This window comes from Hypanus sabinus, unplaced genomic scaffold (genome assembly GCF_030144855.1).
Source record: "Hypanus sabinus isolate sHypSab1 unplaced genomic scaffold, sHypSab1.hap1 scaffold_387, whole genome shotgun sequence".
Classification (NCBI taxonomy): Eukaryota; Metazoa; Chordata; class Chondrichthyes; order Myliobatiformes; family Dasyatidae; genus Hypanus; species Hypanus sabinus.
The window spans coordinates 173362-245450 of record NW_026781277.1 but is presented as its reverse complement, the minus strand read 5'-3'; the positions used below and the strand labels follow the sequence as shown (position 1 = coordinate 245450).

General features: G+C 46.0%; 1 protein-coding gene across 3 annotated transcripts; it reads right to left on the bottom strand.

Annotated features, from left to right (window-relative positions):
• Positions 1–45504: 45504 nt before the first annotated feature.
• On the bottom strand, positions 45505–69665 carry LOC132388721 (NACHT, LRR and PYD domains-containing protein 3-like). Of its 3 annotated transcripts, XM_059961107.1 has the most exons (10): positions 69368–69665; positions 62199–62492; positions 58986–59082; positions 56740–56900; positions 53788–53959; positions 53624–53689; positions 48448–50185; positions 47376–47462; positions 47055–47222; positions 45505–46234 (listed from the first exon to the last, which is right to left on the bottom strand). In XM_059961107.1, exons 3-10 carry the CDS (start codon positions 58993–58995, stop codon positions 46147–46149), a joined length of 2490 nt encoding a protein of 829 aa, XP_059817090.1. In that variant the 5' UTR covers positions 58996–59082; positions 62199–62492; positions 69368–69665; the 3' UTR covers positions 45505–46146. The 3 variants fall into 3 exon arrangements, with proteins under 3 accessions (XP_059817090.1, XP_059817091.1, XP_059817092.1); XM_059961108.1 differs by lacking the exon at positions 62199–62492; XM_059961109.1 differs by lacking the exons at positions 53788–53959; positions 58986–59082; positions 62199–62492; positions 69368–69665 and having other exon boundaries at positions 56740–56878.
• Positions 69666–72089: the final 2424 nt, after the last annotated feature.

The following is a 72089-nucleotide window of genomic DNA, read 5'->3' as shown; positions in this document are numbered from 1 at the left end:
TGTCCTGGGACAGGCAGCCACTGACTGTTCTGTCTGGTTCACCGTCACTTTTACATTTGATCGATTTGTCGCCATCTGTTTCTACAAGCAGAAATCGAAGTATTGTAACGGGAGAACTGCCGTTGTAGTTCTGACAACAACCGGCGGTTTGTTGTGCTTTAAAAATGTACCCTACTTCTTTGTATACCAACCTGTGAAAGTGATTGACAATATACCCTGGGACTGTATTCGAAAGCCGGGCTGCTATACGGATCCCGGGTGGGTGGGATATGACTGGTTTTCTACCGTTCTAACGCCGTTACTCCCGTTCGTGTTAATACTGCTGTTCAACGCTCTGACAGTCAGACACATTTTAGTGACTAGTCGCGTCCGTAAGGGGCTCAGAGGTCAAGGGATAGCGGATAACCGCAGTGACCCGGAGATGGAGAGCAGGAGGAGGTCTGTGATCTTACTTCTCTCCATCTCCGGAAGCTTCATCATCCTGTGGTCGGTGTATGTTGCCGAATTCCTTTATTACACCATCGCCGGACTGGATCAGAATGATTACAACGATTCGGAATACGTATTTCGACACTCTGGAGATATGTTGTTGGTGCTAAGTTGCTGCACAAACACGTTTATTTACGGGGTAACTCAGTCCAAGTTCAGAGAGCAGTTGATCAGCGCAGCGAAATATTCGCTCGCGTCAATTATTCAACTGATCAATAAATAACATATCCGAGGTGCTTTTGCAGGCGCTCGCAGTGTTTCCCATCTTGACGCTGCAGAACTGGCGGGCACCGGACAACGTGTCAGCGGGGAAATAAAATTGGTTCAGAACCTGAGAGACTCACAGCTCCGGTACAGACCCGTCGTCACGCGCAGCTCACGGCCTCCAGCTCCTACCAATTATTAAACTCGTTCTTCCGTTTGTTTTTATTTTTTTAACCAAATCCCTGCTTGCGTCACCGTCATACCGCTTTCGATATTAAATCCCGCACTCGAACGTAAATGTCCATCGGTTAACAGGCCAACAAAGCCGTTACTTCCCGGTGAAAACGCCGGAGAGAACAGTTCATCAGATTCGATCCGGAGGGAACCGTGATTCCATGGAGCCAATGTGGGGGAACCTGCTGGGGATCGATGAATGCAGGTTTCAGAAGTTTTATGCTCCAACCTGTGCACATTAAGTAAAGTTTCTGCTCTAAATATATTTCTTTTATTTGCATACCGTGTGCAATCCTTTATCTCCTGTGACGATCTGTAACAAGGCAGCAAAACACACAGCATTCAGACCAATGCTGAGCCGTGGGGGGGGGGGGGGGGCTGACATTCCGATCTCACGGACTGGCGGGAGTGAGTGTGTATGCACCAGACGTACTTGGCTGGATAATGAGTTGGAGACTGCTAGCGAGGGCGAAGGAGCCGTTTCCTGAGACGTCCGGGAAGAAAGGGGGTTTCCAAATCAATCCTGAGATTCGCCACAACCTCAACTCCAACGACACTCCCAAGCACTGTGAAACCCCAGATCAGTGACAGTACCAGTATTTGACGACACACCCTAAATGCATTCATTAGCAAATCGTTATCCGAGTGAAACATAATAATAATAATCTCAAATAGTTCACAAAATAGTTGTCTCCTCGTTAAAGGAACAGTTTAAAATTCAGTTTAAAGTGTATTTATACATTTATCATTAAAGTATCTATAAATGAAACATTCCTGAGATTCGTCACCCCTCCAAATACACCAAGACGCTGCAAATTCGTGCGCAGCCACATATTCGTCGACACGCACCTAAATCTGCGCCCATCCCTAAGTGCTTGTGCATCCTAAATCCGCGTACACCCGCAAACCCGCTCAAACTCCCACTGAATAATTAATTATCTCATCAAATGTGTCATTTCAAACATTTCACGGAATTTCTGCCTCCATATAAGAGAAGTATACAAAACAAGTATAAGCCCATCAGTTTAAGCCCATCTATTATGAAAATACATGTAAATGAAGTAAGTTCGAGACCCAGGTCCACTGGCAACCCCAAATCCGTGTGCATCCATATGCGCCAATGAATCCCGAAATCTGCTCACACACTCCCAGATCCGAGTGCACCCTAAATTTCACTGCGTCAATGTTCCCCAACACACTCCATGACCTGCGCACATCCCTAAATCCATATGAACTCCAAATCCGTCACATCGGCAAACCTGTTGACACCCCCTCATGCACATTGGTTATTCGCAGAACAAGAAACCTTTCAAAAAGTACAGAAAATAACGATATACACAGTAATAATATAGCAAGAACAAAATTCAACTTTGAAAGTGCATTTATTGTTTTGGTGTCTCTAAATGAAACATCCTTGTGATTGTCCTATCTCCAAATCCACCGACATACATCCTTTTGCAACCGCTCTTCACCAACACACTCCTAAATTTACGCACAGCCCCAAATCCACACGCAACACCAAATCAGTATGCTGGCCCAAATTCATGTGCATCACCAAATTCGACTGAACCCCACAAATCAGTGTGCAACCCCACACACGCCGACTTTCGCAAATCTCCACACATCCCCGAAACTCGTTTGAAACTCCAGAGAGGCCGACACGCCGTTAAAACAATGCACATCCCCAAATTAGTGTGCACCTCCATATTGAAGAATAAGTCAATAAATCTCAGAGCAGAAATCATTTAAAACAGTTGAGAAAACTGACTGCATCAACATTAAAATTCCGTACATACCATAAGATTGTTCATCAACTCCAGATCTGCCTACATCCCCACATTTGGGTTGCCTCCAAATCGCGTGAATGCCTATTTTCCATATCACATCCCTAAATCTACGAGCATACACAAATCCTCGTGCACCCACCGAATACATCCGCGCCCCCATATTTGACGCATATGCTTAAATCTGTGTAATCCAAAATTCAGGATGCAGTCGCATGTTAGAGAAAAACACCCTAAATCCGTGTATATCCAGAAATTCAAGTGAACCCCTAAAACCGATATTGGCCGACACGGCCATAAATCCACACAATCTCCAGATCAGTGCGCTCCCCAGACCAGCTTACTCCCCCACTTGCACATTCGAGTATCCCAGAGCAGGAATGTCTTCAACAATGCTAAAAATGTCTGCCTCCACTACCCCCAGGTGCAGGTTCAAATTGCATTGAAATTGTGGGTACGCACTTATTTGGGCTATGCGCAGATCTGAGTGAACGCTCTGATTTAGGGTTGGACACGGGTTTGGGGAGTCGGTAGATTTAGTGGTACGACAGATTTGGTCGTGCATTTAATGTGCGGATGTGCACGGATTTAGATGTGCGTTTGGGAACAATCGGGTGCGCACACATTTGGAATTAGTTCCAGACATAGGTGTGTCAGATCCGGTGTTGCAAAAAAAAAATGGGGTGCCTGTCGATTTCGTAATGCTGAGGCTGCGAGTTTCTGAACAGATTGAACTGGTTCCTGCTCTGAGATAATTTGTTATGACAAATGGATCAACTTTGAGATACGTCACAAAATGAAATCTGCAGACTCCACAACTCAGTGTTATCCCGAAACAGGGAAATACTGGGAAACACAAACCTAAATCAAGGAGCATTCCCAAATCAGTGTGAGCCTCTATATTGGCAGACGCATCACTAAACCATTTCGTATCCCCGAGTCGGTGACATCGCCTTAAAAGGACGCAATCCCCACAGCAGTGCGCAACCCAACACGCTCACACACCCACATACATAACAGATTCCCCACCGTGTACTGACATTTTGCTAGCGCCACGGGGCTCTGCAGAGTCAGCACGCCGCTTTGAATATCGGAAATGTCGGATAAGAATAAAGCCTTTTCTGAAGAATGATTGCCTCCTCTTTCAGAGAGACAAACACTCAATCTGGAAGCTGGTTGGGAAGGACAATTGAATAACTGACTCGAAGAATGACTAAGCATCTACGTGAAAGAAATGTGAAAGTTTCTTCAGAAACCACCATGACGGAATCCACAGTTGAATAAATCACAATTTGACCGCCCGCTGCATCGGAGATTTTATTTGTTGACCTTCCCTTCTCTCAAAACGAACAGAAGCGGCCCCAAAGCCGACGACTGCCGAAAACCACTAATCAGCTCCGTTTCGTCCCACTTCTTGCATTCTGCCATTCAGCCAGTCTTCCATCCATGACAGTATAATTTAATATTAAGGGCGTTTTATTCTGTTCAGAAGCCTCAAGCGCGGCACATTGTCAAAGGCCTTCTGAAATTCCAAATAAACAGCATCCACTGCCTCTCCTGTATGGAATCTGCCTTTTGATTTCCTCAGATAATTCCAACAGATTTATAAAGCTTTACATCTCCTTTAGGAAACCACAGTAAAATCCGCCCAATGTTATCATTAATCTCCATAGACGAGAAATCTCATAATTAATAATGGAGTCCTACATCTTTCCAACAACTGATGACAGGCTAATCAGCCTATAGTTTCTTGTCGTTTGTCCACCTTAGAGTGGAGTGGATTGACATTTGTTACTTCTTACTCTTCCGGCCTCTTCCAAATCACAATGATTATTCAAAGTTCACCGCAAATGCCGTCCTCAGCGACGTCTTTCAGATAGCGCAGGCTGTTGTCAGATCCACAGCCCCAGTTTCCCCGGTGCAAATACTTTGTATCTGGCAACAGATGGCGACAAACTGATCAGATCTCAATGTGGCAGTGAACCAGACAGAGCAATCCGGTCTCCTCCAGCTGGTCCAGCTGATTAGTGCTTCTAACTTCGCGTATTTCAGCCTCTCAAGCATCTTCTCCTTAGCAATAGCAAATACGCTCACTTCCATCAATACCAGTCGCAACCTTCTTTCATACTGCTGGTGTCATTCACGGTGCAGAATGATGTGAAATATTACGCTAATCATTACCACAAAGGAAAGAGGGATTGTATTAATTATTGTGTTAATGGGCGTGTGGATGAATTCCAGAGCTTGATGAGACGGTGGAATATTAGCGGGTGGGTTGAGAGAGAGGCGAAAAGGATTACATTGGGTATAGCATTAAGGGGTGTATGGGAATGATATTATGGAATTACACTAGGTGAAGTATACAAAGGTAAGTGCATAAAGCGGAATTTGGAATTCTGTCTGTTCGGGTATTAATTCAGGTCTGGTGTGAGGATATGCAGGGTGAGATATTAATGGGTGTACGGGTGGGAATAGACGGCGAAATTATTTTTTTTCGAATGGAGGGCTAGGTGTAACGATACTCATTGGTGGGTTAATGGGTGTATAGAGGTAAGGGATGTCAGGGGATGGGAGATATTACTCGGAGTGTGGAGCTAGGTTAGAGTGGGTTTGAAATAATGGTATGGGAATCTCTGTGCAGAGGGAGAGGATATTGGTATTTGAGTGGGGATATCAATGGTTGGATGGATGATGATAATACGCCGAGTGAACTGGTGTGTGATGGAATGGCAGACTCAATAATGATCCTCTGTAGGTCAACCTCTAAGGCAACGAATAAACAGTCTACGTTTTCGACCATGGCCTTTCATCAGAGCTTGAAAAGAAAGTAGAAGTTACCAGAATATGAAGGCTTGCAGGAGAGGAGATGAGAGAAGAGGCCAAATGGGCGAAATGGTGAAGAAGGAAGGAAGTAGAGAAACATTTCGGAAGTTAGATGAATCGATGTTGATGCCATTCGATTAGAGGATAACTAGACGGAATATGAGGTGTTACTTATTCATACTAAAAGTGGCCTCATAATGGCACAAGATGAGGCCATGGACAAACATGACGGAAACGCAGTGGGTAAATGTATTGAGAATGTCTGGCACTGTGCAGTCCCGCATTTTTGTGGATAGAGCTGAGGTGCTCGAGAAAGTGTTAATCAATATGATCAACAGTTTCCTTGCGTTCAGTACAAGTTTACAATTTAGATTTGTACCTTGAGGTTTTACAGTTTAGTGCCATACGTCATCATAATTGGGAATTGACTTAAATGACATCATGTTTATTTTTACCGTATTTTTACCGTTTACCGTTTATTTTAACGTGTTGGAAGACAAGTTAGCCTTGTGTAGTATTGAATATTCAGTGTACTGGAGCGAGTATAAATGAATGACCGTGGAGATTCATCAGCTCAGAGTTTCTTCAGCGAGATCGCGGCAGCTGGAAGACAGGCTGAATCTCACACAATACGTTTGAAAAGTTTTACTGTGTGAGAAAGATATGGTACATGATCATTGCCGTTATCTGTGTTCCCGGTAAGAACATGGGTAAAGTAACATTTGCGGCTGTGACTGCGCGTTCTTTAAACTCGTTCGGTTGTTATGCGGTTACGAGTGCGGTGCAGACATTGTGGCAAGGCTCCGTGTTCGTTGTGAAGTACCTTTGCAGGTTGATCCGTGGACTCGGCGGAAAATAGATCGGCAGCTGAAGTAGATGTAGAGTGGAAGATCGCAGAGACGAATTTATTTTGTGGATTTATGGCGAGCAGTTTTGATTTATCAATGCAAAGACTCTGCTAAAGTAAGTTCCGATAACCCGGAATGCTGTGCACCTTTACGGTCTATGCACTTCCGCATCAATACTGTAACATACTTTAAATTAAAATTAAATCGTACTGCGCTGCGCTTTTAGAAATTGATGCAAGTTTGAAGGGAATCCGAGAAAAGAATCGGCGGTGAGAATTAAGGAAGAAATATAGACATCACTTGAAATTTAGTCTCAAACTTCCGAAGTTCCGAAAGTTAAATAAAAGTTCTGTGCGCGTTTAGTGTAGCAGGATTGGTTTTCATGCCCTGTTATCCATGAAGTGAAGAGGGAGTGAAGGGACACCATAGAGATGTCCAATGGAGCTCAGCCGGGGTACGGTCCCTGCGATTCTCCACTCTAGAACAATGAGCATTGAAACATTTGGAACAACGCTGCAGTAGTCTGGAGCAGGTCATGACACGACTTGCGAGCGGTGTTTTGTGCGTGGTAGATCATGTTTAACCAATCTATTAGAGTTTTACGAGGATGTTACCGGGAAAGTGGATGAAGGGAAGGCAGTTGGATGTTGTATACATGGACGTTAGTAAGGCCTTTCACAAGGTCTCGCAGGGGACGTTAGTTAGGTAGATTCAGTCGCTAGGTATACATGGAGAGGTGGTAAATTGGATTATACATTGGCTCAGTAGAAGAAACCAGAAAGTAGTATTGGAGGATTGCTACTCTGAGTGGACAACTGTGACTAGTGGTGTGTCACAGGGATCAGTGCTGGGTTCATTGTTATTTGTCATCTATATCAATGATCTGGATGATAATGTGGCAAATTGGATCAGCAGATTTGCTAATGATACAAAGATTGGAGGTGTAGTGGACAGCGAGGAAGGTTTTCAAAGCTTGCAGAGGGATTTGGACCAATAGACAATAGACAATAGGTACGGAAGTAGACCATTTGGCCTCTCGAGTCTGCACCGCCATTCTGAGATCATGGCTGATCATTCACTATCAATACCCAGTCCCTGCCTTGTCCCCATATCCCTTGATTCCCATATCCATCAGATATCTATCTAGCTCCTTCTTGAAAGCATCCAGAGAATTGGCCTCCTCCGTCTTCCGAGGTAGTGCATTCCACACCTGCACAACTCTCTGGGAGAAGAAGCTCTTCCTCAACTCTGTTTTAAATAACTGACCTCTTATTCTCAATCCATGCCCTCTGGTACTGGACTCTCCCAACATCTGGAACATGTTTCCTGCCTCAATCCTATCAAATCCTTTAATTATCTTAAACGTTTCAATCAGATCCCCTCTCAATCTCCTCAATTCCAGTGTGTACAAGCCCAATCTCTCCAATCTCTCTGCGTAAGACAGCCCTGCCATCCCAGGAATCAACCTAGTGAATCTACGCTGCACTTCCACAACTGCCAGAATGTCCTTCCTTAAACCTGGAGACCAAAACTGTACACAATATTCCAGGTGTGGTCTCACCAGGGCCCTGTACAAAAAGACATCCTTGCTCTTGTATTCAATTCCCCTTGTAACAAAGGCCAACATTCCATTTGCCCTCTTCACTGCCTGTTGCACTTGCTCATTCACCTTCATTGACTGGTGAACTAGGACTCCTAGGTCTCTTTGCATTTCTCCCTTACCTAACTCTACACCGTTCAAACAATACTCTGCCCTCTTGTTCCTGCTTCCAAAGTGGATAACTTCACATTTATTCACATTGAATGACATCTGCCAAATATCTGCCCACTCACCCAGCCTATCCAAGTCTCCCTATATTCTCCTAATGTCCTCTTCGCATGTCACACTGCCACCCAGTTTAGTATCGTCAGCAAACTTCCTGATATAGTTTTCAATGCCCTCATCTAAATCATTGACCAGTTGGAGAAAAGGGCTGAAAAATGTCAGCTGGAGTTTAATGCGGACAAGTGTGAGGTATTGCACTTTGGAAGGTCAAACAAAGGTAGAACATACAAGCTAAACGGTAGGACGCTGAGGAGTGCAGTAGAACAGAGGGATATGGGAATACAGTTATAGAATTCTCTAAAATTGGTGTCACAAGTGGATAGGGTCGTAAAGAGAGCGTGTGGTACATTGGCCTTTATAAATCAAAGTACTGAGTATAAGTGTTGGAATGTAATGGTGAGGTTGTGTAAGACATTGGTGAAACCGAATTTGGCGTATTATGTGCAGTTTTGGTCACCTAATTACCGGAAGGATATTAAGAAGTTTGAAAGAGTGCAGAAAAGGTTTACAAGGATGTTACCTGGACATGAGAAACTGAGTTACAGAGAAAGGTTGAAAAGGTTAGCACTTTATTCACTGGAGCGTAGAAGAATGAGGGGTGATTTGATAGAGGTGCATAAAATTATAATGGGTATAGATAGAGTGAATGCAAGCAGGCTTTTTCCACTGAGACTAGGGGAGAAAAAAAAGAGGTCATGGGTTAAGGTTGAAGGGGGCAAAGTTAAAAGGGAACATTGGGGGGTTGCTTCTTCCCGCAGAAAGTGGTGGGAGTGAGGAATGTGCTGCCAGATGAAGTGGTAAATGCCGGTTTACTTTTGACATTTAAGAAAAACTTGGACAGGGATATGGATGAGAGGGGTTTGGAGGGATATGGCCCGGGTGCAGGTCAGTGGGACTAGGAAGAAAATAGTTCGGCACAGCCAAGAAGGTCCAAAAGGCTTGTTTCTGTGCTATAATGTTCTATGGTTCTGTGGTCCTACGGGGGAAATAAATCTGCATTTCTAATGGGCAGAGGCGGATGAGCGGTGCTTCGCTGTATGAGGAGAGTGTCAGTACATCGGTGACGGGATCGCGGCAGTGAGAAATTTACAAGATTATCCAGGGTTTACAGATCAGCCTAGAGGACAATGTTTCTGAAGTGTCTATGTTGTTCCATTTTTTTCTTTTTGTATTGGATTTTCAAAGCATTACCGTGCAAGATACGTCAAACATTCAGTGTCTTACGGAAAATTATTAAAAGGGAGTATAGGAACATTCTGATCGGACACTTTGACATTGTGTGAAGAACCCCGGGAAGAAGTAGCTGCAAATTTTAAAAGAAGCGAGGCAAGCGGGTCCCCTGCGGGCGGGTGACGAACGGAAATCTAAGAAGGGACGAGGAAATGCGAAGTATGGCTGTAAACTTGCGTTGGACTGTGTAAGTGGACAGAGGCGGAGGGAGCGGGACCGCTGTATCGCGAGAGTGACAGACCATAGGTGTCAGTGACGCGACAGCTACCACCGCTGAGTAATTTGTCCTGGTAGCTAGGATCCACATATCAGTCTAAAACCTGATTGCTGGAGATTTAGATTAATTTCTCCAAAGCCCTCTCGGCGATCAATTGACAATGCCTTCTTTCCAAACACTGCTCCTCTTCCAGTACCGAGCAGCGCGCCGTTTTACATTTGTAAACTTCCAGAAATGAGTTGTCTGCAAAGTTGGAATGTTTGTAATTTCTCGCTTATCTCTGGCTTGAGACCAAGGGAGAGACAGCAATTCACTCATTTTGTTTGCTGTTCCCTCAGTGAACTTAGTGGCGATTGCGATCCTGTCCCGGGGAAAGTGCGGCCTCTCCACCTGCACCACTCGCTACCTGGTGGCCATGGCAACGGCGGATCTACTAACCATCATATCTCAGGTTATACTGTGGCGGATCAGTTATTATTACCTCCAGGAATTTTCCCTTTATCGCCGAAGCCCCGTTGAGCCAAAGCCTTCCTACTCTGTCTCCCGCTCCTCTGACGCTCGCTCTGTAAATCTGTCTTCCGTTTAAACTCTTCTCGCTGTTCTCACTGGCAGACTTGCGCAGTCGTGCTGAAGAAAAAACAATCAGTAATTGTGTCACTGATAAACACTGGGGATTTGTACCGTCTCCTGTCTCTCTGTGTCCTTCACCCTCACTCTCTCTCATCTCCAGGCTGGACAATGTCGGTCTCACAGATTCTGGTGCCAACGATCTCGCCTCCGCTCTCAGTCCAAACCCATCACTGACGGAGCTGGACCTGGGTGCTAATAAACTGGGAGATTCAGGAGTGAAGCTGTTGTTTTCGGCTCTGAGTAACCCGGAGTGTAAAATACAGAGACTGGAGTAAGTACCAGACTGTGGGAGATTGTGTTTATAGTCACTGGGTGTCTGACACGAAACATTAATGTGATCAGTAGAAACAAAGAAACATAGAAAACATACAGCACAATACAGGCCCCTTGGCCTACAAAGCTGTCCCTGCCTGAGAACTACGTAGGATTTACCCATAGCCCTCTATTTTTCTGAGTTCAATGTAGCCATCTAGGAATCTCTTAAAGACCCCATGCCTTCCGCCTCCACCGCATTTGCAGAAAGCCCACACCACGCAATTTCCACTGTCTGTGTAAAAAAAAACTTACCACTGACAACTCCTCTGTTCCTACTGCCATGCACCATAACACTAGGTCCTCTAGTGCTATCTATTTCAGCCCTGGGGGAAAGCCTCTGACTAGCCACATGATCAATGCCTCTCATGGACACACGTCGGATGATTGCATTTCTGACATTAATGGCTAAAAGATCTATTTTTCTGAATTGGGAAGAGCTTAATCCTCCCACCACATTTCATTGGTCCTCTCAAACTATGCTATGCTTAAACTTATGTAACACTCACGCTGTCGGCTAATGTATGTCTAGGCGAAAACCCGTCCACCCGCCAAACCGTGACTCTTCTTTGTGTGGATGCTGTGAAATGCACCCTGGTACAAACTCGCACACATAATATCAGACCAATATGGTTACAGATTACACTTTACAAATCTTACTAGAACTAAGTCATTAATCGCGAAACAATATTTAAGAACAAGGAAAGAAAAGGCGCAAAAATTTATCAGAGTTCAGTCAATTCGTGCACAACCGTTTGAGCTCAATTATTGAAGTCTTCGGCACGTCCTCCTTCTTCGGTTCTCCTCCCCGAAAAACCCGCGCACTCACTCCAGGTACCCACACACACAGATAAAACAACATTGCTACCATTGGTTAGTTTTCTCCGTTATCAATAATTATAACCCAAACACTCCAACTAAACAGAGCGTTACAATCAGTTACCCACAAAGAAACCATTTCATTATCGCCCTGCAGAGCAGACATTTTATATATGCAGTTAATTATCCGAGAGCCCTACACTTAGTAGAAATCAGAAGTGTTATATGTGATCCATCTATTAAATTCGAAAAGGCTTGGAAGCCTTTTGTTCAACACTTTCATGTGATGTGATGTGACCTCTTTCCAAACCTGTTCTTGTGTTAATATACCCAGGGAGGTTCAGAGTTGATGACAATAATGTCCCTTTTTTCTTGATGTTGTGAACAGCCCATGTTCATTTCAATTCTTAGTTTTTTTCTTTTGGTTAGTTTTGTTTAGATTATTTTTTTTGAGGGGTAATTTTTTTATATTTTTTCTCTTATAGAATATGTTAATTTATATATATTAACATCCTCGTTAATCTTTCCGACAATTTTTCTACTTTAACCACATAACTCTCTCTTTGACACACACACACACAAATATATTCATTCTACATTTGTACTCGAACATTTTTGACAAGTGCATTACCCTTGTATTATCTGAATATCTAATTATACATGTTATCCATTAACAATGTAATTCCAACAATTTTGTAGTAATATTATTATGTTCTATTCATTATCTTGATATTAATAAAAAAGATTGAAAAAGGAAAGAGAAAGTGGGGGCAGTGTGATTAGTCTAAGGACCGATACATCGCTGTTGAGAGCTCAGATACACAAGTACACTTTCATATTGGCCCCTCCAGCTCTCCGTCGTGGTCTTTGACACACAGTCATTCCCTGAGACTGCTGAGTTTGCAGACTATGCATTAGGTTCATGGGTGGGTTCTGAAGGAGTCCCCAAATATTCTGACTGTGAGGGAGTCACTGAAGACACTTGACAGGTTGGTGGATATGAAAGTGTTTATTCTTCACCACAAATAGATATTTTCTTGGACACAGTCTTGGCGGAGACTCTCAGACTCAAATTACGTCAAGACGGTTTCGTCCTGCTGACAATGTTAACAGTAGGTGTTTCAATACAGTAACTCAAGCTACAATGTTACAATTCAAGATGTTGTGTCTGACAAACGGTTCCTTTGAAGTACAGATTTACAGTGGAAGCTCTATGCAATTGATGAGACAGCTTAGAAAGTTCAGTCACGTTTGTCATCCACACAATTGGACAAAAAGCTTCTGAGAACTGAGATCCCAGAAGCCCAAGATTACTGTTGTGAGTGTTGACACGTGGACAATCAGGGAGAGTACGGGGACTGATCAAGTGTTGGTGGGTGAGTTCCGTTTCATACGACGTCATGGATGGCACAATCACTGTGGGCCGAAAGGTCTGTTCCAGATATTTGCCTTTCTTTGGTCTATGTAGGACAATCAGAAGGCAGAAGTTTCTTTTCTCAGAGCAAACATGTCTCTTAGTGCTGATGAATGTTGAGATGTCCACGACCCAGGACAGAGTTTGGTTCACTTTAACAAATCTGAGGATGGTTTCTTGTATCGGGATGGGAGATATGTTTACAGTGAGATGAGCTATGATTGCATTCGGTGGAGAATTAGAGTGGAGAGGCCGCTTTACTCTCAGTCAATCTGCTCAGCTGATGGACAAGAGTCCCACTGGTGAAAGATGAGGTGGAAAGTTGGGTCTGATGGTGTTTGAAAAAATATCCCCTTTGCTGCGGAACGTCACTCGGAGTTTACAACCCTTAGTCACATCACATTCTCCATTGTTTCAGTTTCACAATTAATTCACTGTGGTAATCATAGTGTTGCAACCAGGGACTGAACTTGGCTGACGTAATCATATTAGAAATAAATTTTTAAAATGTTTATTTTTAAATCTGTTGAAACCTGTCCCCGTGGAGTCGCGAAATATCATTAAAACCCCAGGTCTGTGCAGCCTCGACATTTCGTTCCGAGAGATCTTCTGTAGCTCACGGGGCCAGATCACTCGCCTGAGGAAATGCCTGCATTATTGGATAGGTTCCGGCCTGTGTATAGAATACTGAACGTGTTCATTGTCGCTATTGGATTTCCTGGTGAGTGAGCAGAGCTATTCGTGTCTGGCACTTCTGTCTGGAAACCGGTGTGAACTGTTTGGGGTCATTTTACAAGCTTCCCTCTTGATGCTCGTGGCAGGAATATCCGTCAGTGATATCGATCCTGACTCTTCAATATTCTGATTTATCAGATTTAATGACAAACAGAACTAAACCCCTGTCTCTCCTCTAACTCACGGGATCTACCCGAACGTTGTTCTTGCATTTGATGGAATTTTTTTCAGAGTTGTACCAGTGTTGTGAACAGGCAGCTCTCCGGGAATGTGAGACTAGGAATGTTATATATTGTGGTGTTGACTGTTTATGAATTATTGACTGCAGTGAATACTTGGTCCTTTAATGATCCCCTGCCCATGTTGTCCCAGTGTTGGTAGCCGAAGAATTGCAGGAAGGTGTGACCGGGAAGTTTTAAATGCACCTTCTCCCTGTTGTCCCAGCGCTGGAGACAGACTGCTCCCCAGGACGGAGAGACTGGGAGACTTCCAGTGACACCGCCTCCAGATTTGTCCTAGTCCTGGGGACGGGCAGCACTCCGGGGCAGTGTGACTGGGAGCGATTTTCCGAGACTGAATTTCAGTCATTGTGTTTCTGATCAGATTGAATCCTTGAACCTGTGTTTCACGTCTCCTTGAAGAACCTGTCACTGATGGATTCTATTGCCTGTTTGTCAATAATTGGGTCTGATCTCCTGAACCTGAGATCACGGATGTACTGACGTGGGTTGTCGAAATGAGCTGCTCTGTAGAAGTAAACCATTAACGGAGCCACCCGGCATCTGGTTACTATGTTGTCGCGGCTTTCCCTCAGAGAGCCGACCTCGCTCGGTGCACCCTTCGGCCCTGAAGTAAGGACTCGGACGGATGTCTCGGTGTCTGTTCAATATCGAGAAAACTGCTGAGTTCCAGCAGCAATTATTGTGTGTTTTCGCCCTGTGGATGCTGTTTCGGCCCCGTCAGGTGCTGCGTTTCCAGAGGCAGGGACAATCCTTGGAAATCAGCGAAACAGGCCCCACCAGGGACTAGAATCGCGTTAAGTCCCGATCGTTGTTGTTCGTGCAGCTTGTGTTTAACCCCGATAATTACCGACACATCGCTTTATCTGTACATTGAAGAGGGCAGGTCGGAGACAGTTTGACCCATGTTTGGTAATGGATGAGCGGCCGTTCACCGCAACTTGTCACCAGACCTCTGGCTGAATCCAGATCCTGCGTCCATTCTCGGAGAATGAGTTTAATAATGTCCAGTGTCTGTTCTCTTCTCTCTCCCTGCAGTGAATTTAGCGGCGATTCTGATCCTGTCCCGGGGAAAGTGCGGCCTCTCTCCCTGCACCACTCGCTACCTGGTGGCCATGGCAGCGGGGGATCTGCTGACCGTTGTCATAGAGGTCCTTGGACGTCAAGTCTTCAATTCTTATTTTCGGTGCAATTTTCTGAGGATTTACCCTGTGTGCAAGGTTACGGAGGTACTGAGAATCGCAGCCGCAGACTGCTTTGGCTGGTTCACCGACACCTTCACTTTTGATCGGTTTGTTGCCATCTGTTGTCAGCAGCTGAAAACAAAATATTGCACCGGGAAAACTGCGGCTGTGGTTCTCACAACAACCGGCGTGCTGTCCTTTCTGAAAAACGTTCCCCGCTATTTTCTCTGGGAACCCAGTCAGATAGTCAACAATGTACCGTGGCGCTGTAAACCTACGGCCAATTCCTTCATTGACCTCGGGTGGATAGTGTACAATTGGCTCGGCACCGTTTTAAATCCGTTCATCCCTTTCGTTGTGATTCTGCTGCTCAACGCTCTGACGGTCAGGCACATTGTTGTGGCCAGTCGTGTCCGTAAGGGGCTGAGGGGTCAGAGCAAGGGGGAGAACAGCAGGGACCCGGAGATGGAGAGCCGGAGGAGGTCTGTGGTTTTACTCTTCACCGTCTCCGGCAGCTTCATCCTGCTGTGGATGACGAACGTTATAAATTTCATTTATTATGAGATCAAAAAATTACGATACAATTTCAATGATTCTGAATGGATCTTTCACTTCGTCGGAGCCTTGCTGAAGAATTTCAGTTGCTGCACGAACACATTTATTTACATGGTCACTCAGTCGAAATTCAGGGAGCAGATGATCAGCGCGGTGAAATATCCGTTCACCTCGGTGCTTCAGTTCATTACTCAGGCCGCGCACTGAGAGGAGTCTGGAGTCTTCAGTCCTGGCCCTTGGTCCTCACATTCACAGCCTGATTTCTCGTGTGTTATTTCCGGGAGGAGTATCCCATGGACCAGCAGTTCCTGCACATTATGTGCAGCAGGGGTGTGGACCAGAAGAGGATGGAGGAGCGTGCATCGTGATCGAGGGAGAGAGTGATGTGGTTGTGAGGGGGAGCCGTGAGACAGTTTCTGAGCGAGGTGGGGAAGCGAATGCGGTGCACGTGTGGGAAGCTGTGTTATAGAGTTTGGCCAGCCCGTGTCCATATTTTCCTTCAGGAGTGACCTGCCTTGATTGTAAGTTCTACCCACCGCCAATGCGGGGCTGGAGATGGGGAAGGCGGACAATTCACATACATTTTCGTAGTTTTGCAGTCGGGACACAGTGCTCTGTGTGGTTGTAATGGTGGGTCTGAATTCGCAGATGAGTTCGCAGTCAACGCACGCTCGTAAGATTTTGCGAGTAAAACATGCCCGTGACTGTTCAGTTCATAACAAAACTCGGAGACCTTTACTTTGATTTAAATAAAACAAAACCAATCGTTCTGAACTTTCGTTATTAGGTCAGGCACCGCCTCGTAAAGTGAACACAGCAATTCTATGATGGAGTTTGTGAATGATGTCCAGCATTTCCTTTTACGAACAGCTTGTGTCATTTGCATCAGTTTACATTGCCCCACAAATGTTTCGTTACAGTGGGACTTGTTGCGTCGGAGGGGACAATCATTGTTACACAACGTTCATATTAGTGATCAGAGCACAGTCACTATCCAGTCTCCTCCTGACTCGAGTCCTCCCCTCCCGGAAACAAAAGACCTGAATCCTTAACGCGCCTGTCTAGGTTAATTACGTCCTTTCTGAGGCGGGAGACACGGTACTCCAGCTGTGGTCTCACCAAACCAGAAAGGGACAGAACGGGAACAGGCATTTCCGATCACTGCGAGTTCTGAACCAGTTGAACTGGTAATTTAATGCCGAGCTGAAAAAATCCCGACTGCCCACACAAGGTCTACATCCCTGCATTTTCCTTATATTCCCGTGGATTCTAATATCCTCCATCGGCTCGGCCTCGACCATCGCCCCTGAAACACATTGCAGACACTCACCAGTATGAGAATGAATAAAAGACTTGCATCACACATCTCCTGAAAACATTATGGGTCAGGTTTAACATTACTGCGTTTTACAGGTTGTTTTTTTTTTCTCTCTCTCTCTCGGAACAGTCTCGGGAAAAGATACAAAATGACACTAAATTAAAAATAAATAAACAAGTATGCGAATAAAAGTACCTGCGTTTGACCCATCTCTCTTGGGACAGGAATTGGCTCAAATATACCCCCGTCGCTTTGCACATGCGCTGAAACGTATTTTTCCCAGCCGTCGGTGTGTATAACCAAACCTTCACTGTCCTGCAAGCATACAAAACCATGAAGAGATAAAAAAAAAACGTCTTTTAAGATAGTATAAGCATGTGGCTGTTAAGGAGGTCGTTTTGGGTCTCTTAAGGAGCATTAAGCGAGATATGATTCCAGCGCCTGAAGGGATTTACTGCACATTATTGAGACGGAGGAGATGGGTATACTGCGGATTTGACCAATGCATTTGGGTTCTGCCTACACACAAGCAAGATTCCAGAAAGCCAATAATAAATGTTATTGTTAATTTAGAAGCGCGATGGGTACTCTTGAAAAACATAGACCAGCCCCACGTCAGGAGTAGGTGAGTTACTCGGCAGGATTCTTAAGGAGAGATTATAGAGTTATCGAACAACATGCACACAAACTGACCCTGGGAAATTATAGGCCGGTGAGTTTGACGTCAGTAGTAGGTAAATTATTGGGAGGAGTACCAAGAGATAGGATCTACAAGTATTCAGATAGACAGGGACTTATTAGGTAGTGTCAAAATGGTAGGTCATGTTTGACAAATCTATTAGAACTTTTCCGGGAGGTTACAAGGAAAGTGGATGAAGGCAAGGCAGTGGATGTTGTCTACATGGACCTTTGACAAGGTCCCGCATGGGAGGTTAGTTAGGAAGATTCAGTCACTAGATATCCATGGTGACATAATAAATTGGATTCGACATTGGCTCAACGGGAGATGTCAGAGAGCGGTAGTGGAGGATCGCTTCTCTGAGTGGAGGCCTGTGACTAGTGATGTGCCACAGGGATCAGTGCTGGATCCATTGTTATTTGTCACCTATATCAATGATCTGGATGAAAATCTGGTAAATTGGATCAGGAAATTTGCTGATGATACAAAGCCTGGAGGCGTAGCGGACATTGATGAAAAAAAGCTTGCAGCCGGATCTGGATCAGCTGGAGAAACAGATGGAGTTTAATGCAGGCAAGTGTGAGGTATTGCACTTTGGAAGGAAAAAACAAGGTAGAAGATACAAGGTAAATGGTAGGACACTGAGGAGTGCACTAGAACAGAGGGATCTATGAATAGAGATACAAAATTCACTAAAAGTGGCGTCACGGGTAGATAGGGTAGTAAAGACAGCTTTTGGTACTGTTACGTACCCCGTAACTGGGATAACAGACCAGCAGAGATGGAATGATACGTTGGAGTCTGGACGTACTGTAACTAAAGGTGTTTATTAGTAAACTAAGCAATACAGTATCAAAAATGCAAATATACATATAAAACAGGTTAGCAATGATAAATACAGTGTAGGAATAAGTATCAAAACCAAGCTCTATCAAAGTCTAGGGGTAAATGAATAGTCATAAGGGAATATAGAGTTCAGTTCAGTTCAGTTGTTGTTGTGTTGCAAGGTTGGAGAGAGAAAGAAAGAGAGAGAGAGAGAGAGAGAGAGAGAGAGAGAGAGAGAGAGAGAGAGAGAGAGAGAGAGAGAGAGAGAGAGAGAGAGAGATGAGCAGCTGCAGCAGACAAACCTTCCGTCGTCTTCTTGTTCCGTTGTGCCGTTGGGGTCACCGATTATGACCCTTCCGTTCCAGGCTAGATTGTTGTTCAGTGATGGACTCGTCACCCAGGCAAGGGCGGACACACACATAAGTCCCCACCGGTCTGCCTTCATCCACCGTGCTCCGGACCGATTCTCCTGAACCGATCCTCCAGGCCCCGACCTTCCTGTGGGTACCCAACACTCTTTCAGTGTCCACTGGTGTGTCTGAGGGTGTCTCCCCAGTCCCGTCTTTTATCCCCCCCTTGATGGGGTATCAGCTATCCATCAACTCAATATGTCCATGTCCATCAAACTAGTCCACTAACTGCTGTCTCCTCAGGAATGTTAACAAACAAAGAAGTGTCCTTTTAGCAAAAGATTGTTTACCTTTTCATCAGTGAAGAAGCGATAATACTAAATCATCCGACTCTTTCTCTCTCTTATCTGTGAGATGCTCCCACCTCTGTTCTTCGTCTCTCTCTCTCTCTCTCTCTCTCTCTCTCTCTCTCTCTCTCTCTCTCTCTCTCTCTCTCTCTCTCTCTCTCTCTCTCTCTCTCTCTCTCTCTCTCTCTCTCTCTCTCTCTCTCATTAGCAGCAAAGTTCCCAAGGGGGGGTGTGGGTTCAGCTCTTGACCCCATTTCCATCTGGTTTGTTCAGCAGACATAGCACCCCCACGCTTCAAAGATTTTTTACCGGGGAAAATTCACTAGTAAGGCACATTACAGAGTCTAATATAATACAGTAGTGGTCATTAACTACCAAAATAACACAGATATACTTTCGAATTAACACTTGGATAAACAATCAGCAATTACATTGTCAGTCCCCTTTACATGTTGTATTTTAATATAGAATTCTTGTAACAACAGACTCCAATTTAATAACCGCCTATTTTTATTATTCATGTTAGTCAAAAATACCAATCGGTTGTGATCAGTATAAACGATCACTGGTTTCTGTGCCGGACAAATGTAGACCTCAAAATGCCGTAACGCCAGAATATGTGACAGTAATTCTTTTTCTACTGTGGAATTAATTCTTATCTTAGGTGGATATTACAAAATTGGAACGATACATGTGCTGTTATAATGTAGTACATTACAGAAGTTCGTGCAAATACTAATCTCTATTTTACTTTTAAACTTAACATTCAATCTACTATGACACTGTCTTTCTCTTTCACAAGCCTCGTCTAAAAATAAGTCAAATCCCGCAAAACCAGATCCTGTTATTCAATGTGGCATTTGGTAAACTCTTGCCTCTTTTCCACTTAACTCTCACGTGGTCAGCTGGCTCACCAGCCCAGATGAGGCTTTCACAGACCCCCTTCACAAGTGCCAGCGTATCACCAATGTTTGCCCAACTAGGCACCTTTGTTGTACTTTCACACCACTCGTTAATTTTAAGCAGGTCATTCATTTTATCTTCTGGATCTTTAATTATATTAGTTTCTAGTTTAACACCTGCAGGTGATCCCTTGTGTTCAAAACAACACTTCAAGTTCTGCCCCTCCAAATCACATACTTTAACAACATCAAATTGTTTAGACTTCAATTTCAAAACAAACTGTAATTGATTCGCAGGCACATTGTTAACAAACCATTGTTTAGTTAAAGATCCGTTCACTTTGATCAACAGTCCTGGAATCAAACCCGACTTTAAATTTACTTTATTCAAAAGTCCAGTTACACTTTTTCCCTCAATATCTTCAATAACATCCATCTCACCAGCTTTCATCTCATCACTAACTTCTAGCACAAGTGACTGAGAATTCTCACTTTCCACTGGTGCCAGGTTTAACCCCTTATTCATTGAACCAAGTCCATTTGACCCAAAAGGATAGCATTCCTTTTTAACCAAATCAGACACCTCAGACCTTTCCTGAGTTTCAACACAAGGTTCAGTACCTGAATCCACAGGTACCTCCACAACCTGAACACAGGCAAACTGGACATCTGCCTCTTCTATGCTTCGAATACCAGTCCCCATTTCAAATTCCAAGTTCCCCTGATCCTCCCAGGTACTCTCTGGGCAACTCCGCTCTGGAGTAAACTCCACCTTGCAGGTTAAAACAACCTCGTCTGCTAACCCAGCAGACTCCCTCAAGGTAGCGGCATGCTTTTCATCTCGGACTGCCCTCGCATCATTGGGAACACACTTAAATTCTTCAACTACAACCAGCTCTTTCAAGCTGTATAAATCATCAGTGTTCAATCCTGGACCTTCTCGCCGACACATATTTTCTCATCTTGGCTCTGTGCCTCCATAAATTCCTTCCTCGCTTCAAAATGTTCACCTAGGGGTCTCTTATGGGCAAGATTCAAAATTTCGTTCCTTGACAACACTAAATCTGCTTCGTCTCCCATAGTTTCCTTAACCGCACTATTCCCCGCTTGACCATCCTCTAACCTCTCCTGGTACAGGGCTGGTAAAAACGTCTCAGCTAAATCAAGGTTGGACTCAGCTAAATCAGCGGTTGTTTTAGCAGCTTACCTCGACATCCGTCTGGTGACTGCGCCTCCGGGATTAACTTCAGAAACTATGGGTGGGTGCTCAGTCCTGGCAGGCTTACTCGTGAGCTGAACTGCAGAGAACACCCCCCCCACGGCCAGGTCATTCCCGAGTAAGACATCTACATGGGGTATCGGGAGTGCAGACCGTACCCCGATCGTGACTGGTCCGGATACCAAATCACACTTCAAAACTACTTTACGCAACAGTACGACCGCAGTCCCTTTTCCAACCCCTTGTATCACATTTACCTCCCCAGTCTCGGTCTCAGCACCGAATTCTAACACCTTCCTTAGGATCAATGACTGACCAGCCCCAGTATCTCTCCAGATTCCCACAGGAACTGGGGTTTCTCCCTCCTTCACGGAGACCATTCCTTCCGGAATAAACCTCGCATCCCAATTGGGCTCTATCTAACCTCGCCTACCTCATCGGTCTGTTGACAGGCTCACTGCAACCAGTCGGGGTTGTCGTCTTTCCTTTCCCTGTCTCCTTCTTCGGAGCAAAGCTTTCCCCCACGTAAAGCTGGGAGACTTATTGCCAGCCTGCTTTCCCTCCACCCTGCCTTTTCCGGTAGTCCCCGGCTTATTCTCTGACTTAGTCGGTGGGCTTTCCCCCCATCATAACACGTAAAGCTGGGAAACCTATTGCCTGCCTGCTTTCCCTCCTCCCTGCCTTTTCCGGTAGTCCCCGGCTTATTCTCTGACTTAGTCGCTGGGCTTTCCCACAATCATAACTCGTAAAGCTGGGAGACTCATTGCCAGCCTGCTTTCCCTCCTCCCTGCCTTTTCCGCTGGTCCCCGGCTTATTCTCTGACTTAGTCGGTGGGCTTTCTCTACCGTCCCTACTGCCTCTCTGGTAGCGCTTATTTGAGGAAAACATTGTCTTGTGGGTTAAGGCATACTCGGCTGCTAACTTGGTAGTCGCGCACAGAGTCTCCGCCTCCTTCTCATCTAGATAGGTCCGCATTCCTTCAGGGACACAACCTTTGAACTGCTCAAACAGCATTAGCTATAACAGTTTGTTATCATCCCCAGAGACCCCTTTCGAGGCGCACCAACGCTCACAATGCATGTGCATCGCATGGGCAAACTCTAAATACGTGCGGTCCCACGGCCTTCTCAAATTCCGGAACTTCTGCTAGTATGCCTCTGGAACCACCTCATAACTCCTCAGTTTATCCCTTTTTACTTCGTCATAATCTTTAGCCTCCTCCATAGACATTGCCGAATAGGCTTGCTGAGCCTTCCCCTTAAGTACACTCTGTAACAGAACAGCCCACTTCCCCTTAGGTCAGTCCTGATTCATACCAACTTTCACAAAATGGAGGAAATACCTATCGACATTCATCTCCTCGAACGGGGGTACCAACTTAACCTCCTGACCAATCTTTGGCACCTTGTTTGGGTCCGCTGCCTGGCCCCCTCCATTCGATGCCTTTAACCTTTCTTTTTCCAGCTCAAACTGCCTCTCTTTCTCCCTGTCTTCCCTCTGCCTTTCAGCATCTTCCTTCTGCCTTTCAGCCGCCTCTTTTCCCCCCTCTGTCTCCAGCTTCCTTATCTGGAACTGATGCTCACTTTTCCTTTCCTCCTCATCCAACCTTATTTTCTCCAGGTGAAGCTGAAGCTCACCCCCGTCTGGTTTACTCTCAGGGAACAGCTCCAACACCTCTACCGGGAACACCTTCCTGGATACATAATACGCGGCTATTGCTCTCCGTATCTCCGACTTCCGCGTCGCCGGTTTCACCACCGAGAGTTTCAAGCGTCGCGCAATATTCAACAATACCAACTTTCTGGCATCCTATAATGCCCCCGAAGTTGTTCCGTTAAAAATTGGATCATGTGCCTCTGTACCACCATTTGCAACTGGATACTCGACTGAGTAACGGGAAGACCACCATCTGTGCAGATTGGAAATAACATCTCCACCTGGCTGATAATCTGCACTGCGCACCACAAGAATGAGACCACTGCTCTGCCCTCTGTACACCCGTCACTGTGTCACTCAGCACAGCTCAAATGCAATTTGTAAACCTGCTGATGATACAACTACTGTTGCCAGAACCACAGACGGTGACGAGAGGGCGTACAGGAACGAGATGTACCAGCTGGTGGAGTGGTGTCGTAGCAACAACCTTGTACGTAATGTTAGTTAGACCAAAGAACTCATTGAGGTTTTCAGGAAGGTTAGAACAAGGAAACGCAAACCAATCCACATAGAGTGATCAGAAGGGAGAGAGTGAACAATTTCCATTTCCTCGCTGCCAATAGCTCTGAGGAGAATGCCTGGTCTCCATGTAGCCATGAGGATGGCAAAAGAGCGGATATATCTCTTTCGGAAGTTGAATATATTTGGTTTAGCCACCTACAACACAAAAACCTCTAGAGTTGCACCGTAGAGAGCATCACGGTGTTGTATGGTGGGGAGGGGGGGAGGAACGGCCAATGCACAGGATCGATATACGTTGCATGAACTTGCAAAATAAGTCAGCTCACTCACTGTCACAAGCCTCCGTAGTGTCCAAAACATCTTCAAGAAGTGGTGCTTCAGAAAAACAGCGTTCATCCTTAAGGACACCCTCCCCCACCTAACATGCCCTTTTCTCAATGTTACCATCAGAAAGGAGGTGCAGAATCCTGCAGGTGCATACCCGGCGATTCAGGAACAGCCTCGTCCTCTCTGACAGTGGATTTCTGATTGGACTCTGAAGCCATGAACACTAAACTACTAGTTTTAAAAAATATTTCAATTGTTGTAACATGTGTTTTAACTTAGCAGTTTAATGTACATACAGGGTATTATTATTACAATATGGTTTAACGACATATGTCGATGATATCCTGGTTCTTATTCTGAGAAACTACTGTGGCTACTGCTTCCCCTGACCCCTCATGGATTCAACAAGTCGAAACTAATCGCAGAGCCGCCTGTGATGCAACGCAGGGTCAAGCTGTTGTGATGAGTCCAGCTGCAGTTCATATACAGAAATACAACAGCGCAGAAATAGACTATTCTGCCCGAGCATCGAGCATTGCCCACTAAGGGGCTTGAGCACATTTCATCGTATTCATGAAAGTTGACCCGGTATTTACGGCATCATATTAATCTTCAATTACTTCCCCGCCTTTATCAATATCACAGAGATTTGGATTCTAGTATAAATTCCGCGATGTTATTTCCTGTCCACTAACTCCGTTACTTCTCTAATATTACCCCACATTCTTTTGCCGATGACATCATTCATGGAGAAGCAACAATGTAGAAACAAGGCCGTGCCGAAAGTATTCAGACGGCCTACTCTGATTAACATGCACCGGGAACATCTCTACTATCCATGTACCTATCCGAAATTTTCAAACGTTGAGATCGAGCATGTATACACCACTTGTGCCGGCAGCTCATTCCACACCCTCGCGATCCTCTGAGTGAAGAACATCCCCCACTTCTTCCCCCTTGAACTTCTTATCTTTCAAATTTACCCCATCACATCTGTTTGTAGTTCCCACGAACCACAGTGGAGAAAACTTTTTTTTTGTATTTGCCGCATCTGTGCCCTCATGATTTTCAATACCTCTGCCAAATCTCCTCTCCAACTTCTACTTTGCAAAGAATGCAGTCCTAACCGATTGAAACTTGCCCTATAATCAATAATTCCATACGAGTCAATATCTTTGTGAAATGTTGTTGTACTCATTGAACCCCGTGTATACCTTTCCTGTAGAGAAATAACTAAATCTGCACACGATACTCAAATTAGGCCTCACCAAATCTTATATAACGTCACCCATGAGACCGTTTTGTCCAGCAACCAACCTATTAACCCTGGCCAACCTATTAACCCTGGCCTAACCACTGGGACATTTAGAATTATCAATGAAACTAATAAGAGGTAAATCTTTTTATTGTGAGAGGAAATCGGAGACTCCCGAGGATCCCGTGCCGAATAGGAAGGAACATATAATCCTTCTCACAGAGGACGCCGGAATTAAACTCCGACGTCCCGAATTTTACTATCGTTATGCGAACTGCTACTGTACCTTTGCCTCTATATATCTTGAGTCCACGTCGCCTATCTCTAATCACTAGTCATAAGTTTGTATCGCATTGGCCGGTTTGGTCTCTTTTTTCCTATCAGTACTGTACCAGCCCTGATGAATCACACTGTTTTCCAGCCCTGTTTTGCATTTGCTTCCTTTTTCCATTCCCTTCAGCATGTCTGGTGCGGTGTTTTGTATCAATAGTTTCATGCGCGCCGATCTCGGAACTGATCAAGGGAAATGAGAATCCCAAACGCGGAAGGATAAATAAGTAAATGCAGAACACAATCCAGAATATTTTTTCAAGTGGTTCCGGTTAAATATCAGAGAATGCCTACAGTATGCAATCGGAAAATCTTACTGTCCGTTGACATCCATGAAAAACAGACGAGGGCACCGAGGAATGAGAGACATAAATTATCTGTGAAATTTCCTCTTACAAACCTCAATGCATGCACACTGGTGATGGCCATTTCAACCCTGGCGGACTGATACTGACTCTCTCGTCTAACCATGACTCTGAATCTCATAAATCTATAAATCCACTCGGTTATACAAATAAACGAAACCTACTTTTGTCGGAAATCGCCGAAAGCGCATGTTTTGTAATGCAGGCATCATCTGAAAAACATCACTTGCACCGTTATCAGACTCCCCATATCCTGACTGAAATACAGACCTCAATGCAATATTTCACATGCAGCCTAATTATAATTTTATAAAGAATCGTCAGAAATTTGTCGATTCCCTAAAAGTCAATTCATCGACTGATAAATGCAATCATCCCACAGCGCCTTCTCTACCAGCCTACCAACATGTGTAGCCGTTTTCAATACGGTGTGAACTTGGATCCCGAGAACCGTCTCCTCATGAATATTGTTGTGAATCTCAACCTTACGAGCCTAAGGTACAAAAAGAAAGCAACAGGACGCCCAATCATTAGCAGGACGTAGAGATAGATGTATATAGGGAGGTAAGGGGAGGATACATTAAAAATAATAGGGTGTAATACTTGATGAATTTAATCTCCGAAATACTGCGCGGGACCGCCCAAGCGTCAACAACTTCGATTGGCTGAAGTGCGTTCATTGCTCCCAGGAATGCTTTGTGAGGTTAAATAAAAATGATACTAAAAGTCAAATGGTTGAATTCGATCACCGTTGAAGGAATTAGTTTGTTCGATTGGCTGATGTGTTAGCGTGGAAGTTGTTTGGGACCAAAGGCCATCACTCTGCTGGTTTACAGGTGTTTAGACAGAAAAGATAGAACTGATTGCAGACATTGAAGTCCGAGACCTTAAACGCGCGGACCGTAATTGAGGTGACATGGGGAAGGAAATCGGAAATGACGCCGGGAAAGTGTGCAACCTTTAGGAGAACAGTGGAAGAATGTTCGTGTTCGAATCAAGGGCAGTGATGACAAAATTAAGGCAGTTCTTTTGGCAATGGTCATGGACGGTGTGGCCAGGAAGAAATAAACAGATATGTCCAGATACAGGCAGCTTGGATCAAAACAGGTCCTTGTGACGTCAAAGGGTCATGGCAGCACTTCAGTAGATCCATGAATATTCCTTTTTTTTAAAATATAGACGAGAAACGTGAAATCCTGTCTTTAAAATACTGTACGAAATTCTTGAGCATATGTACGTAGTAGGTATGTAGGGTGCCACCGACTTTTGCACCGTACTGTAATAATTTTATGCATTGAACTGTACTGCTGCCGAAAATAAATCATGACATATGTGTGTGATGATAAACCTGTTTCATACATTGACTTCTATCGTAGACTGAGAGTGGGGAGGGTGCAGGGTGAGAGGAGATTCATAATTGGGAAAAGGGGTTGGGTGAGGGGAAGGAGCGGGAAGCACCAGACAGATATTCTGTAATAAACAATAAAGATTTTTTTTTAATCAATTCTCATTGCCGGGTATCTTAGGGATCGGTGTGACCAGGAATTACATTCCTGCCACTTATCCCACAATCCTCCCGTGGCGATCCATCCTCCCCATTCCCAACATCTCTGATCCCGAGAGATTTACAAAGACATAAGAGACACTGCAGACGGTGAAAATCTAAAAAGATACGCACAATGAGCTGGAGGAGCCGAGCAGGACAGGCAGCATCTTTGGATGGGAGTAAACAGTGGATGCTTCAGCCAGAAAGCCTTCGTCTGGACTGGAAAGGCACAGGGAACGGCTAGATGTGAAGATTTCCAAACTCGTTCTCCTCTTCACATTGACAAATACAGTATTGTGCAGCGCTCTCAGGCACCCTAGGTACATATATTTACTTATGACGTTTGCACAGGACTGACTGTCTGTAGTTGGGGTAAATAGGTATCTTCAGGCTTGGTATGGAACAGACACCGTCAGCGCCATGGGTCCTCTATGTGCAGAAGCACAGAAAATGATGGAGTATTAAATGAATACATCACATCTCCATTTACTCGTGAGACGGACGTAGTTTGTGAGTTCGGTGGAGGGGACTGAGTTGCCTGAGGCAGAATGGATGAATTGTTGGAGTACTTCATGACTGTACTCAAATCCTGGACACGTTTATCCCAGGATATAATGAGATACCGGAACAGTACAGTGTGTTTTTGACAGAGATCCTTCTGTGTCCTTATAAAAAACAAATGGGTTGAAAGTGCAGGAGATAGCTAATGGTGTGTCCTAATATAAGATACGTGCCGGGGACTATTAGTTGAAAAGCTTTTCAAAGGTCGGGAGTCGGCTAATGGATGGGATTCTGGTGGGCAGGATTTACCTGCAGACACGGGTAGATTCGCCAACATGGAGTAAGTTTGAGAGAGTGGATGAAGAAGTGACAGGTAGAATACAACTTATGGAGGTGTCAGACATGCACTTTGGAGCGAAAGATTAGTAGGTCGAATAGTTTCCAACGGGAAACGATAAATACATAGGGACTAAGGAGTATTTGTTCCAGATTCCCCGAAGGCGAGCTTACAGGCTAATTCGGTGTTATGAAGGCAGGTGCAACGCAGGAACTCATTTCCAGAGGACTCGAATTCGCTGCTTCAGAAAGTGTGGAGGTCAAGTCACTGGGTCGAACCAGGATAAGGGTTTAAGGATTTTTGATTGGAGAAGGTGCTAACGGTTTCTAGCAGGAAGGAGATTGTGGCTGAGGAACAGACCACCCAAAAAGGATAGGAGGAAGAATTAGATGGAACTCCCGTGGATTAATAGTTTAATTCCATGTCAGTTGATTGTCTCAATCAGTCATCTGGCCTTCGCCGAAAGCCTTACTAAAGTGCTTATCGCCCGGCGCCTTCTTTTGCATTGCGTTTATTAAACCTATTTGTTACTGACAAGTGAATTCCCCCTTCTCCGGATGACGGCAGTATTTCCGCTCGGAGACTCGTTTCCTTTCCGTCGCCGAGATGCAACGGCTTTGAAGGTCACCTGAGCCTACTTGAGCCACTTGAGTTGAGTATTTACGTTGTGATGAAGGATGTATGATCAAAAGGAGGGTGGCGGTAAGGAGAGCGGGAACATGGGGGAATAAATATAAGAAGTTGGATGTGTTTAATAACTGGTAGGAGGTCGGCGTCGCGAGTTGCGAGGCTTTCCCGTGCTGTCTCTCGGACACGAAAACCAGTTCTATTTTCCCCGCAACCCCACTCACAATGACAGCCCGTTCTGTAGTGTCGAGATGGAAAACACTACCATTCCCTCTGAGAAGAACTTAAATAGTTTCTTTATTAATTAGTTGAATAATTGGCGTGAGCGGATACTTCGTTGCGCTGATAAACTGCTCTCTAAACTTGCTCTGAGTTATTCCATAAATAAAAGTGTTTGTGCAGCAACTGAATACCAGTAGTATGTCTCCAGTATGTTCAAATATGTATTCCGAATCATTGTAATTATTCTGATCCAATCCGGCGATGGTGTAATAAAGGAATTCACCAACACGCACCGACCACAGGATGATGAAGCTCCCGGAGATGGTGAGAAGTAAGATCACAGACCTCCTCCTGCTCTCCATCTCCGGGTCACTGCAGTTATCCGCTATCCCTTGACCCCTCAGCCCCTTACGGACGCGACTCGTCACTAAAATGTGTCTGACTGTCAGAGCGTTGAACAGGAGTATTAACACGAACGGGAGTAACGGCGTTAGAACTGTAGAAAGCCAGTTATATCCCACCCACCCGGGATCCGTATAGTAGCCCGGCTTTGTAATACAGTCCCAGGGTATATTGCCGATCACTTTCACAGGACGATATCGAAAGAAGTAGGGCACATCCTTTAAACAGAGCAGAACGCCGGTTGTTGTCAGAACCACAGCCGCAGTTTTCCCGGTGCAATACTTTACTTTCTGCTTCTGCCAACAGATGGCGACAAACCGATCAAAGGTAAAGCTAACGGTGAACCAGACAGAACAGTCCGTGGCTGCCACTCTCACTATAGAGATCACACTGCACACGGGGGTGATGTCCAGGAATGTCCCGGGGAAGTAATAATAACTGACCCGCCACAATATGACCTGAAAGATGATGGTTAGTAGATCCGCCGCTGCCATGGCCACCAGGTGGCGAGTGGTGCAGGTGGAGAGGCCGCACTTTCCCCGGGACAGGATCACAATCGCCACTAAATTCACTGGGGGAACAGCGAAAAGAAAGAGTGAATTACTCTCTCGCCTCTCCGTGAGTCTCAGGGCAGAGTTATGCAGGAACTTTCAGGAGGTTTAACATTTTCAAAGTGGGAGACGCAGAAGCCTCAGACGTGTGCATGCTGGGTGCAAGGTGACAGTTTTCTGTACTGATAAAATGATACGTTTGGGAAGGATGCAAAGTCAACTGATCACTGAGAGCGCTTTGGACAAATCAACGTAAACCTCCTGCCATCAGCTTTTCGACTGATGTGTAAAGGCTGGATACCTCGGCAACTTTCTCAGGGGTTGTGTTCACGTCCTCATGTCCTGACACATTCTTCATAGCCTCTCCCTCCGCCTCGGTCGATTTACAAAATTGAAAGCGTTGATTTCACCTGTTCGCATGTCTTCGTCTCCGCCTCGACTCTCCTTTGTCACCCACCCACAGGCTCCTCCTCCACTCTCCTTTGTCACCCACCCACAGGCTCCTCCTCGACTCTCCTTTGTCACCCACCCACAGACTCCTCCTCGACTCTCCTTTGTCACCCACAAACAGGCTCCTCCTCGACTCTCCTTTGTCACCCACAAACAGGCTCCTTGTTTTAAATTCTGCAACTGCTCTTACCCGCGATTCCTTCTCATTGTATCAGGGTATTGGATCGGAAAATACCCAGTTTCGTTTTTTAAATATTCTGGACTTTTTAGATATCTTTCATTTAGTGCTTAAAGCATCTAATTTCTGAAGCAACGCCAATGTAGATGCTTCGCAACAGCTTCTCCTTTGGAATTTGCCTCAAAACACTGCAGCAATATTCTGAATTATTTTCGTTTCTGAGCCGAGTATCACATAAACCACAGACCCTCTGACCCTTAACAAACACCGCTGGTTTGGCTCTTAACTCCCACCCCACTTCACGAAATATCGAATATGCAAACTAACCCTAGTACAGTAAAACACCCACGGCCACTGATTTGAATTTTCTATGCTCCCGATGGTTCAGAGTTTGAATCACCAACGATGTTTATCCGTTTGCCCTGAATCTCGCCGGGGATTTGCTCTACCCGTTCCATTCAAACTTGCAGCAATTCCTTAAAACACAGTGCAATGCACTTAGATTTGAATTTGAAGCATATTGCAAGATCAATACGAAATAACACCAAGAAGGCCGTAAAGGTTCCGGTAACGATGGATTATCAGAGTTTACTTTACCAGCGAATTTGCATTGATAAATCGTAACTGTCTTCTATGAATCCAATTCCCAGATCTTACACTCTACATCTGTTTATGCTGCCGGTTTGTTTTCAGCGAGACCACCGATTAAACTGCAAGGGAATTTCTGAATGAACTCAGAGTTTTGTCACAATGTCTGCACCGCACTCACTGATACACCGGCATCACAACGCTGTCGGTAATTGACCGAGTCCAAGTACTGTGCACACAAATCTGCAAATGTTAGTTCGCCTCTGTTCTTACCAGGAACACCGATAACGGAAACGATCAAGTAATATATCTTTCTCACACGGTAGAATGTTTCAAGCATGCTGTGTGCGATTCAGCCTTTCTTCCAGCTGCCCGCGATTTCGCTGAAGAAACTCTAAGCTGATGAATCTCCACGGTCATTCATTTATACTCGAACCAGCACACTGATTATTCAATGCTGCACAAGGCTGACGTTTTATTTCCCAACAGATAGGGTAAAAATAAACATGATTTCATTCAAGTGAAATCCCAATTGCGATGAGTTTTGGATAGCTTGACACAAAATTGCAAAACCTCAAAGACTATTCGAGAAGTCAGTGAACGTTGTTGGGAAACGCTCTCCGGCTCATCCCTCGGTTTCATGATTGTTGCTCATCTGGTCTATTCCAAGACTTTGCCGTCCATCGATTTCGTCATCAAAGGTGCAACGTCATGGTCTGCTCTGTTTCACTCCAGAAATTGCCTCGGTTACAGGTCACAACAATAGAAATATGGCGTTTGTTTGTTGCTGTTAATGTAATAACCAACATAATCTATCTTTCCTCTGAATAAGGAAACAAAGAAAGAGCGGACGAATTCAATAATTCCTGTCATTTCCCAACGTGAGAGACGCCAGCAGTATGCCAGTCGAACGAGACTATCAAGCCATAGACGTTGCTATTGCTGAAGAGAAGGTGCCTGGGAGGCTGACAGATGTGGAGTTAAATTTGTCATCTGGACCAGACGGAAGAGACTAGTATTCTGAAACAGGGAAACAGGGATCTGACAGACTGTGGAAGCATTAGCGGCGATCTTTCAATACCAATTGGATTTTGGAATAGTCCACATGACTAGAATATACGAAATGTCAACCGACCCAACTCGTTAAGAAGAGAGGTAGTCAATAGACAGAACATTATCCGGCAGGTAGCCTGACCTCAGAAGTTGAAAAGACGAACCTGTGTGAACGATGAGGTCTCGGTTACATGGAGACACATAATAAAATCGGCCGAATTACGGGAAGTCCAACCTGAAAGCTGTTGGAATTCTTTGTCAAAAAGAAAAGGCAGATGAGATAAAGGGAGATTAATGGATGTTGTTTCACTGGATTTTCAGAAAGCCTTTTACAAGATGCCACACACGAGAGTGCTAAAGAAGGTAGAGCGCCATAGGTATTACTGGAAGGTGCTATGGTGCATAGAAGATTGACTGAATGACAGGAAGCAAGGAGAAGAAATAAACAGGACTAATTCCCGTCGGCGTCGTGCGAGAAACGGTCAGTCCTGAAACCCCGAGAACGGGTCCTATTCCTCGAAGAACCGAAGTCAGCGTGTAACTCCAGGACAGGGTCTTCAAAAATATTCAAAGGGAAGGAAAAAACATATTAAAGATGGAAATAGAACTGTTTCCGAAGATGCAAGCAAATGATTCGCCGTTTAGTGCGACCTTAATTTCGCTACGTACTCTCGATTTACTCTAGAGCACAGCATACTTTAGATTTTCTGCGACGCCGGCTCTCGTAACCTTGCATGATCGCAGATGTATGTCGGTTTATCGATACCTGACTTCAGTGTGTCCAAACAGCGGCTTTCTTACCTCCTGCGGTGCCTAGCAGTACCTCGACGCTTAAATTCACACAACGCCATGGATTTCCTAATAGGTTTTCCGCCTTCCGATCGGGCCACATGATCATGAGAGTGGTAGATCAGTTGTCCAAAGCGGCCATTTAATTTCCCTACCAAGGCGTCCTACTCCGCAATGGGTATGTCACCCTTTGATGTCTTCATGGATACCAACCTCCACTGTTCCCTGCGGAGGAGCCAGCGGTGAACGTTCCGTTGGCCAGAGCCCTGGTTCGCCGCTACCTCAGTACTTCGATGAGGACATGGAGGACCATCCTAGCTGCCAACTATGACAACTGCCTCCATGCTAATTGCCCTGCAGCTCAACCAGACTTAACAGGTTTGAGGAATTAATTGGCTGCTGTCCACTAGATATCCGCCCCTGCACAACTGCTTTCTCTCTCCGGTTTGAAGGTAATGCAACGCATCATCCCAGTCACTTACCGTCTCCAGCTGGCACCGTCCCTCAAGATCACACCTAACAACCACAAGGCTGACTGTTGATCACTCAACCTACCCGATTCTGCACCTCCGGAACCTCGGACGGTGAAATGTGCTCCAGTGTACACGACTCACAGGTTGTTCAATGCACCTTAACATGGATGATCAAATAGAAGAGATGCTGTTTTTTGGGTGCCATTGTTGCATCTTGGATCCTTCGCTCAACGGTGAGTTCCATCGAATCGATCCGATCTTTAGGGACCGGCCGTCGTTGCGGGGATCCTATCAGGTCTGCTCCCGCTGACAACTCCTAGCCTGAACATGCAGGCATATCCGTGTATCTACCCGGCTAGTAGGGTTACCCTGTCACTCCCGAATACTCGTCATTTGCCGCCTATTTAACCCCAGTTCTCAACCACCGTCATTGTTCTATCATCGAAGCAGCCGTCCGCAACCGGTCGTTCCTTACTTTCACCCTGCCTACATAAAGTATACCTGGCTGCTCGTTGTGTTATTTGCATTTCACTCTTGTTTCGTGGCTCCTCGAAGTTTTTTTTTTTATTTTGTCGACTATTATTAACATGACTTATCCATTTCGAAGCGAGATCAGTTTCATTCTGACAAACTGGAATCTACTTGCATTGGGATAGCGACTTAGTTACACATGGAATGTGAAAGCCGATGCAGGGGGAAGACAGTGATCTTCCATTAGTTGCTGGCGGTGCAGTTGCAGGACAGGAGCATCTGGTCTAACCCTGGAGCTGTTATTTGCGCTGTCGCTTGGGGAAGTAATGGCAGTGCGGTCCACGAAGACAACAACTAAATACAGAAATGTATAAAATACAGGACTGCACTTACTTGATCTCTTTGATCTAGCTCGTGGGCGATCAGCTGACTGACTGTAACGATCGCTCAAGGATTTGTATAACCAGCTGAATATTCTAGAGAGGAAAAATTAAAATATGGATTCTTAGGGGTGCATTTCAGTGAATGACCAGCGTACGATATGGCATCATCACTTTGGTCAGCGACTGTGAATATCTTTATCATAATGGTCAACAATGGGCGTGGATTAGTAATGACGCTGTCAGCGTTGCCGGAAATTATATCATCATCTCAGTTTAGTGATGGCTGAAAAACAGAGATAACATCGGAGTGGCACGTGTTAATGAAAGCGCGCTGCAGACCATTCAACATATGTAACGGAAGTATCTATATTACCAATAAACCAGACCCGTCATCATTCAAACAGTTCAATATTACAGTCAGGGTGTCCGCTTTATGCCAGCTGTCGTGCAATCCCAGTCCAGGTTGAGACACTCCAGAAGACCAGACAGATGAGGGTGAGGGAAAGCGGACAGAAAAACAAACGGACTAAAAAGATCAGACAGTAAACGCCCAGTGAAGGAGTTGAGATTTGAGGCTTTGACTCCAGAGGCTTCGACAAGAAGAGATGGAGGACGAGCTTATTCCCAGTTAGTCTTTACAATGCCCCCTGAGACGGTGATGTGCCTCTCCTCTGAGATGTGGCAGACTTGGGGGATCTCCCCTCTCCCGCAGAGACAAATCTGCCAGAAATGCATACGGCTGGGTGATCTGAAAGACCGTGTGCTGAATCTGGAGCAACAGATGGATGACCTTCGACTCATAAGGGAGAATGTGGCAGTCATAGATGAGAGCTACAGGGAGGTAGTCACACCTAGGCTGCCGGAAGCAGGTCGTTGGGTGACAGTCTGAGGGGGGAAAGCGAAGGAGAGTAGACAGGTTGTGCAGAGCACCCCTGTAACCAATCCCCTGAATAATAAATTTACCGTCCTGGATACTGTTGGCGAGGACGACCTACCAGGTGTGAGCCACTGCGACAGGGCCTCTGGCAGTGAGTCTGACCCTGTGGTGCAGAAGGATGGGATGGAGAAGAGGAGAGATGTCGTTATTGGAGAGTCTATAGTCAGGGGGGCAGACAGGGGATTTTGTGGACGAGATAGGGACACCCGCGTGTTTTTTTTTTTTTTTTGCCTCCCGGGTGCCAGGGTCCTGGATGTCTCTGACCGGGTGCATGACATCCTGGTACGAGAGGGAAAGCAACCAGAAGTGGTGATACATGTTGGTACCAACGACGTAAGCAAGAAGAGGGATGAGGTCCTGAAGTGTGAGTTTCGGGAACTTGGCAGAAGGCTGAAGAGCAGGACCTCAAGGGTGGCTTTCACAGGATTGCTGCCAGTACTACGTGATAGTGATGGTAAGAATTGGAGGAGATAGCAGTTGAATGCGTGGCTGAGGAGTTGGTGCAGGGGGCAGGGTTTTAGATTTTTGGACCATTGGGATCTCTTCTGGGGAAGGTGGGACTTGTACAGATTGGATGGGTTGCAGCTGAACTCGAGGGGGAGCAATATCCTTACTGGTAGGTTTGCTAGCATGGTTTGGAAGGGTTTAAAATAATGTGCAAGGGGGATGGGTCCCGGAGCTCTAGAGCAGTGACAGATTTACATGGAGTAAAGCCAGATCTGACATATAGAGAGGTTTTGAGGAAAGAGAAGCAGAATAAAGGGTGTAAAGGTAGTAAGGTACAAGGGCTAAAGTGTGTGTACTTCAATGCAAGAAGCATCAGGAACAATGGTGATGAACTGAGAGGTTGGATGCATATATGGAATTATGATATACTGGCCATTACGAAGACTTGGCTGGCAGCAGGGCAGGAATAGATTCTCAATATTCCTGGATTTCAGTGCTTTAAAAGGGATAGAAATGGGTAGAAAGGGGAGGAGGTGTGGCATTACTGGTCAGGGATACCATTACAGCTACAGAAAGGGTGGGTAATGTAGCAGGATCCTCTTTTGAGTCAGTATGGGTGTACGTCAGGAACAGGAAGGGAGCAGTTACTCTTCTGCGGGTATTCTATAGGCCCCTTGGTAGCAGCAGAGATATCTAGGAGCTGATTGGGAGGCAGATTTTAGAAAGGTGAAAAATAACAGGGTTGTTATCATGGGTGACTTTAAATTCCATAACATTGCTTGGCACTTGATTAGTTCCAAGGGTTTAGATGGGGCAGAGTTTATGAATTGCGTCCAGGACGGATTCCTGTCACAGGAAGTTGACAGGCCGACTAGAGGGAATGCCATACTAGATCTAGTATTGTGTAACGAACCGGGTCAGGTCACAGATCTCTCAGTGGGTGAGAATCTGGGGGACAGTGAGAATCGCTTCCTGGCCTTTAGCATTATCATGGAAAAGGATAGAATCAGAGAGGACATGATTTTTTTTAATTGGGGAAGGACAACTTATGACGCTATAAGGGTAGAACTTGCGGGTGTGAATTGGGAAGATGTTTCTGCAGGGAAATGTACTATGGACATGTGGTCGATGTTCAAGGATCTCTTGCAGGATGTTAGGGATAAATTTGTCCCGGTGAGGAAGATAAAGAAAGGTAAGGTGAAGGAACTATGGGTGACATGTGTGGTGGAAAATCTTGTCAGGTGGAAGAAGGAGGCATGCATGAGGTTTAGAAAGCAAGGATCAGATGGGTCTATTGAGGAATATAGGGTAGCATGAAAGGAGCTTAAGAAGGGGCTGAGAATAGCAAGAACGGGGTATAAGAAAGCCTTGGCGAGCAGGGTAAAGGAAAACCCCAAGGCATTCTTCAATTATGTAAAAAACAAAATGATGACAGGAATCTTAGGTAGGGCCGATTATAAATAAATGTGGGAAGATGTGCCTGGAGGCTGTGGAAGTGTGCGAGGTCCTCAAGGAATACTTCTCTTCGGTATTCACCAATGAAATTGAACTTGATGACGGTGAGGACAATATGAGTGAGGCTGATGTTCTGGAGCAGATTGATATTAAGAGAAAGGAGTGTTGGAGTTGTTAAAATACATTAGGACAGATAAATCCCTGGGGCCTGACGGGATATTCCCCAGGCTGCTCCATGCGACGAGGGAAGAGATTGCTAAACCTCTGGTTAGGATTTTTATGCCCTTGTTGTCCACGGGAATGGTAACAGAGGATTGGAGGGAGTCAAATGTCCCCTTATTCAAATAAGGTATTAGGGATACTCCGGGTAATTATAGGCCTGTGACTCTTACGTCTGGGGTGGGAAAGCTGCTGGAAGAGATTCTTAGAGATAGGATCTATGGGCAATTAGAGAATCATAGTCTGATCAGGGACAGCCAAAATAGCTTTGTGAAGGGTAGGTCGTGATTAACAAGCTTGATAGACTTATTTGAGAAACTGACCAGCCATATGGATGAGGGTAGTGCAGTGGATGTAATCTACGTGGATTTTAGTAAGGCATTTGAGAAGGTTCCACACTGTAGACTTATTCAGAAAGTCTGAAGGCATGTTGCCCAGGGACGTATAGCCAGGTGGATTCAGATTTGGATTGCCTGCAGAAGGCAGAGGGTCATGGTGGAGGTAGTACATTCGGATTGGGGGGTTGTGACTAGCGGTGTCCCACAAGGATTTGTTCTGGGACCTCTATTTTTCGTGATTTTTATCAATTACCTGGATGTGGGAGTAGAAGAGTGGTTTGGCAGGTTTGAAGACGACACAAAGGTTGGTGGTGTTGTAGATAGTGTGGAGGATTGCCGAAAATTGCAGAGAGATATTGATAGGATGCAGAAGTGGGCTGAGCAGTGGCAGATGGAGTTCAACCCGGAAAAGTGTGAGGTGGTTCACTTTGGAAGTACAAACTCCAAGGCAGAGTACAAAGTAAATGGCAGGATACTTGGTAGTGTGGAGGAGCAGAGGGATCTGGGGGTACATGTCCATAGATCCCTGAGAGTTGCCTCACAGGCAGATCGGGTAGTTAAGAAAGCTTATGGGGTGTTAGGTTTATTAAGTCGAGGGATAGTGTTTAAGAGTCGCGATTTAATGATGCAGTTCTATAAAACTCTGGTTAGGCCACACTGGCAGTATTGTGTCCAGTTCTGGTCGCCTCACAATAGGAAGAATGTGGAAGCATTGGAAAGGGTACAGAGGAGATTTACCAGGATGCTGCCTGGTTTAGAGAGTATGGATTATGATCAGAGATTAAGGGAGCTAGGGCTTTACTCTTTGGAGAGGAGGATGAGAGGAGACATGATAGAGGTGTACAAGATATTAAGAGGAAAAGATAGAGTGTATAGCCAGCGATTTTCCCCCAGGGCACCACTGCACAGTACAAGAGGACATGGCTTTAAGGAAAGAGGAGGGAAGTTTAAGGGAGATATTAGAGGAAGAGCTTTTGCTCAGCGAGTGGTTGGCGCGTGGAATGCACTGCCTGAGTCAGTGGTGGAGACAGATACAATAGTGAAGTTAAGAGAGTACTAGACAGGTATATGGAGGAAGTTAAGGTGAGGGGTATATGGGTGGCAGGTTTTGCGGGTCGGCACAACATTGTGGGCCGAAGGGCCTATAATGTGCTGTACTATTCTATGTTTTATATGTTCTATGTTCTATGGAATTCTGTGAGCAGCTGAGGTTTCCTAACTAAGTATATTTATGATACAGTTAGATAGGTTTTTACACAGAAAGAAAATTAATGGTTCTGTGGAAAAGGCAGGTAGATGGAGCTGAGTTTACGGACAGATCAGCCATGATCTTATTGAATGGCGGGAAAGTCACGATGGGCCGGATGGCCTACTCCTGCTCCTATTTTTTATGTATTTTTATGTTAGGTTTGCCCCTGCCTCCTGTCATATGAATCTCAAGTTCCATTACTCAGTAGTATAAACGCATTATAAACGTGTTTATTTCTAATGACCATATCATGTGTGTCTCTCTTCTCTGAACTGCCTTGGTGATTTCCGTTGTGAGTGGACTGCTCTCCCGAGAAACACGGGCAACATTCGCAGCCTTTGGTCTCAATCGGCCACTGTGTATTCTGACAGGATCTTTTTTGTTCAGGTTTCCCAGCGCCTGCCGCCTATTCAGCATCGCATCATTAGTGGTTCGCTGTCTGTCATGACCAGCCAGAGCTCCAGACATCCCCTGGCGATCCCCAGTCAGCGGCCGCGTCAGTCTGATCCATTGACACCCCTCAATTTCTCAAGTTTTCTGAATAGAGGTTCCGCGCCGCTGGGAAGGACGGGCTCTGGTCACCCCTACAATAGATGGAGGGTCAACCACCGGGTACAAGGGATGGTTGCTCGTACCTAATGGGATGAATGGCTGGAGGGCCGCCACCATCAGCTATTATAGACATCAGCCAGTCGCTGTAATTTGTAAACTTGACCAAGTTGGACTAGGAAAACATAAAGTTACTTGCTGAGAATATCAACTCACCATCTGTGAATCTAACTGGTTACCCTATTTACACGTGATCAGTGAACAGTGCTGCAGGTGACCTGAGAACTGGCACACGAGAAATTTCCAATATAATATGCAAATCGCTATTTTGGAAGCACTTCGTTTTTAATTTTCCCCAAACAATACATTTACCCACGTTATATTTTAATTGCCATGAATTTTCGCACACATCGAGATTCACGAAATTGCACTGGATGATCCCAGTACCCTCATAATTCCCCACATCGCCCAATTTCACCTCGCCGGGAACGCCAGAAAAGAATAAAACGCCCGATCCCGACCTAATCGACAGAATCGATACTGACAGACGGGGTTCCATTCTGTGATTGCCTGCTACCCTAAAAAAGGAATAAATTATTCCCAACATCTGTATTTCTCGTCTGACTACAAATGCAAACTCGCACATCACTGTCTTTTCCAGGGGGGAATTTATCTGAGATAATATTTGTAATTTCATACTTTATAGGGAATTAGAGAATCGTTCCTGTTTTTGCTGATGGACTTGACAGTTCACAGAGATGGGGCAGAAAAGGAATAAAAGGGTGTGGGGAGGGGTGGAGAGAGGAGCATAGGGTGGGGAGAGGGGTCGAGAGAGGATAGGGTGGGGAGAGAGGTGAGAAGAGGAGAATAGGGTGGGGAGTGGGGTGGAGAGGAGGATAGGTTGGGGAGAGAGAGGTGGGGGAAGAGATGGAGAGAGAAGAGAGTACAGGGAGGGAGAGAGGGAACTGAGGGAGCGAGAGGGTGAGGGAGTGGGCAGTGGGACTCATCTCCTCACCTCTTTCTCCCCTCCCCTCCTCAATCTGTCCCCTCCTTCTCCCCCACCCTGCAGAAAATGGTGGTGATCCACGCCAACCAGCCTGTATCGCCAGACCTCGCCTCCGTCTTCTCCGGCAAAACTGCGCCCACTCCTACCTTTGACGGGCCCCAGTGACGACACGTCCCCCTACTCCACGGGTCAGCCTGACGGATTCGGGCCCTGCAACCAGAGGCTCGCCCCGAAAGAAGAATCAAGGCGGGGAAGGAGGGCAACGGTGCTCCTGCCCGTGGGAACCCACCAGTTCCAGCTCACTTATTACGAACCGCCCTCTCCTGACCTGTGCTCCAGTCACTCCCGAAACACTCCACTCTCCGTTCCCTCGCTCACCCCTCTGTCACCGCCCTGGCTGGCGGCCATTTTGTGATGGTTACCATTGACAATTACACTCCCAGCATCATAGAATGGGACACACCCTTTTCCTCATCTTCCACTCACTTCCCTCCCTGTTTATTCAATCTCAAATCCTCACCCCTCCTCTCCTTTCCCTCCCTACTCGCACTCTCCACTCTCCATTTAATCTTCTGCCGATAGCCATTTTCTGACAGCGTGTGACCCGCCTTCCTACATCCTGCACCACGAAGCGTGTCACTCCCTCACACTCAGCGTCTTGTCAACATCCCACCACCCGCAAAACCCTCCCCTCCCCCACTCGCTCTCCTCATCCCACCACACTCAGCGTCTTTTCACCATCCCACCACCCGCAAAACCCTCCCCTCCCCCACTCGGTCTCCTCATCCCACCACACAGCGTCTTGTCACCATCCCACCACCAGCAAAACCCTCCCCTCCCCCACTCGCTCTCCTCATCCCACCACACTCAGTCTTGTCACCATCCCACCACCCGCTAAACCCTCCCCTCCCCAACTCGCTCTCCTCATCCCACCACACTCAGTCTTGTCACCATCCCACCACCCGCAAAACCCTCCCCTCCCCCACTCGCTCTCCTCATCCCACCACACAGCGTCTTGTCACCATCCCACCGCCCGCAAAACCCTCCCCTCCCCCACTCGCTCTCCTCATCCCACCACACTCAGTCTTGTCACCATCCCACCACCCGCTAAACCCTCCCCTCCCCAACTCGCTCTCCTCATCCCACCACACTCAGTCTTGTCACCATCCCACCACCCGCAAAACCCTCCCCTCCCCCACTCGCTCTCCTCATCCCACCACACTCAGCGTCTTGTCACCATCCCACCACCCGCAAAACCCTCCCCTCCCCCACTCGCTCTCCTCATCCCTCCACACTCAGCGTCTTGTCACCATCCCACCACCCGCAAAACCCTCCCCTCCCCCACTCGCTCTCCTCATCCCACCACACAGCGTCTTGTCACCATCCCACCACCCGCTAAACCCTCCCCTCCCCAACTCGCTCTCCTCATCCCACCACACTCAGTCTTGTCACCATCCCACCACCCGCAAAACCCTCCCCTCCCCCACTCGCTCTCCTCATCCCACCACACTCAGCGTCTTGTCACCATCCCACCACCCGCAAAACCCTCCCCTCCCCCACTCGCTCTCCTCATCCCACCACACTCAGCGTCTTGTCACCATCCCACCACCCGCAAAACCCTCCCCTCCCCCACTCGCTCTCCTCATCCCACCACACTCAGCGTCTTGTCACCATCCCACCACCCGCAAAACCCTCCCCTCCCCCACTCGCTCTCCTCATCCCACCACACTCAGCGTCTTGTCACCATCCCACCACCCGCAAAACCCTCCCCTCCCCCACTCGCTCTCCTCATCCCACCACACAGCGTCTTCACACCATCCCACCACCCGCAAAACCCTCCCCTCCCCCACTCGCTCTCCTCATCCCACCACACAGCGTCTTGTCACCATCCCACCACCCGCTAAACCCTCCCCTCCCCAACTCGCTCTCCTCATCCCACCACACTCAGTCTTGTCACCATCCCACCACCCGCAAAACCCTCCCCTCCCCCACTCGCTCTCCTCATCCCACCACACTCAGCGTCTTGTCACCATCCCACCGCCCGCAAAACCCTCCCCTCCCCCACTCGCTCTCCTCATCCCACCACACTCAGCGTCTTGTCACCATCCCACCACCCGCAAAACCCTCCCCTCCCCCACTCGCTCTCCTCATCCCACCACACAGCGTCTTGTCACCATCCCACCACCAGCAAAACCCTCCGCTCCCCCACTCGGTCTCCTCATCCCACCACACTCAGTCTTGTCACCATCCCACCACCCGCAAAACCCTCCCCTCCCCCACTCGCTCTCCTCATCCCACCACACTCAGCGTCTTGTCACCATCCCACCACCCGCAAAACCCTCCCCTCCCCCACTCGCTCTCCTCATCCCACCACACTCAGCGTCTTGTCACCATCCCACCGCCCGCAAAACCCTCCCCTCCCCCACTCGCTCTCCTCATCCCACCACACAGCGTCTTGTCACCATCCCACCACCCGCTAAACCCTCCCCTCCCCAACTCGCTCTCCTCATCCCACCACACTCAGTCTTGTCACCATCCCACCACCCGCAAAACCCTCCCCTCCCCCACTCGCTCTCCTCATCCCACCACACTCAGCGTCTTGTCACCATCCCACCGCCCGCAAAACCCTCCCCTCCCCCACTCGCTCTCCTCATCCCACCACACTCAGCGTCTTGTCACCATCCCACCACCCGCAAAACCCTCCCCTCCCCCACTCGCTCTCCTCATCCCACCACACTGCGTCTTCACACCATCCCACCACCCGCAAAACCCTCCCCTCCCCCACTCGCTCTCCTCATCCCACCACACTCAGCGTCTTGTCACCATCCCACCACCAGCAAAACCCTCCCCTCCCCCACTCGGTCTCCTCATCCCACCACACAGCGTCTTGTCACCATCCCACCGCCCGCAAAACCCTCCCCTCCCCCACTCGCTCTCCTCATCCCACCACACTCAGCGTCTTGTCACCATCCCACCACCAGCAAAACCCTCCCCTCCCACACTCGCTCTCCTCATCCCACCACACAGCGTCTTCACACCATCCCACCACCAGCAAAACCCTCCCCTCCCCCACTCGCTCTCCTCATCCCACCACACAGCGTCTTGTCACCATCCCACCGCCCGCAAAACCCTCCCCTCCCCCACTCGCTCTCCTCATCCCACCACACTCAGCGTCTTGTCACCATCCCACCACCAGCAAAACCCTCCCCTCCCACACTCGCTCTCCTCATCCCACCACACAGCGTCTTCACACCATCCCACCACCAGCAAAACCCTCCCCTCCCCCACTCGCTCTCCTCATCCCACCACACTCAGCGTCTTGTCACCATCCCACCACCAGCAAAACCCTCCCCTCCCCCACTCGCTCTCCTCATCCCTCCACCTGGATCCACACTCGACTTTCCATGTAACTAATAAACCCATCAGCGTTTTCGTCAATTCCGTAAACACAGCCCTGAGTTCCGTCAAACACGGAATTCAGGAATCCCCAGCAATTTCCAGGGTCACAGTCCCGTTGAGAATGAACTGGAAGGGGCCCCATTGGGAGTGCATAAGATGGTAAGAAAGGGGAAAGAGTAGGGTCCATTGGGATTTCGGGCGATGGGAAAGGGTGGAGACAGATTAGTAGCGCGGCCTGTGTGAGCAGACTGGGAGGGCCAACGTCCTCTTAGGAGTGCGGACGTTGAAAGAGGACGAGAAGAGATGAGGTCCCTTTTATGCGAAATTACCCTCATCTTAGGTTTCATCCTCGGCTACTTTCCGACCCTAGAAATCAAATGTGATTGTTAACCGCTAGGGTTCTAATATCCACCATTGCTCCCCAGCTCATGTTTGTCCCTTTGCACCCTCTCTCACTGCATGCACCACTGTATCCTTCCCAGTCGCTCAACTCCATCTCTCCCTGTCTCTCTGACCTCCTCTACAGAGGCTGGAGGGGTGGATCCCATGCTGCTGTTCCAAGCTGAGATTGTCCTTTCTCATCCATTTCAAATGGAGAACTTAATTGATATATCTCACACCACAGAGACCTTTTCTCCATGTCTGGGCATGAGAGGGCGGGATTGGACTGCGCCGCGGGTGCTTCATCCTGTTACTGGCCCCAGGAGGGTGTAATGGTACCATGTGGAGGGAGAATCTGTGTCTGACCCCGGGAGTGTGAGGTAGAATGGTGTGGAGGGAGCTTCACTCTGTGACTGACCCCAGGGTTGTGTGATGGTACCATCTGGAGGGAGATTCACTCTGTGTCTGACCCCGGGAGTGTGAGATGGGACTGTGTGGAGGGAGATTCACTCTGTGTCTGACCCCGGGAGTGTGTGATGGGACGGTGTGGAGGGAGATTCACTCTGTGTCTGACCCTGGGAGTATGTGATGGTACCATCTGGAGGGAGATTCGCTCTGTGTCTGACCCCGGGATTGTGTGATGGGACGGTGTGGAGGGAGATTCACTCTGTGTCTGACCACAGGGGTGTGTGATGGTAATCTATGGAGGGAGATTCACTATGTGTCTGACCCCAGGGTTGTGTGATGGGACGGTGTGGAGGGAGATTCACTCTGTGTCTGACCCCGGGAGTGTGTGATGGGTCGGTGTGGAGGGAGATTCACTCTGTGTCTGACCCCGGGATTGTGTGATGGGACGGTGTGGAGGGAGTTTCACTCTGTGTCTGACCCCAGGGTTGTGTGATGGGACGGTGTGGAGGGAGATTCACTCTGTGTCTGACCCTGGGAGTGTGTGATGGGCCGGTGTGGAGGGAGTTTCACTCTGTGTCTGACCACAGGGGTATGTGATGGGATGGTATGGAGGAAGCTTCACCCCGTGCTCAATGCCGGTATACCATCCCCCATCACATATTTGGGACCTAATTGAAATCAGGTCTGACGTTAGTCGATGTTTTTAACTCTCTTTGGGGGCAGTTAGCCACGGTGGGGGTAGCATGGAGATTAGATCCTGGGCACCAGACTCTTCCAGTCCGACCTCCCTCAGCCTGGAGCTGAGACGCTACTGTGTCAGTGTGAGTTGCTCCGAACCACTGTTGCAGTGCACAGGGTGCGGGGGGCAGCAGAAACCTCAAATAAAACTCGAGTCCGGCACCAGGACAGGAAGTTACAGCGGTTTATTGATTTCATCATGACAAATGTAAATTAAAGAATGTGTGAACTGCTGACGTGCGGGAATAAATAACCTGCTCCCGACTCACTCAGTCACACAAAATTAACTGACCGGCGACAAGGAGTGACCGGTTGAATAATCAGTCGCGTTTCTCACCGTCACTCTGCATCGGGGAACCGATGATTATAAAATCACACTTCAGGGACGTGTCCGGGATCGCTGCAGATCCAGGGTCACTGCCGAGGGATTTGTCCATTTAACATCATTATATCGGCCAGGCTGCCGAATGCACCGTCCTCAGCAAAGGGAGATATAGGATCCTCTCCCGGGATAATTCCACCCCGGGACACCGGTGTCCCAGACTGAGCCCCGGAACCCAGACTCTTACTGTCTGTGTAATTCCACAGAGTCTCATGTGGGGAGTCCCTAACCAGCACATCCGGTGGAAACTGCGCCGCCGGACAATAGGCGGAAATACGTCACTGCGGGAGAATGGAAAGTTCCGTTAATACCGTTGGGAATTACACCTGGCGTGTGGCAATTGAAGGTAAGAGTGGCAGTTAAAGGGTAGTGTGCGAATTGGCCAAAATGTCCCCATCCCGCGGGCGGGGATGTTCACACATTCAGATGTTCACAGGATCACTGTCAGTCCGGGTCTGGGTACCTGCAGAGATCTCAGTTCCTTCCCCCCGGTCTCACTGAACTGATTCCACCCCAGCCTGCAACAGATGGGAGAATAAAGATGAAATAAACAGATTACACAACAGTGTCAGTAACAGGGGACTGGGGTTAATGTTTCAACAACACACACAGACAAATATCACCAAAAAACCCGCGGATCCGCTGATATTTTGTCACAGTGAACATTAACACAGAACATAGAATAGTACAGCATATTACAGGTCCTTCAGCCCACAATGTTGTGCCGACCTTCAAACCCTGCCTCCCATATAACACCCCACCTTAAATTCCTCCATATACCTGTCTAGTAGTCTCTTAAACTTCACTAGTCTATCTGTCTCCACCACTGACTCAGGCAGTGAATTTTAGGCACCAACCACTCTCTGAGTGAAAAACCTTCCTCTAATATCCTCCTTGAAGTTTCCTCACCTTACCTTAAAGCCAAGTCCTCTTGTACTGAGCAGTGGTGCCCTGGGGAAGAGGCGCTGTCTGTCCACTATGTCTATTCCTCTTAATATCTTGTACACCTCTATCATGTCTCCTCTCATCCACCTTCTCTCCAAAGAGTAAAGCCCTAGCTCTCTTAATCTCTCATAATCCATTCTCTCTAAACCAGGCAGCATCCTGGAAAATCTCCACTGTACCCTTTCCAATGCTTCCACATCCTTCCTATTGTGAAGCGACCAGAACTGGACACAGTACTCCAAGTGTAGCCTAATCAGAGTTTTATAGAGCTGCATCATTACATCGCGACTCTTAAACTCGATCCCAAGACTTATGAAAGCTAACACCCCATAAGCTTTCTTAACGGCCCTATATACTTGTGAGGCAACTTTCAGAATTAGCACAAACACTCACTCGATCCGCTCCAGACACGGGAGGGTCAGTATGAGGCGTCGGAGAGCGGGGACAGATCCATCTGTCAGCGAGTTTAATCCCAGGTCCAGCTCCGTCAGTGATGGTTTTTTACTGAGAGCGGAGACGAGATCCTCGACACCAGAATCTGTGAGACCGACGCCCTTCAGCCTGGAGATGAGAGAGAGAGTGAGGGTGAAGCACACAGAGACAGGAGATGGTACAAATCCCCAGTTTATCAGTAACACAATTACTGATCACATTAATGTTCAATGTCAGACACTCAGTGACTGTAAACACAATCTCCCACAGTCTGATACTTACCACAGTTTCTGTATTTTACACTCCGGGTTCCTCAGAGCCGCAGACACCAGTTTCACTCCTGAATCTCCCAGGACATTCTGCCCAACTCTAAACACAAACAGACAGATTGATGAACAAAGTGATTCAAACCGTTGGTCTGAGGGAATTTCTCTCACTCGGATATTTCAGCATACATTAAACTCTTCAGTATATCACTGAATGGAGTTCCTATCACTGTCAATGTCCCTCACTGACCAGCTCCAGGTTATTGCCCCAATGTCAGAAATGCAGTCTGTCTTATTCCTCGATGGATAGTAAAGGGTTACTGACAGGGTCAGAAGGGGCAGGGCCGCGGGATGGGAGAAAGTCCCACAGTGAGAACGATTTGTGAATGTGGAAATGTCAATGGGAGTTTGTGGAAGAGACCCCACCTGAGGAAAAGGGACAGAATCACAAAAGCTACAGGAGGAAGGGGAATGGGAAAGAGACCCTAAAGGAGGAAGTGGAGTTGGGAAGATATCTCACACAGGAAGAAGGGAGATGGGGAAGAAAAATCACACAGGAGGGAGGGGGTGGGGCAGAGAGATCCCACAGGAGGAAGGGGAATGCGGAAAAGAGATCCCACAGGATGGCATTTGTCACAATTCTTCACAATCGGGGAAGGGCCGTGGGAGGACAATCTCACAATGGTATTTCTTTCCTTCTCGCCGGGACAGTCTGCTGACGGTCTCTTGTCCCTCACCGGGAAGGGGGTGTGAATCTCTGACCCTCCTGCTGCAGCCTGTGCCGATGTGGGTGCCAGTAACAGTGAGAAGGAACATTGTCAATGGACGTGTCACAGGCAGCGAGAAACACGGCCATTCCTGTGATTTACTACCATTAATCCAATGGCCGTTGTTCACTGATCTGATGAAGTCTCCAACACCCCTTCACAAGGAGCGACAGAACCCTCCCGTCCTTGGGGAATTACTGACTGATCCCCTGGGCATTTGACACAGTTCTTCACTATCTTATTTACTACAGTTTTAAACAAATCCCTTTTCCTTGAAACAACACAGTGGACTGTTTCACAGTTAGAGATAAATCAGGTTACTTCAACTCCTGGCACTTCTGCAGCCCAGGTCCCAGCCGCTGGATTCCTTCATACTGAACGTGGCAGTATTCAAGGTCGAGGTGTTTTATTTCATCACAGAGTCCGATGACATGAGACAGGACCGCGCAGTCAATCGGGGTCAATGTCATTCCATTGAATGAAAGAGTTTTCACAGATCCCAGTGTGGCCTGAGCCAGTCCACGATTCTGAGACTCAAACAGGTAGTGCAATGTGTTCAGGAGGCTCCTTTTACCAGCTTCACTCCTCGTGTTTCCAATCTGGCGTTTAATCTCCCCCTTCACCCAGTCAATCACCCGGCAGGTTGTTTGATGAGGAAATGGACCCAGAAACTCCTCCAGGCCCCGAGCTGTCATTGGGGAGGAGAGACCAGCAACGAAACGGAGAAATACCTCAAATCGCCCATCTGTCGTGCTGTGGGCTTCAGTGAGGAATATCAGGATATCCCCGGGATGTGGATTCAGGAATTGTGCGACTGCAGCTACAAACTCTTGGATGGTGAGGTGTGGGAATGTGTACACCACACTCCGGGCAGAATTCTCTCTCTCCAAAAGCTCCATCAGGAACCCTGACAGGAACTGGGAAGGCTGCAGATTGTACTTGATCAAATCTCCATCTGTAAACACAATCTTCCTCTCGGACACTCCTCTGAAGGCCATCTGACCAACCCTGAGTAATACATCACGGGGGTTCTCAATCTCACGGCCGTGGTTTTTCAGGATGTTGTAAATATAGTAGGAGTAGAGTTGGGTGATGGTCTTGGGAACTCGCTGCGGGTCCCTGACTCTTTGTGTGAAGAAGGGGCCCAGTGTCAGAGCGAGGATCCAGCAGTAGGAGGGGTTGTAGCTCATGGTGTACAGGATCTCATTCTCCTTCACGTGGTTGAAAACAGCTTCCGCTACCGTCTGATCTTCAAAATGTCTGATGAAATATTCCTTCCGTTCCTCACCAGCAAATCCAAGGATTTCAGCCCAGACAATGATCTCAGCCTTTTCCAATAAATGTAACGCAGTGGGACGGGTGGTCACCAGCACTGAACACCCTGGGAGCAGCTTGTGCTGGATTAAACTGTACACAATGTCCGACACCTTGCACTTGAATTCAGGATCTGTACATGTGGACTGAGGTTCTCTGTCTCTCCGACTATCAGAAAAATCAATTTTGTCATTGAATTCATCTAAACCATCGAATATAAACAACAATCCCTCTGGGTTCTTCCAGACCTCTCTCAGGATATTCCCAAAGTAAGGATACTGATCCAGAATCAGTTCCCTCAGGTTTATTCGACAGTTAATGGAGTTTAAATCCCGGAATTTGAAACTGAAGACAAACTGGAATTGTTGGTATATTTTCTCCATGGCCCAGTCATATTCAATCTTTTGTACCATTGTTGTTTTCCCAATCCCCGGGACTCCGGCCACTGCTGCCGAACTCCCAGATTTGGATTTACTCTGGGAAAAACTGCTCTGGATCAACTGATCAGTCGGAATTTTTTCTAGCTCTCTGCGGAGATGTTTCTGTCTCCACTCCTCGTGGTCTCTGCCTCTTGCCAGCAGCTCATGTTCCACCAGTCTCCGATCTCGAACAGTAGAAATGACCGTGAGCTCAGCGTATCGATCAACCAGCTGGAAAACCTTCACCTTCTCCCTCATCAGGATCGTGTTCACTCTCAGTGTTTCAGTTTGTGCCCGCAGAGTCTCCTTGTGTTTCTGTTGAACATCTTCCATGGGGACAGAGAACATAGTAAAAATGTTAAATAGCTCAACTGACAAAGAATATTATAACCTCATTTCAACATTCAGTGTTTGAGATTACATGAATTAGATTCATACTTCCATGGATATTAGGACAAAGTAAAATTCTTTTCACAGACACCGGAATTGACAGAGATGAAAGTCCCAGAAAATGTGTAATCCTCATATTCTGACTTGTGAAGGTGAACATTCCCCTGATATCCTATTGCAATCCTGACTGCACTTCCGTTGCAACAACATGCCACTATATTTAAACCATTGTTTGCCTCATTAACAGACGATGTTAATGTTGATCTAGTGTGGACATATGGAGAGCAGGACACTGTGCACTTTGGCAAAGCTGCACACTGGGGAGTCACAGGTGTCTACTGCTCTTGCATCAAAACAGGAGCAGAATATGTGGGAATATGAGGTTTCGGATCGATAACCCATCGGAACAACAAGATTGAAAATGTGTGGTTTTCAGTCTCAGTGATGGAGGAGCGGAGGAAAGCTGGAAAGGAATCTCCGTGACTGGCAGAGACCATAAGCATCTCAGTGGTACACACCGTGTGTGTGGAGAGGGTGGGGAAGTTTTGGCAACTGCTACTGATCAGTCTGGCAGGTGGAGTGTGGGGAACTGTATTATGATACCTCCGCCTATCAGAGTCGACCATGGACGTTGCATCCCAGCTGACTAGATACGCAAGCCAGGACATTCTTCCATTGGTTAACTTGCTTCTCTTATGAAAGTTTCTTCATTTCTATGTGTTATGCTTTCAATTCCATTCAGTGATGTGTACCCTTTATCAGAATTGCATATGCTTGTATGGAGTGCTGAATCCTCCTTGCGTTGATGAAAATATATCCTTAGAACTAATTGTGGATTTCAGAAATGGCAAGATGAGGGAGCACAACACACCAATTCTCACAGAGTGATTTGACGTGGACAGAGTAAGCAATTTCAAGTTCCTGGCTGTCAAATTCTCCGAGTATCTAACCTGGACCCAATATATCTATGCAGCTACAAAGAAGGCAGAACAAGTGGCTATACTTCATCAGGAGTTTTCAACATCACTCGAATATAACTGTAACTGGCTGAATCACCGTCTGCTGCATGAGGACTACTGCACAGGATTGGAGTAAGGCGCACACTCAACGATTCAGGAACAACTTCTCCTCTGCCATCCAGTTTCCGAATGGACATTGAACCCATCGATCATGTCTCGCTAATCTCTTTTTTTATTTCTATTTCTACACTACTTATTTAACTTAATATTTTATATAAACACACATATGCGTAGTTATATATGCTATATATGGTTTCTTTGGAACTTAGTTCCATTATTTGAATAAATTATTTTAGCTTTACTGATGCAAGAACAACTAATATCCAATCATTCCTGTATAGCTGTGTCAAAGTATAAGTCGTTTTTTTTTCCTGATACCTGATTCTTGTCTGTTTCAGTAAATAAGAACGCGGGTTTAAAACTAGACAAAACTATAGTGGGCTTTGTAAGTCGCTCTGAAACATGCCTCCATTTATTTTGATAACAGTGGTTGTTCCTTTGCAGATGTTAATAGAGCGTTTCAGAAATCTCACAAAGATTGCGTGTATCTTAAATATATTAGAAACTTCTCTTAAACACGCGAGGACAGAATCAAATGGTTTTCGATAGGCAATATAATATTGAAAATGTTCTGCTTTCCCCAGGGTTTGCTATTAAATTTACATAATCCATTATCAGTTGTTCTTTAAATCCATTCATACCCGAACTGTATTCTTACTACTCTTCTGTATGTCTATTGTGGTTATCTAAGTCAGTGGTAATTATTTACGAGATGCACGATGGTACAATATTATAAATAAATTTGTCTTATTGTTAAGCCAATAATAACATAGTAAATGATAATTCAGTAAACTTATACATGCAGAATTAAAGTTGTTTTTGAGGCTGGTGTTACAGACCTTCAGCCTTTTATCTCTTCTGCACCATGGGAGTATGAAAGAGAGAATACTTGCGGTAGGTTATGGTTCAGTGCCAAGGGTTTGGGTGGGGAAAGTAGATTCTTGCTATCTTAATTGTATTCTTCCAGGAGGTGACAAAGGATAAAGTTACACATGGATATCAACTGTTTGGATATTAGTCGGGCATTTGACAAGATCCCACATGGGAGGCTCATACAGAAAATTGACATGCTTGAGAACCGCTTGAATTGTCCTGGCTGCCGGGGACCCACATTGGCAGAAATTGCTTTCGCTGGCGGGTGGTGGATCTGTGAAATTATTGTCAAAGACAGCTGAGGAAGACAAATCATTGGGTTTATTTAAAATACAAGTCGATATGATCCTGATTACTGAGATAATGGGGTATAGAGGAATTGAATTGAAGAGCAAATTCACTGAGCCGAATGGCTTAGTTCTGCTCCTAGATCTTATGGTTTTAGGGAGCATCTGGAGTATTGTGTTCACTTCTGATTGTCCAGCTCTTGGAAGGATTGGAGAGGGTGCAGAACAGATTCATCAGGATATTGCCTGGATTTGGTAACATCTGCTACAAGTAGAGTAACTTGATAGGCTTGGTTTGTTCCCTCTGGAGTTAGAACAGAGATCTGACAGGTGTACAAGTTTGAGAGATAAAAGTTTAAGTAAACAACCTGTATTTTGTTGTTTTTTTTTTTAATTTCACTTATGACTAGTTTCTCGTACCAGAGTGCATTTGGTTAAGATGAGATGGGGTAAATTTACAGCATGTGGGTAGTTTTTTCACATGGTAGTGGCTGCCTGGAATTTATTGCCTGTGTCATGTGAGATAGAGCTGTGATATAGATTTTCCTAGATATATACACGAAATGTGCATAAATGCAAGGGTATGGTCAATAATATAAAAGAGGATACCAAAGTTTTGCTTTTCTTTCCCAGATATATAAAGACTTAAAAAAAAATAAGTGAGAGGGTCGATATTGTACTGCTGAAGAATGACGTTGTAGATGTAGCAACGGGTGAAAAGGAAATGCTAGACAAACTCTGTGGAAGTCACTTGTGGTATTACAAAATGTAAAGAGCATCCGCGGACAAAGTTGAGTGCAGCTGCTACTACAAAGGAGAAGGTGCTTTGGAATCTGAAAGGTCTGAAGATAGAAAAGTCACCTGGACTGGGTCATACAGTGTATCAGGAGCCTGTCTGGGGTGTGTGGGCATTCCCAGATCAGTAGGACCTGGAGTGAAAGCTTTACTTTTACCAACAGCTGGATTAGTAGAAAAAATACAATGTAGAATATTCAGGCTGCAACGAGAGATTCTCTGAATTGTAACCTGAACCAGAGATCAGCGAGTGATTAATGGTGAATTTTAATTACCAGGTTCTACCAAGTCACAGTCAAACATTTGAGATCTGGTTTGAACTGAGCATGTCATCACTCACCTATCAGATGAGAGGGTAACTCAGATAACCCTTCGGCGAAGTTCATGTATTCAAGTGGAGCAGGACCTGTTTAAGTTAAAACAATGTCCATGAAAACAGAACTGAAGTAAATAAACCTGTTTATTTCAATGTGCCTTTGTGTTCAGTGTGCATTTGTAACGTACCGAGCTCCTGTATTTCTCTCAGTATTCTATCCAACTTCGGTAACTCAGTCCTCCATGTCACAAAGGCTTCCCACATCGCCCTCCGGGCCCGGGAGCCTTTGCCATTCACCAAACTGAGGAAGAGTCTGGAACTCTCTGCCCGGTTTCCCTTCTCTGTCAGCTCAGTAACTTTCTATAAAAGTGAAATAATTACATGAGTTGAGAGTTAGGGGGCAAAAGTTTAAGAGTAACACGAGGGTGGTAGCTGCGTGGAGCAAGCTTCCAGTAGAAGTGGTAGAGGCAGGTTCTGTATTGTCATTTAAAGTAAAATTGGATAGGCCTATGGACAGGAAAGGAATGAAGGGTTATGGGCTGAATGCGGGCCAGTGGGACTAGGTATGAGTAAGCGTTCGGCACGGACTAGGAGTGCCGAGATGGCCTGTTTCCGTGTTGTAGTTGTTATATGGTTATAATGTATTGTGGAGTAGACAGACAGACATGGAGAATGTGCAGGAAAATATCTGTTAATGGCCCCAGTAGCTTCAGAATTGATGCAGTCACAGGGCTGCTGTCTCATCCTCCCTGGGTTCAGTCATTAACAGAGAAACAGTAACTGAAGGAAGTTCTAAATCAATATTGTGTAACAATAAGGATTTACCGATGCCCTGCAGTAGATGCAATGTGATTAATGTCCTCGATCTGTCAATGTGCAACGTTACATCAAAAAGATGCGACAACAAAAACGGAAGAGAGAGGAGAGCGAGAGATCACAACAATCGATGGTCAGCATCACTGAATCGTGGATGAATGATCATATTTGGGTGCTTACATCCAAGGATACATATTTAGTTGAAAGGACAGGCATATGGGTTAGAGGGTTGGGTTGACTTCATTGTCATGAAAAAATGAAATGTCTTTATAATGAGGTGATATCGGACTGGACAATGTAGATGTTAAGAAACGGCATAGGAAAAATGACCCTGATGGGACAGTAACCATAATGTGGGCTACAAATTTGAATGGAGAGAAAAGAGGCATGTAAACAGTTCAATGTTAAAATAAGCATGGGGAATTTCAAAATGCAGGTAGCTTTGGAAAATCAAGTCAATGCTGAATCCCAAGTGATAAAATCTATAGAATGCCTATGAGATGGCTTTTGAGAGAATCCTATGTTTGAGCCCACTATCGGAAAGGCGTATCTGGATTTGCGATTGTGCATTGTACCAGATTTAATTGGGGAGCTTAAGGCAAATAAACCCTTAAGAGGCAGTGATCATAAAATAGCAGAACTCACACTGCGGTTTGAGAGGGAGAAAGTAAAAGTTAGATTTATCTGTATTATAGTTCAATAAAGGGATTACATAGGCATGAGAGAGGAGCTAGGCAAAAATAAATTGGCAGAGGACACTAGCAGGGGCGACAGAAAAGCAGGGATAGATGAAGATTTTGGGAGCGATTCGAAAGGCGCAGGTAGCGGAAGATAATCCCAAAGATGAAAAATTATATCAGAGGGAGGATGAGCAACCGTGGCTAACGAGGAGGTCAATGCAGCACAAAAGCAAAAGACTGTGCATAGACTACAGCAAAGTAAAGAGGAAAGCTGGAGGACTGGGAAGCTTTTATTAACCAGCAGAAAGCAACTAAAAAGCCGTAAGTAGAGAGAATATGAAATGTGAAGCTCGCTAATAATGTAAAATGGCTCACCAAAAGTTTCTGTTGATATATACACACACAATCACACACACACACACATATGTATATATATATATATACATACAATATATACAAACTGTTGATTAGAAAGGGTGTGGAAGAGATTTAAAAGGATGTCCCAGTTAGGGAGTATGCCTTATGAGAATAGTTTGAATGAACTCGGCCTTTTCTCCTTGGAGTGTCGGAGGAGGAGAGGGGACTTGATAGATGTGTATAAGATGATGAGAGGCAATAATCGTATGGATAGTCAGAGGCTTTTTTCCAGGGCTGAAATGGTTGCCACAAGAGGACACAGGTTTAAGTTGCTGAAGAGTAGGTACAGAGGAGTTGTCAGGTGTAAGTTTTTTACTCAGAGTGTGGTGAGTGCGTGGAATGGGCTGCCGGCAACGGTGGTGGAGGCAGATACGATAGGATCATTTAAGGGACTTTTGGATAGGTGCATGGAGCTTAGAAAAGTAGAGGGTTATGGGTAAGTCTACTAATTTCTAAGGTAGGGATAGGTTCAGCACAACTTTGTGGCCCGAAGTGCCTGTATTGTGTTGTAGGTTTTCTATGTTTCCTTCCCTCAACATCTTCATTCAGAAGAGAAACATTTTCACTCAGAGCGTGGTGAGAGCATGGAACGAAATAGCAGCACGTGGTACAAGCGGATAAAAGAAGTCCGGATAGATACATGAATGATAAGGGTATAGAGGACATGGCCTGGTGCAGTTCAATGGGAATTGGCAGTTTCCGTAGTCCAGCATAGAATAGATGGGCCAAATAGCCTGTTTCTGTACTGTACTGTTCTATGACTCCGACAAGTCAGCCACCCATTGTTTGGGAACTCAGATGGAGAGCAGTCGAGCTGTGGTTAGCAGGTTTTGCTCCCTCAAGCACGGCAGTGAAGCTGGTTGGCCCAATTTACAATCTGACAGTTTAATATTCCTCCTGGATTAATGAGCTTAGGTGAATTTGACCGACAGTCTTGTAAGATGCAAAATTAGTTCGGGTTGAATGCTTGCTCAACAGTCCAAATATGCAGTCACTGCTGTTATATCACAACCTATATACAGCAGGTGTGAGAGGAAATGGTGACGCTGAACATGCAGTTCCCAGTGCTCCCCATCTTAACAGCTGAAACCACATCTGCTGGAGACTAGTCAGAAATCAAAGTCTCCCTTGCCACGTTGAACTATGCTAGAATGTGCCGGAGATGAATATTGATCACTATTCCCTCTAATACCAGCTGTTCAGTGATAATACACTAAATACACTCACCTCATTTTCTTCTCTACTGAAATGTCCCTCTTTTGTCAACATCCAACCGAGTCTTTCAACCTTTTCTTCAATCGCTTGTTTGAGTCTGTCTCTATAGAACTTTGTCAGTTGGTACAGTCGGTATTCCTCCCCCGGTGCCAGGAGGTCAGAGATTGTAAATTCTGCAAATATGAAAAGTGTATGTAGACAAGAATTCAAATCTCCCTCGTCTCCAGCGCTCTCACCCAAATCAACAAAAAAGTAAATTCTTGAAACTCAGTGATCACTTGCCTTCAGCTGGAAACATGGATTTTATCCTGAACTCCAAAACTGGCCTTACAACTGACCCAGCAATGTTCTGGGTATTACGTTACCAGAAGGACCTCATTCAATTCAAACTATTCTGGCAAAAACATTCTCCTTAATTCACATCCTGTAAATACTCTCTTCATCTGGAAAGTTGCATTTCCTCCAATGCACAGACTGGAAATCATGTACATTTCCTGTAGTGGGGTAACAGGTGCCCCACTACACCACACGTACCACACCCACACATTGCCCTCTCCTCTGACCAACCCTCCAACAAGGCCTCATTTTTACCCTCTTCCCTACCACATTCTACGAACACATCACCCCCATATTGCATCCACCCTCTCCATTGTTGGTGACTTTGCAATTCCATGTTTAGTGAGCTTCCGAGCTGACAGGCAGTCGCCTCACTTGTGCCGGTTTCAGGCTCCTGATCAGTGACTCTGATGTCACTGTCTCTGGGCTGAATTTGATCCTCCTCCTCTGCGGTGGCCGGACCGATTTCTATTGGGACATTGCTCTCAATCTGGCCCTGCTTTAGTGCATTGTTTTCGGTGTCCCGACCATCATCCCCTGCATGTAACAACTGTGCAGATAATTGTCAAAGTCTCGCTTAGAGAGCTTTGTGTGTAATTGCGGTTGCAAATCTATAGGATGGATGTGTTTAAGATGGAAAGAGTGTAGTGGAGAATGGCCAGTATGATGCCGGACTACGGTGTTGGGTTTTCTGTTATATGGCTCGGTTTTGGAACAGTTTGCCCTGGAGCATGGGAGCTTGAAGGGTGACCTTACACATGTATATAAAATAATCAGGGGCATAGGTATGGTAGAAATATCACAGTCTTTTCCCCAGGGTAGGGGATTCTAAAACTTGAGTGCAGAAATTTAAAAGTGACAGAAATGGCATTCTTTCACCTGGCGGGTGATGGGTAAAAATTACATGCAGCCAGAGGAGACTGTAAACACAAATTAAATTACGAAGTTGAGAGGATGTGGGCGGGGAAAAGGATAGAGGACTATAAGGGAACTTTGGGAAAAGCTGTCGGAAAATGGAGCAAGCACAAGAGACATTTAGATCAGATTGAATTAGTTGGATCAAAGGACCTGTGCCCAGGCTGTAATCTCTGTTTTATTCCACCTGGACTCACAGAGTTGAGCACAATCACAATGCCTATTGGGGACTGAGATATTTGGTCATTGGCTATACCAGGTTTCTCACAAGAGATCATGGGAATTTAAAATCCAGGTAGCAGATAATCTCAATAGAGAAATATTGAGAACTCACATTCACCACTTGTCCACAGCCCAGACATGGATTCAGGTATTAAAACACAGAGGCAGACTGCAAATTTATCTAGAGTGAACTGTCGTCTGGTCATCAACCATTCTCAACGCTGGCAATGTCCTCAGCTCGGCTACAGAAAACAGAATTCGGAAACTCCTCTCATCTCCTTTCTGCAGCAAGCAAGAAAACCAGGAAGGAGTGATAGATGTCCTTCCAAGACCTGAGATGTTCAGTTATCACACAATCTTTGAATTCCTGGAAATGCTCCTACCATCTGGTTCTGAATTTTATAAATGGAAGTTGGAGATATGGTACGCATCTGGTCTTGTCTAAAGGTGAAGCAGAAACCGACCCTGGTCTTTTACACAACCCCCAAGCCCGCTATTGCATTTCTGTGTTTCACTCACAGCCACCTGATTCAGGACTCTTTGTTCCTTTCACTCAGGTGAAGCTTTGCATGGTGAGTGAAGTGATTCGACCATTACCCCTCACAGGTCCCTGCGCAGGAACTGTTAGATTGATCAATTACTCAAGGTTGCTTCACCAGTGGGATCAATAACACTGCTTGATGAAAGTTTTCTGTGCCCAGTTAACATCTGTGTAAGTTTCTTCATCTTTACTAGTGTGCGCCAACAGAACAGAAGTTTAGTTATAAAGATCGCAGTGATCATACCCGTGTCCATTCTGAGTCTGACTGACGATTGTTGATTGTCGTCGTTTTGTTCACACTTTGGTCCCGGCGCAGGAAAGCTCCACCTGCTGGTGATGCCCTGAATTACACAAGAAGCAGACACCAAGTTTGAGCCAGTACGATTACTTTGTAAATATAACAGTATCTCCATCCCCTGTATCAGAGTAGCAGTTGGCTTAGAGCCAAAACATTCCCTGTTAACATGAACTCCCACGCCATCACAGTATGTCTGTCCAGTGATATCTGGTGCATCCTACTGATGGAGTCACAGAGCAACAGAGCACAGATACAGACCTTTCAGCCCAACGGGACAATGCTGATAACAGTTTTCACCGAGATGGTCCCAATTTCCTGTGATGGACCCATCTCTCCCCCACCCCCCGGCCTCTTCACTCCATCTACACATTCCAACTGCTTCTGGAAGTGTACAATTGTGCCTGCCTCATCCACTTCCTCTGGCACTTCCCCCCACATAATCAACCTTTGCATGGTAACGTAGATGATCGTGTTGGTTTTGCAATCTATTTACCACTCCTCTACCCATTTAGATCCCCTATAAGCTACGATAGTGTTCACCGTGAACACCATCTATTTATTTTGTGTCATCTGCGAACTTACTGGTCAAGCCTTGTACAATCACATCCAAATGTTTGTACGATAGTAACTGGTCTGGAACCTGGTGGTGCCCGTCCAGAGGCACCTGTACCTTCTACCTGATGACAACAGCGAGAGAAATACATGGCCTGGACGGTGAGGATCTTTGATGATGGATGCTGCCTTTCTAGAGCAATGTTTCATGTAGATGTCCTGAATGGTTGAGAGAGTGACATACCTGTGACATACCGGGCCAAACCCACTACCTTTTGTAGGATTTTCTGCTCAAAAGCATTGGTGTTCCCCGACCAATCCATAATGCAGACAGTCAGCTGACTTTCCATCACACATCTACAGAGGTTTGCCAACGTTTTTGCTGACCTCCCTTCGCATGTAGTCATTTTAATAATTTACAGTAATTAAATTGTCAGAGCTTTTCTAGTCAACATACCAAGATGCACAGCTGGACCATACGGCCCCTCGAAACTGCTGCTGCAAATAATGAAATCATGGCTGATCGAATGTGAAATTTAATTACGGACTCCCCCATGTCCATCCCTGTGTTTGCTGTACAGATCCCGCACCCTTGCATTGAAACAGGTGGTGATTGTTCTGGAGCTGATATTAATCTGATGGATATTAATCTGAACAGACCTGATGGACAATGGGGTGCAGAGTTAACCATTCCCAACCCCCCACCTGAGAACTATGAACTATTGCTGTTGTTATGCTGCTCATAAGAGAGAGAGGGAGAGATAAAGCCCAGGCAAGAACATTTGCTACAGATAAGATGGGGAGAGAGACTGTTGATTAACTGTATTATGACTTCGATAAGGATTATTTATTTACTGCTACTTTGCTCGTTAACATCCCTCAGTGGACAGCAGCAGTGGCCTGATTAGATGGACACAGTCATTCAGAAATGATGGATAGCTGAGACCCCGTGAGTAGCGATAAAAGACAGGTCTGGAGAGACACCCTTCAGACATGGCAGTGGGCACTGACTGAGGGTTGTGAACCCACAGAAAGGTGGGGGCTTCGGAAACCAAACCAGGAGATCGGTCAGTACAACTCACAGTGTTACAGCAAGGCTGGTGTGGACTTGTGTGTGTGTCCACTCATGCCAGAGTGATGAGTCCACCACAGAAGAATGGTCCAGCAGAAGGACGGAGAGGTTATAGCTGAATGACCACGACGGTACGACGGAATAAGAAAAAAATTATTCAAGGTTTGCCTGACTGCAGCTGTTACATCTCTCTCTCTCTCTCTCTAACGATTACAATACAAGAACCATAACTACATCAACACTCATGAACTGAACTTTATACTTTTCTATGACAATTCATTTACCCCTAGACATCGATAGAGCTTGTTTATTATTGCTTATTATTATTATTCCTACACTTTTAGGTTTATGACTGCTACGTTGTGTTATATGTATATTTGCATTATTGATATGGTTTTACTTATTTTTATTAACAAACACCTTTACATATCGTACCACCAGACTCCAACGGATACTTCTGTCTTTGCTGGTTAGACACCCAGTTACGGGGTACATAACAATCTTTACTTAAACTGTGGATAATATAAGTCATGTCAGCAGGAAACAGTCAAAACACAAAAGGCACCACAGCCAGAAGTGGCAAAAAAAACAATTATCTGCTTGATCGCTGATCCAATGCAGAGACAACTGATTGTTTGGAAATAAAGATCTGAAATAAATATCAGAAGTTGAATTATTCTCTCTTTAGTTCCGCAGAATATTCTGACAGTGTGTATGCGGTGTATCGTTTCTTTCAGATAAACCCATCCCCTGCCCCACACGGATCTCTCAAAACCATGACAAAACCATGACAATACTGGAGGAACTCAACAGGTCAGGCAGTATCTATGAATGGGTGTAAACAGTCGATGTTGCGGACCGAGTCCCTTCATCCGGACTGGACTGGAAAGGGGAAGAGGGCAGATGATTGACTGATTATGGAAGGTGCGGCTTGTTGTTCTGTGAGACTTGGTGCTCAGGGTCTGCGTGTAAGCAGCTGCCTGTCCATCACATTCCTCAGAACAGGGAGCGGCCATTCCACTGAAATCAAATCCAACCGGTTCAGCAAAACACTGTCATTCAAGCGCGAACAAAGTTTAACTCTTTGTGGTACAGGGAAGAGTGATAGAACCAATAACACGATGTAAAGTACATTAGCTGGGGTCTCGAAGGTCGACTGTTCTTTTCTCCATAGACGCTGCCTGGCCTGCAGAGTTCCTCCAACATTTTGTGTGTGTTGCTCGGATTTCCAGCATCTGCAGATTTTCTATTGTTTGAGAGAGATCGGTGACGGGTCACTGGCCTGTGGGATGTTTCACATGTCACTATCGGGGTGAAAGATGCCTTCTGCTCGCACTCACGAGAAACCACCCAGGAGAGTATTTCTGGTTGATGGCAAATACGTCGTTTCTCTTAATCCATTTGGACAGTAACTGACTCATTAACATGAACATGTCAGGACACCCTTCTCCCACTAAATTCACTCCCGATCCCGACCAAAGCCGAGTCTCACTGTAAACGCTGAATAATTGTGCAGAATCATCGACAACACTTACTTCTGATGTTGTAATCGGACAGTGTTCAGTGTGGTCCCGGGAAATCACGGTCTGACTACCCGAGTGACCGACAATGGTCCTGCACCGATGTTCTCACCCTGTACGGAGAGTTGAGTCTGAGCTGCTGCTCCCGAGGCCACTCGGCTGTGATGTGTCCGCCGCTCATTACAGATGGACAGGGCCGGGTGACCCGGGGTAGAGCGGGACTGCCACAGTCCGGGTCACACTAACTCTCACCGGCTCAGGACGGGTCTGACAGCTGGACGAGGCGGGAGTGGGGTCAATGTAGCAACCCTAAAGAGGAAAACAAACAGACTGCGTTAACCTTTCTGTCCGAATTTCCGTGTAGATCTCTCCTTTTTCTTTCATCGCAACCAGTGGGGCGGAGTTTCTCTGTTTAACTCAGCGAGTCCCAGGCTGAGAATGTGATCCAGTCCGGGTTCTGGGAGGATCTGAGCTCCGCTCCGTGTGTAAACTGGACTGCCCAGCGTAGGTACAGTTTCAGTTCCAGGGTCCCTCACCTGTTCAGGTACATGGAGCCGCATTTCTGCTGAAATTAAACCAAACACATTCGACTGTATATTTTCACCAAATGGGAAAAAACTGGTAAAGATTATTGTATTTCTATCCTGACAGCTGTTGTCACAAGAATACCCCTCGCCCCCGGTTTACAGCGGGTTTCATTTCACAAGCAATGGATGTTGATCCACATCCCGCCGGAAATACTTGATGAATTTGTTTCTCTTAAAAGTCATTTATTTCAAATGGCCTGAAGTTTTTCTGAGGTGGGAGTGATGCTCTCACTGAAAATTGTCACATTGTTTAAAATGGCCGATAGGGAAGGAATGGCACACTGATTGAAATGAGCACGGGAGGAGAGGGGAGATGTGTGTTGATTAAAAATGGGAGTCTCACTCCCCTCTATCCCTGAGCTAACCCTCACTATCCTCATCCCTCTACCCCATCTACCCTATCTATACCCCTCATGATTTTGTAGATCTCCATCAAATTTCGCCCAAATCTTCTGCGTTCCAAGGAACAAAGTCGTAACATATTCGAACTTCCCTTATAACTCAGGTCCACAAATCGCAGCAACATCCTTTTAAATTTTCGTTGTTCTCTGTCAACCTTATTTACATCTTTCTTGTGTGTTGGTGACTTAAACTGGTCACAATATTCCAAATTAGACTTCATAACCATCTTATATCATGCAGTCTCCTATACTGAATATTTTAATTTATGAAGGCCAATGCGCCAAAAATTTATTTATACCTTATCTAGGTATGCCACAACTTTCAATGAATTGTGGACCTGTATTCCCGGACGCCTTTGCTCGACCTCGCTCCTCAGTGCCGTACTCTTCACTGTGTAAGACCCATGCGGATGGATCCTACAGAAGTGCAACAGCTCACAAGGCTGCATTAAATTCCATCTGCCATTATCAGCCACTTTTACACCTGGTGCAGATCCCGCCATATCCTCCAACAGTCTTTCTCGCTGTCAAATACATCCGAAACCTTGGTGTCATCTGCAAATTTGCTGATTTCCACACTCATCTCCAACGGGTTCTGAGGGATCAACTTGTCAGTCGCTGGGGATTTATACATTGAAATCTGCCCAATATGCCAAATACTTACCTATCTATAATCTGTATACCATCCATGTCCTCACTTCTACAAATTCTGTGGCTTTTCCCGAGTGGAAAATTCCAATTAAAAATTCCTCTATCCTCCACACATACATTACCATCCAGACAATCAATTTTGTCCACTGCAATCCTATTGTCTTCCTGGTTTCTTTCTCCAGTGTTAACTTGCATTTCCGCGACTCCATAAGTACCTCATTTAGTTCCGCCCTGCTTACACCTGTTATGCACCCCGTATTTTTTTCCGCTTTACCGGGGCCTCAATATCTCCTGAAAACCAAGGTTCTCAAAAACAGGTACATTTAACCCTTTATACTGATTTGCATATAAATGCCGTGAAGTCTATAAATTTTATATTTCAATGTCTCCACTTACAAGTATGTATTTGCCAAAATATATAACCTGTCCCTATCCACACAAGTCAGATCCTTTCTGATATATTCAAAATTGACATTTCTCCAATTGAGAATGACAACCCACGGAGTAGAGCTAGCTTTGTCCACACTTACTTTGAAACTGATGACATTGTGATCACCAGACGCAAATAGTCTCCACACACAGACTTCTGTTACGTGTGTCCTGTCTCATTCCCTACTCAGACAGTAAGTATCACACGCTCTATATTTGGGTCTTCAACTTACTCATTAAGGAAACTTTCCTGAAGACATTTGTCAAATACTTCAGTGCCTCTACTCAATTTACAGTACGAGAGAGCCAGACTATTTGTGTAAGTTTAAAATCAAACTATAACAAGTTATGTTTCTTGCAATATTCTGTGACGTCTACTAATTTGTTCTCCTAAATCCCGCGATGCCAGTAACCTGAGAGTACAATTGTAGTGCGGACAGTGCTGCCGCAGCCTTGGGGATATCAGGTCATGGACTCAGACACTAGAATTTCCCTCATTTCATACCTTTCATGATTATTTCCCCCCAGAGCAGTGAAAGTAAAATCGCTGTTCAGTGGTCTTTTTTTTTTCTCAAATGTACTTGCAGTTATCTTAAGATGTTAATAAACTACCGAGAGCCTAATGTTGTGATAGAAGGAAGTGACCAGGACTGCAACTTCTGAGAGTAACTGAGACGTGAACAAGGATGAACTCGTTGAACCACTTCCCATATCACGCCTTCCCTCCTGGGAATTCCTCAACCACCGGCCGCTGGCCAGTGCCCCAGTGCGACAATCCCCATACTGAGCGGATATCAGGTGTGGGGCTTGATAATGGCCTCTTTCCCTTTTGTGTCCATGGACTGGAAGTATCTAACTGAGCTGACGATCCTACCGCCTTTCCTAATGCCCGAGGAAGCCCGGCGTCAATGGGAATGAGAGGTAAACCCAGCTCGGTGGCCTCCCCCTGTGCACGGAGAATGCGGCTGGCATACAGGGGGTTTGCACCCAGGCACGGTTGAGTCATTCTGCTCCCTCGCATATAGAGAATGGCAGGGGCAGTGGTTGGGAATGGTAATGTAACAGGAGGAGTGGGGATAAGGCGTTATTGAGGAAGAGATAGATGCAGATAGCCTTGAAGCACAGTAAGTTATTTGAAATATTACAGGAAACTCTAGATCTAGATTCAAAAGACCTGCGCCTAATCTGAAATCAGAAATCTGTGCTGAGAGCAAACTGCCGCTGTAAGAATAGACCGAAAGGTGAGTCTGTTTACGTAAATCACGACAGGCATTAGACAAGGATGTGTCTTTTCCCCTGATTTATTTAATGTGCACAGTGAAACAATATTATAAAAAAATATGAGACATCTTGGGAATCAAAGTTGGCGGTGAAAACATCAATAATTTCAGATATTCGGATGACACTGTGTTAACTGCAAGTACGGAGGAAGAACCACAAAACCGAATTGATATAGTTGTTGAAGAATGTGCAAAAATGGGTCTATCTATCAATTGCAAAAAGACAGAATGTATGGTGATATCCAAAAAGCAGAGTTCTATTTGCAGGCAGAGAATAAATGGGGAAGGCATAAAACAAGTACAGAACTTTGCTACTTAGGAAACTGGGTGACATCAGATGGCAGGAGCGACATGGACATCAAAAGAAGAATAGGGATGGCCAAAGACACATTTACAAGAATGAAGAGTATACTGTGTTGACCAATACTAAACTAGGCATGCCAACCCACCTCACAGCACTGAAACTTTACGTTTATCAAGTTTACCAGATGGCTCAGAATGTTGGACAATATCTACTATCATGTGGAAAAGAACTAAAGCAACAGAGATGTAGTTTTTGAGGATGCAAAAAAATATCATGGATGAAACGAATATCTAACGAGGATGTCATGATCAGAGCAAGCCCGAGAGAGATCATGTCTGAGCGTGAAAAGGCAACGTGACTTCATTGGGCATGCGAGTAGGAAAGAAGAGTTAGAATGCAGGGTAATTATGGGAAAGATTGAAGGGAAGAAAGCAAGAGGAAGACAAATGATGGAGACAGCAGCCAGAGAACTGGAAATTATACCAATGAATTGATCCACTTGACCCGAAGCAGGAGTGTGTGGGCCATGGCAGTCAAAGCTCAGACATGGCTGAGCACATCACCTGATGATGACGATGATCTAAATACTCTGTTGAGAGCACCAGTGGGGGCGAGGTGACATGATTAGTACTTCAGCCGTTGAGCCATCTCAGCGCGAGCCGGGCAACACGTGTATGACGTAAAGGACCACGCTTACTGCTTTAGTGGGCAGTGTGCTGTTTGTCTTCTAAATGTTTTGGGGAGGATTCTGTTTCCTAAAGCTTTAATCGGTGCAGTGTCTCTCTATTCAGTATTTTGAAAAACAACTGATTTGCTAATGTAAACCAGAATTGCCAGTCGGCTCTGCACACAGTGCATTAATCAGAAGACCTCTCGTTCCTGCAATGTATAACTCCTGGTATACTAAACACCCTGACAGTGTGGACCATAGATACCCCTTCCTCTAAGAGCCAGGGAATCATTCAGACAACTGGTCGCTGAGAGGAATTATGTTTGTAAATTGTTAAAGTTCGCCCAGAGTCAGATTGATGGAGTTGATGTAGAGATCGGGAGTGCCGGACAGCCGAGCCCACGTCTTGACCCTCCGACTTCCGAACAATGGCAGTGATGTGGGGACCTGTGGCCACCGGGGGGCCCCGCGGGGATCTCCTCTCAATTCCACAGGAATATTCTGTCAGTGTGGGTATGATTTCAATATCCACCGTTCCTTTTAACTAATTTCAACTGATTCCGCACTCTGCTCCACACGCGTTCCCTCGCTGATCTTTCGTAGCCATGGAAATGCATAAATTGCAAGAACTCAGCAGGCCTTGCATCATGCCTGGATGGAAATAAACTGTCGATATATCGGGCCGAAACACTTCATCAGTACAGGAAATGAAAGGGGAAGGGCCAGATGATTGAATGATTAGAGATACGTGGGTTGTGGTTCTGACGGACTCGGTTCAGTGTGTCAGCAGCTGCCTGTCCGTGGTCATTCCTCACATAGGAATGGCCTTTCTGATGAAATTAAATCCAATTTATACGACAATTCACTCTCATTAGGGAATGAGCAAAGTCACTTTAACTCTTTCTCCTTCTGGGAAATCGATAAAACCTATACCCTGATATGGGAGACACCACTTACACCTGATGCTGTAACTCGACGGCGTTCGGTGGGGTCCCGGGTAACCGCAGTCTGACTTCCCGGTGAGCTGCAATGGAGCTGAAACCTGTGCGGTCAGTTCAGTCTGATATGAGGCATAAATTGACATTTTCTGGCACCAATGGGAGCTAAATAACCTGCATGTCTTCTGGCGGCCGCGCAAGGTTTCCCAAATGGTCTCAGCTTGAGCCCGGAAGCGCAAGAGTAAGGAGATCCGCAAGAGCGCGCGTGTCGGGCAGTGGGCGGGGCCATGAGCTGGTGTGCGAGAGCCCCAGGGAATATGCAGCGGAATTAACAGGGAACGGGAAGCGTTCCAATACCACACTGTCCAGCTCACCGAGTTCAGCATAAATCCGACTCCCGAACACAGCTGGGGCACATATCTAACACACAAAGCTGGACGTAAATAATCAATGTTTGTTTTCAGTTCAAATACATAAATGAAATCCTATCTCCCTTCGCATGCAGTCATTATACCAGTTTACATTAATTAAGTTATCAGAGTTGTCAACATACCAACACACATAACTGGACCACACGGCCCCTCGAAACTGTTGCTGCAGATAATGAAATCGTGGCTGATCAGATCTAAATTTTCATTACATATTCCCACATATCCATCCCTGTAACACTTCAAACCCACTGTTTGTCAAGAATCCAGTGCTTAAACAGAACTACGGTCTTTGCTTCCACTGGCCATTGAGAGGAAGAGTTCAAATTGCTCACATTCAACACAGGAACAATCAAGGTATTCGGCTGAAATAAGGAAATCTGAAAAGGTGTTTACTGTACAGCTCCCGCACCTTTGCTCTGAAACAGGTGCCATTGTTCTAGAGCTGATCTTAATCTTTACCTAACCAGTGGAAAATGTAAATCATGACAGCAGGAAACAGTTGGATCACAAAAGGCACTAGAGACAGAACTGGCTTAAAAAAAAACAAATATCTCCTTGATCACTGATCCACTGCAGAGACAACTTGTTGTTTGGAAAGAAAGATCCGAAATAAATATCAGACGCTGAATTATTCTCACCTTAATTCCCCAAGATTACAGTATTCTGACAGTGTGGATACTGTGCATTGTTTCTTACAAATAGCGCCGCCCACTGCCCCACACGGATCTCTCGTAACCACGGCAACATACACGGTGCTGGTGGAACTCAGCAGGTCAGGCAGTATCTATGGATGGGTGTAAACAGTTGACGTTCCGGACCGAGTCCCTCCATCAGGACTGGACTGGAAAGGGGAGGAGGGCAGATGATTGACTGATTTGGAAGGTGCGGCTTGTTGTTCTGTGAGACTCGGTGCTCAGGGACTGCGAGCAAGCAGCTGCCTGTCCATCACATTCCTCAGGACAGGGAGCGGCCGTTCCGCTGAAATCAAATCCAAACCGGTTCAGCAAAACATTGTCATTCAAGCATGAAGGAAGTTTAGCTCTTTGTGGTACAGGGAAGAGCGATAGAATCAATGACGCGATGTAAAATACATTAGCCGGGGTCTCAAGGGTCGACTGTTCCTTTTCTCCATACGCACTGCCCGGACTGCAGAGTTCCTCCAGCATTTTGTGTCTGTTGCTCGGATTTCCAGCATCTGGTAATTTTCTCTTGTTTGAGAGAGATCAGTGACGGGTCACTGCCCAGTGAGATATCACAAGTCACTACCGGGGTGAAAGATGATTTCTGCTCGCACTCAGTAGAAACCACCCAGGAGAGTATTTCTGGATGACGGCAAAGGCGTCATTTCTCTTAATCCGTTTGGACAGTAACTGACTCGCTAACATGAACATGTCAGAACTCCCTCTTTCCACTAAATTATCTCCCGATCCCGACCAAAGCCGAGTCTCGCTGTAAACGCTGAATAGTTGTGCACAATCATCGACAACACTTACCTCTGATGTTGTAACCGGACGGCGTTCAGTGTGGTCCCGGGAAATCAGTCTGTCTTCCCGGGTGATCAACAATGGTCCTGCACCGATGTTCTCACTCTGTACAGAGAGTTGGGTCTGAGCTGCTGCTCCCGAGGCCACTCGGCTGTGATGTGTCCGCCGCTCATTACAGATGGACAGGGCCGGGTGAGCCGGGGTAGAGCGGGACTGCCGCAGTCCGGGTCACACTAACTCTCACCGGCTCAGGACGGGTCTTTCAGCGGGAGTGGGGTCAACGTAGCAACCCTAAAGAGGAAAACAAACAGGCTGCGTTAACCTTTCTGTCCGGATTTCCGTGTGGATCTCTCCTTTTTCTTTCATCGTAACCAGTGGGGCGGAGTTTCTCTGTTTAACTCAGCCAGTCCCAGGCTGAGAATGTGATCCACTCTGGGTTCAGGGAGGGTCTGAGCTCCGCCCTGTGTGTAAGAAAGACTGCCTGGCATGGATAGAGTTTCAGCTCAAACGTCCCTCACCTGTTCAGGTCCAGGGAGCAGCATTTCTGCTGAAATTAAACCAACACGTTCGACTATATATTTCCACTAACTGGGAAAAAAAACTGGAAGAGATTTTTGCATTTCCATCCAGACAACTATTGTCACAAGAACCTCTCTCGCCCACGGTTAACAGCGGGTTTTGTTTTACAAGCAGGGGTTGTTGATAGACTCCTCGCCAGAAATACTTGTTGAATTTATCTCTCTTAAATGTCATTTATTCAAAATGGACAGAGGTTTTACCAAGGGAGAGAGTGACGCACTCACTGAAAATTGTCACATAAGTTAAAACGGAGGGAATGACGCACTGATTGAAATGAACACGGGGGGAGGAGGGAGTTGTTTGCTGATTGAAAATGGGAGCCTCACTTCCCTCTATACCCGATTCCCTCTATACCTCTATTCCCTCTATTCCCTCACTATCCTCATCCCTGTACCCCATCGACCCTATCTGTACACCTCATGATTTTGTAGACCTCCATTACATCTTCCCCAAATCTTCTGCATTCCAAGGAACAAAGTTGTAACCTATTTAATCTTCCATTGTAACTCAGGTCCACCAATCGCAGCAACATTCTTGTAAATTTTCGTTGTAATCTGTCAACCTTATGTACATCTTTCCTGTGGGTAGGTGACGTAAACTGCACACAATACTCCAAAAATAGGCCTCATAACCATCTCAAATCACGCAATCTCCTATACTGAATTCTTTAATTTATGAAGGCCAATGTGCCAAAGATTTCTTTACTACCTTATCTAGGTGGGCTGCAATTTTCAATGAATCATGGACACGTATTCCCAGACGCCTTTGTCCTACCGCATCGTGCCATCTGGTTCACCGTGTAAGACCCATCCTGACGGGTCATACCAAAGTGTAACAGCTGGCAGGCCTACATTAAACTCCGTTTGCCATTATCAGCCATTTTTATACCTGATGCAGATCCCGCTGCAAGCTCTGAATGTCTTCCTCGCTGTCAAATACATCCCAAACCCTGGTGTCATCTGCAAATTTGCTGATCCGGATAATCTAATTATCATCGAGATCATTGATAAAGTTGACAAACAACGGATATCAGCACCGATCCCTGTGGAAATCCACAAGTCACGGGTCTCCAGTCAGAGAGGCAACCATCTGCTACCACTATCTGCCTTCCTCCTCTATGCTAATGTCTACTCCCATTTAATTCCTCACCTTGAATGCCAAGAGAATTAAATTTATTGGTCAACATCCTATGCAGGACCTCGCCAAATGTCCATGTAGGAAATATCTAGTGCCTTGCCTTCAAAACTGTCCTGGTAACATTCCTTGTAACTTCTTCAAAAAGATTGTCTAGAATACACAAAGTCACATTGGATGTCCCTAATCAGTCCTGTTTATTTAAATACTCCTATATCCGGTCCTTCCAGTGTCTTCCCACGACTGATGTCAGCCGCACCGACCTATCATTTCCTGGTTTAATTTTGGATCCTTTGTTTATACAGTGGAACGAAATGAGCTATCCTTCAATCCTCTGGTAGCTTTCCTGTCTTTGAGCATAATTTAAACATAATGGTTAAATCCCTGCAATTTCTGCATCCGCCTACATCAGGGTCCAAGGACTGAACTTCTCAGTCACTGGGGATTTATGCACTCGAAGCTGCCCAATTTGCCCAAAACACTTACTCCTCTGTAATTTGTATAACTTCTCCTTTGCCTCACTTCTATAGATTATTTTCCCGAGTGAACACAGAAGCAAAGATCCAATTCAGAACTCCTCTATCTTTTTTGCCTCCATGTGTACATTGCCATTCTGATAATCCAGACGATTAATTGTGTCTCCTGAAATCCTTTTGCTTTTAAAACATCTGTATAATCCCTCACCTTGTGTGTTAGGACAACCTTATGCCTCCCTATAGCCTTCCTGGTTTCTTTACTCAATGTTATCTTGCATTTCCTTGACTCCATAAGTACCTCAATTTTTTCCTACCTGCCTACACCTGCTATGCATCAATTTTTTTCTAAACACAAAGTATACTGCAGATGCTGTGGTCAAATCGAGATGTACAAAAAAGTTGAATGAACTCAGCAGGTCGAGCAGCATCTGTTGAAAGGAGCAGTCAACGTTTTGGGTCAAGAAACTTCGTCAGGACTAAAGAAGGAGGGGGGGGGCAGAGGCCCTTTAAAGAAGGTGGGGGAGGAGAAGCAGGGAGGGAAT

Bases quoted from the DNA above. Each gene is read 5' to 3' on its own strand.
- LOC132388721 (XM_059961107.1), bottom strand. The intron at 53,960-56,739 runs GTGAGTGTATTT...TCACTTTTATAG, and splicing joins TCAGTAGAGAAGAAAATGAG to AAAGTTACTGAGCTGACAGA. The intron at 47,223-47,375 runs GTAAGTATCAGA...TCTCATCTCCAG, and splicing joins TGTAAAATACAGAAACTGTG to GCTGAAGGGCGTCGGTCTCA.